We start from the raw sequence: 72089 nt of genomic DNA, 5'->3' as shown, positions 1-72089 counted from the left end.
TGGACTGCATGAGCTATGTCTAAATATGGTTATGATTTCTATGCCTATATAAGGATATGGTGATTTATACCTATATAAGGGCATGAATCGGGAAAATTATTATAGGTTCCTAAAATGTTACACAACACCCACTCCACGTTATCATGTTCAACTAAGTTCAAGCACTAAAACACATAATCTAGAACATGTGTTTACAATCCCATCCAAAAATAAAAAAAATGCATTTGAAATTGTTTGTACACATAAAATGAGCATTTGTACAGTACGCATTTAAAAAGCAATGATTTAATTGTAAGCATATTATATGATATTAGCAATGCTAACCGAATGAATCACGAAAATTACATTTATGAAATGGCTCTTAGTTACAGAAGAAAAAGTCGAGACCATCCCATAGCAGAATATACAAACTGTTTCAGTTTTGGTATGCGTATTTGGTCAACATTGTTCCTAGGAAGTATTCAAAGAATCCTTGTTCTCTAAGAATAGTTATACTTTAAGCAGATTGCTTTTGTGCTAAAGTTCTTTTTGTTTTGGACAAAAAAAGTCAAATCAAATCGTAGAAGAAGAAAAAAATAGACTTCCAAAGGTAGAAGTTTTTATGTTTTGAAAAAAGTGAAGGTCGAACTTCAGATTTCAAAGAACGCTGTGTGCTAACTTCAAAAGTTATTCTCGGTGTCAGGAGAAAACATTAAGTTGTCTAGGCTGGCAAAGAAATCCTCTACCACAGTAGATGAGAGTTGAACTTCATTAAGAAGGTCTAGTGTACACAGATGTGAAACATCGCCGTCAGTCGCATTAGCAATGTTCGCAGCAGGTGGTACCTGTGTGCCTGTTGGACCGCGTATCTCACCTTCAGCTGAAATTGCCGGTGAGATCTCAATGAATGCCGTCATCAGAATTGGTAGCCGTTGGGGGCAACACAATACATGAGCAGTTACCGGACCCATTAAAGTGTCAACATCCGTTGGCATCACCGATGGAAGTGTTAGACAGATATCCAACACGCATTCCTCTCCACAAAGCAGGCATCGTAGAACAGGTAAGATGCAAGCTTGCCAAATTGGTCTGAATGACAGGAACCATGTGGTATTCAGATCTCTCAAACGAGTCAAGCCAAGGATCTGTGTTATGAATTCACGATACTGCATAGTCAGAAGAGCATTCTCCATGGTAATTTGGGTATCGCTGGTGGCCGGACTTGTCATAACGGAGCAGGAGGAATAAAAATAAGATCCCTGCTATGAGTCCCAAGATGAGAGGCAGGCACAGAGTGCACAAATTTAGGAAAAATACCCAGGACTGCTTCAAAGGGTGCTAACAGACCTGAAAAAATCATCTTAAATACATGTACAATACCGCTGGTATCAGACATGTCTAAGATACGACCAAACATTTCTGCGAAATCTAAGGGGCAGTTTGTTGATAATAATGCAGGTATCTCCGCAGAGGACCCTGCAACTTGCAGATCATACGTCTCTCTGGACTAGGTCAGTGGCACAGTTTTAAAAAGAAAGAATGGCTTTCATTCTGCTTAAAGTATCAATTCGTTTAGAAGAGATGTTCAGTGAAGGCCATAGTGGCGACTCCCCGTCTGTCTTAGTTTTTGGTAATAATACTTGCATACAACAAGTGACCCTGGCGAACACACTAACCAGATAGGCTGTCCCTGGCATCATTCCACAACAGCTGTGATCATTCAGCATTATGTAGCTTCCATTGGAAAGCTGCCAAAAGATTGGCTCTATCACTGCTGCCGGGGAACCCTGCAGGTGGCATGATAAGTTGTTTGAAGAACCCTCACAGGCTCCATGTAAATTAATGCCTTGACACAGAAGTGAGAGTGTCCCTAAGGTCAAATCCTGCCGTGGGAACAGCATGCAATTTTAACACACACTCTTAGTGTGTGTTAAAATTGCATGCTGTTACTCAATTCAGGGTCCTTATACACATGAAATGATTTTTATTTAGATGACACTTTAGGTGTATGTGGTGGCTGTGCCGACAATCAAGTGCAGTGGGTACCAAAGTCCTTCTGACCATTCCCACGGCAGGATTTGACCTTAGGGACACCCTCATTTCTTTAACCTTATCCCCCTGGTCCCTGACCTTTACATTAGGGGGCCTCCTATATTTTCCTGTTGACACAGAATTGTACCGCTTAATGTGGTTTTACAGTTTCTACCACTAAGAAATACCTCCTTTTCCCCACTCCAACATTTGTGTGGGTATGGTAAATCCCAGGTCGACTTTATGTATTCCTTACTCAGCCTTTCATACAGGCCTGCTTTATGTGTTTTAAGCAATATTGAAACTGGAAAATCGTCACTGGTATTGTGATGGTGTCATGTATTATCCATTCAACTGATGGTTTCTCAGAAACGGTCAATGGTAATCTCTCCAGTTTTGCTATGCTCAGCACCGTATAGTCTGCTTCCCTCTGTGCCAAACAGATTTGTTTATCTGTAAGGTTAAATACAGAAAACAATGCAGTAGTGTTGATAAGACGCCAAGGCACATAGCCAGAATGAAGATTTTGTAACATCCAGCCTAACAGCATTATAGAACGTAATTGAGACTTGCCATGTTGTAACATTAGCAAGTCCTGTTCCATTATGTCAATGGCAGAGGATACGATGCTGTCCAAGGAATACATTCTGGACAACAGAGTTGTTAACCCATTGTCAACCACAGCGAGAGCTTTCTCTAAATTAATACAATCAATTTCTCGTATTCGTTCAGCTGTTTCCATTTGCGTGACTTTCCAAGCTTCATTGTAAGCAGCGTATATACCGGCGTATATGAAATGTTTATGACGTGGTTTGCGAGGTCCAAGTAAGAATTCTTGTAAGTCAACGCCTTCTTTAAGTAAAGTTAAGTGTTGTTTTATATCTGGGAGTGCGAATTTTTGCAGCCATTTAAGGCACAGTTTTCCTACACTGTAAGTTGTTATTATCCCTGGATGTTGTCTCTGGACATATCTCGGATCTGGCCGAGTTACTGTAAACCCTTGTGTCTTGTTCAGGAATCTATCTTGACAGTTGTTCGTGTCTGTTGGCCAGATTAACCATTTTTCCAATCGGCATTAGTTCTGTTTTGTTGTAAAATATAATGTACGTCTACCTCCTCATCTGTAGTTCTATTACTATCAGGTGTGGGATTTGGTATGGACGGTTTGTTTCAATCTTTTATCTTAGCCAGGCTAAGACAAGATGTCGTTTGAATAGTTTCATTCAAGAACAGTATATGTTCTGGGATGATGCAGGGTCTGAACAATGCTTCTAAACCTTGTACCTGCTAGTCTTTTGTGCCCCAAACAGTTTTTGTCTCAATGTTGTCTTTCCAAAAGTCAAAGCCTAATGTGGACAATTGAGCATAAAAGGCCGCAGAATAAATCTATTTATTATTCGTCAACATACTTTTCATGCCTGTCTTATTAACATTTTTAAAGTAAAAACTTTCTGGGTTTGTGACCTTAAAACCTGTAAAATTTGGAAATTTTCTATAGAATGTTTTAGAACTACCTTTTGGAGGTGTTGGACAATGTTCCCATTGATTATAAGTTAAAATATTTCTAGGGTTTGCTGATTTATGCAAATAATGATGCCCACAATGATTAAAACAATACATTTCTTCATAATTTGATGAACCTTCTAAGTATTCATGTTTTGTAAATTTTGCTGACATGTCTAAGTCTGCCATAATGTTATCAACAGTCTCAAAGTCCCAATAATCAGAAAATGTACTTGGTGAAACAAAATCACTCAAGGAAACCTTAAATTGGTGTGGAATCTTCAGCAACCCAACAGGGCCATAAATGTCATAATCAGTTCTATCCCAAGCTATACCACCAGGTAGAGGAACGGCAGTGATGTTCAATGATGACAGGTCTCTTTGTTCACAATGAGACGATTTGTGCAGCTTCAGGAGCAAGTTGATGTTCTTACTCGCTGTATCCATTTTAATGTTTTCCATCTATCAGCTTTCCCAAACTTAAAACAAGAATGAGCCATAGTAGGAGATACAATACACCTAACCCAATCCAAAATTCAACCCATGATGAAACCAGATATGTATTTGCAAGCTGGTGACCAAGTTGCGTTAATTATTCCTTGAAAGTTTTGTTTGTTGGCGTTGTTTCAGGCTCACTGGGATCCTCAGAAAAGGTATCGAAGTTGATGAAATAGCCAGAGGCAGTTCTGTCAATAGTTGGTATTGCATCCGGATTATCTGAAATTGCTGGAGCTGCTTGTTCCCTTGACATGTTTGTATAGTCAGAGCTACATCATTGAAGACAGGAGTTTCTTGACGAACTGTTATTTGGGTTTCAAGAGGCACAAGTTCCATGGCTTTATTGCATAGTCCTTCTTTTCTCACTGCAGAATCGTGATGAGTCTTTCAGTTTGAACCTCTTGGATAGTAACAAGATTTGGTTGTCTGCCACATCTTGGGATCCACTGGGCCTACTACTAATTATCAGCCACATGGTGTGGTTTTACCAGGTCAATTGATACAGACCGGTTCTCCTTTCTTCCAGCAAGGGGCGGCAGTAACACTGTTCTTGATCCGTGGACTGCTAGTACAGGTACTGGTTTTCTGTAAGAAGGCCCAAATTCCTTCTTATCCGCTATTTTCTCTCGGACCAGATCCCCAATCTTTGGAATCAAGACAGGTCTTGCTGGGACAGGTGGTTTTTCTTCAGTGGTCGTTGGCTTTTGGATGGTGTTGCTTAGACTTCTTCTTGTTTCATTTAAGTCCTGTAAAACAGCCAAACGATATTTGATATCAAAGGGTTTTGGTTCTACCACTGAAGTATGACGATAGAGGTCTTCAACCATCATTCTAGTACCAAAAAGGATTTCATATGGAATGATTCCACCCAGAGAATTTCATGGCAGGTTATTAAGACTACGTTGGACACTTATTAGATGTTTGACCCACCTGTCACCCGAATCTAATACCCTAGCTGCTATAGATTGCTTTATGTCACGTTTTTTTCTCTCCACAACCAAATTTCCCTCAGAATGGAATGGACTCAAAAACCGTAATGCAACGCCCAAACTGGCCATGGCCTCCTTATAAACCCGAGAGCTAAAAGCAGGACCCTGGTCAGAATGTAGTGTGCCGATTGCGTATGTGCCGATAAAGACTCGCAAATCTTTTATAACAGTTCGGGCGTTAGCCGAGCGCTGAGGCCACATCCAAATGAATCTTGTCCTAGTATTTGTGGGACCGCTTTTGTCCATAGGGACGTTTGAGCGTGGATAGTCCAATGCTTTCTAACAATGGTGTCTGTACTGGGTACTCTGTAGTCAGGAATCTGGTGGCACTCCAAGCTGTGATCTCTGTAACAGCCATCGCAATAAAGTCCGAATTCGTAAATGTGTGTTTTCATCCCTGGCCACCAGTCCATCTCTTTTAATTCTAATAGACATTTTGAGATCCCTTGATGTATCAGACCCTCTCCCATATTTCCCATATGTGCCTCGTGAATAAGAGCACCTCTCCTATTCCTGTTTGGGATTACCCTATCCCCCACTCCAGGGATACGAGCAAAAGGAATGGAGTTTGCGTCAATTATGTATGTATACTCGAGTGGGTAGTTTAGAGGTAACGCAGCTCCGCTGCCTTTGCTTGTGGCATTGACAGCGAGCATGGTTTCCCGTCTATTTTTGTTTTTGAACGGGTGATTGCAGCTACAGAAACCGTTTGCACAGCTGCCTTTGCGGCTTCATCAGCCAATGAATTCCCTTCAATGTGAACGCCATCATGCTGATGACTCAGTGTATGGATCACGTGAGTCTTTGGTAGTTCTTTCTGCAAAAGAACTACTTGTCCCCAAGCATTTTATGCTTGATAGTCCCACCTTTTGCATCTTTAAATCCATTTTGAACCCAGTGCTGCAGATATTCATTGTAAGACTGGACACAGTAATACGAATCGCACACTATGAGTGTGGGAAATTCGCGATCAGTATTTTCAAGTGCCATTCTGAAAGCCTGTAGTTCAGCTCGCTGAGCTGTACAGTCTCCTAGGGATTGTGTTTTTGTGACCATAGGTCTGAATTTACCATCGCGCCAGAGACCTTTAACAATCGCGCACGCAGCACTGTAAGCTTGTTTACCCCAAGTTGCGGTTTGTGCTGATCCATCTGTATATATTATGCAGCCGTAATGTTCTAGAGGCAGAATCTCAGTGGGCAGAGGACATTCTTGTTCATATTGGAGAAATTCTTGTGTCTCCAAGTAAGGGTCAAAAATGTATTCAACGTCTGTTGCAGCAAAAGAATGAACCCATTGTATCTATCTCGGATGTAGAGCTTTTGCATTTGGAATGCTTGCATTCGTCAGTGCCTCTAAGGCAGGTACAGGAGTAACGATTTGTATGCGTTTTCCCTGCGCGAGGGCTCTCTCTTTCGCTACCGCAGTTTCAACTGCTGTCAGAATTTTTTCTGTTGAAGTGAATTTCATTTCAGCCTGTGTGTACAAGTGTGATTTGTAAGCTATTGGTACCTTTTCACCTTCATTAAAGGTTAGGTATGTGAATCTGCATCTCCCTGGGATGATTGGGATTATAAGGTTGCATTCATTTACGCATGTCTGTAAATGTGTTGTTGCTAACATGTCTGTTTGCACTGAACGTAAACCTTCTGTGTGTTTTTGAGTCCAATTAGTAGATTTGAAATCAGGTTTGATTAATTCGTAGAGAGGTTTAACTCTTTCTGCGTAATTTAGAATGTAAATTCTTCCGAAATTCAGGAATATTTATACCTTGAAGGTACTGAGTTTGACGTAAAGGTGGACATAATAACTTCATCAAAGTCTCAGTTCTTTGAAAACTCCATGAGTTCTTGGACAGGTCAGTTTTCGAGCAAGGGGAAGTCCCTAGCTACTGAAGCCGAGTTTTCAAAGAAATCGATGTAGATTTTCGGAACTAGTAGAAGTAGCCCTGTCGTATTTGGACTGCATGAGCTATGTCTAAATATGGTTATGATTTCTATGCCTATATAAGGATATTGTGATTTATACCTCTATAAGGGCATGAATCGGGAAAATTACAATAGGGTCCTAAAATGTTATACAACAGTTATAGTTAGTTGGACATTTCACTCGTACAAAACCATAGAAATTCCCCTGTTATAGTCAGTTCAGCTAACTATAACTCGCGCGCCCGCAATGCACTGCTGATGACGTCACATATTACATCACTCATTTCCTATGGGAAATGCATGCTTTCACCTCTTTTATTAGAATTTCTCAGGAACTACTGAACGGATTTACCCTATTTAACAAAAAGAGTTCTTTCTGAAACAAGGGCTACCTTTTTGCAAAATTTGGAGTAATCCCGTTCAGCAGTTCGGAAAGTTGCTACTGCTCAGCTGCGGAGTTAGTGATATATATATATATATATACACACATATATGTGTGTATATATATATATATATATATATTCACTGAAAAAACCATAGGTTTCACACCAGTTATAGTTAGGAATTAGCATTTAAAAAACCTTTGAAATTCACTGAAAAAACCATAGGTTTCACACCAGTTATAGTTAGGAATTAGCATTTAAAAAACCTATTAAATTCACTGACAAAACCATAGATTTCACACCATTTATAGTTAGCTGGAAATTTTACTGACATAAAACCATTGAAATTCCCACGTTATAGTTAGTTGGACTCACTATAACTTGCGCGCCTGTAATGCACTGCTGATGACGTCACATATTACATCACTCATGACATGGTCAGTGACATCACTCATGACATCACTGATGACACCATCCAGTGAATGTGTGTCTTTCTGAAAAATAAATTTGTTTTATATATGTATTTGTAAAGGTCGATGGAAGAATAAATGTTTAAATAAGTGTGTAAATGGATGTTTTTTTTAAAAAAAATTGGTTGGGAAACTGGCTTATTACGTGTATCTTAGTGAATACATATATTAGCGAGTATTGTTTAAATATTTAAATGTTTGTATCAGTGTTTCTCTTTGTGTATAAGTGGCTGCAGGGGTTGGTGACTGACTCACTGTTTGTATGTGTTTTGAAGACAGCATATGTGCAGGACTGTATGGGTGGATGAGTGTGTATATGTGTGTGTTAGTGAGTGAATGACTGTCTCACTAGTGTCTTCATTAGTAACGACATATGTTTTAATCTAGTATATGTGAGTATTGATGTATATAAGTGAGTATAGTATATATAGTGAGAGATTGTAGGAGTTCCTGTTTAAATAAGTATGTGTTTCTATAAGTGATTGTTTAAGAGAGTAAGTATGGGTAAGTTTCCTTAGAAGTAAGGTGGTAGTGTGTGTATAAATGTATATGCAAATAAATGGATGTTCAATAGTTTATTTGCATGTGTGAGTATGTGTGTGAGTAACTTTTGGATGACTGCTGATGTGTAACAGGATGTATAGGTGTATCACTACATATGATGAGTGAGTATATATATGAGTGACTATATAGAACTGTTGGTGAATGAGTGGATGTGTATATAGATGGTGGAATTACTGAATTGGTTGTTGTTACTGGTTTGGGTATCTCCATTTTTTTGAAAATGTTTGTTTCTATTTTTGAATATGTGTTTCAAGCGTTACATTACACTGAAATTAGGTCTGTCACTCTGTCACAAGGATGGTGTCATCAGTGATGTCATGAGTGATGTCACTGACCATGTCATGAGTGATGTAATATGTGACGTCATCAGCAGTGCATTACAGGCGCGCAAGTTATAGTGAGTCCAACTAACTATAACGTGGGAATTTCAATGGTTTTATGTCAGTAAAATTTCCAGCTAACTATAAATGGTGTGAAATCTATGGTTTTGTCAGTGAATTTAATAGGTTTTTTAAATGCTAATTCCTAACTATAACTGGTGTGAAACCTATGGTTTTTTCAGTGAATTTCAAAGGTTTTTTAAATGCTAATTCCTAACTATAACTGGTGTGAAACCTATGGTTTTTTCAGTGAATTTCAAAGGTTTTTTTAATGCTAATTCCTAACTATATAAGACCTGAAAGCCCACCAGGAATCTCCAGTATGCGCCAGGGGACTGCATTGCAGAGAGGTGTAATGAAGCCACAACCCTTTTTACACCTCTCTGCAACGCAGCCCCCGTGCATGTTTGAAGAGGGGGAACTAATTCCCCTTGCATACTGGGGGCCAATTAGCCCACCTGGAACCTCCAGTATGCGCCAGGGGCTGCATTGCAGAGGTGTAATGAGACTATGCCCCTTGTTACACCTCTCTGCAACGCAGCCCACTGCCGCGTTTGCAGAGGGGGAACTAATTCCCCTTGCATACTGGGGGTCCCTGGGGTCAACTGGTCCACCAGGAGCCTCCAGTATGCGCGAGGGAGCTGCATTGCAGAGAAGTGTAATGAGGCCACACCTTTGTTACACCTCTCTGCAATGCAGGCCACTGGCGCGTTTGTAGAGGGGGGGACTAATTCCCCTTGCATACTGGGGGTCCCTGGATCATATCTGCCCAAACACCGATATTCCGAACGATTGTAAATTACTTTTCTTGAGAAACATTTGGATTTGGAATATCATGTCCTATACTTTGGAATTTTTGAAAGACTGACTTTGAGGATGCTATAAATTACTCAAGTCTGCCCGAATTGTGTGGGTAAAATTGATACCTAGTCACTTTGAATAAGAATATACTTATGTCTCGTCTAACATTTGGAAGAAATATCTAGTTATATGACAACTGGATACCGACATAACTTGAAGGAAATAAGAACGCCCTGAAGAAGTTCTGTTGTACAGAACGAAACCTTTCGGCTGGCTGTGGTACATAAACTTAAGGAAAATAAAAGCATTTGAATATACACCAAGATTCAGCGCTTCAATAAGGACTCTAAGTGATATGATTTGATTGGACTCATTGTGAAAGTGGTGCTGTGCCAAACTTTGGAATATTCTCCACTACTCTCTACTACTTACTCTCTCCTACTCCACTACTCTCAAATACTCACTGTCTACTACTCATTCTCTACTACTCTACTACTCTCTCTCTACTACTCACTCCCTACTACTCGCTACTCACTACTCCCTACTACTCACTATCTACTACTCTCTACTACTCACTCTCTACTACTCTCTCTACTACTCACTCTTTACTACTCACTACTACTCTCTACTACTCACTCTCTACTTCTCACTCTCTACTACTGTCTACTACTCACTCTCTACTACTCTCTCTCTACTAGTCTCTACTACTCACTCTACTACTCACTCTCTACTACTCACTACTATTCTCTCTGCTACTCATTCTCTAATACTCTCTACTACTCACTCTCTACTACTCACTCTCTACTACTCACTCTTTACTACTCTCTACTACTCACTTTCTACTGCTCTCTACTACTCACTCTACTACTTACTCTCTACTACTGTCTACTACTCACTCTCTACTACTCACTCTCTACTACTCTCTACTACTCACTCTACTATTCACTCTACTACTCTCTACTACTCACTCTCTGCTACTCTCTCTACTGCTCTCTACTACTCTCTACTACTCACTCTCTACTCTCTATTACTCACTCTCTACTCTCTACCTCTCTACCTCTCTCTTCTTCTCTCTCTACTAATCTCTACCTCTCTACCGCTACCTCTCTACCTCTCTACCTCTACACCTCTACCTCTCTACCTCTCTCTACACGCACACATATACACATATATGCATATATATATATGCATATGCATTTATATATATATGTATGTGTATGTATAAAAAAAAACAACAAAACATTTTTTTTTTAAACAGCTACTTTTAAAACTGTCATTCTTTTTCCCCATGGTACACTCCCCGGTACGCTTACCGGTACGCTTACCGGTGCGCGTACCGGTGCGCGTACCGGGCGCTCACCCCGCGAAAATCGAAATTTTTTTTTATTTATTTTTTGCTCCGCGGGGCCCTTTTATGGCCCCCACATCAAACCTAGGGGGTCAAGGGGGGTCTACTCTGCCCCCTTATGGTCATTTCCCTCTTTGTTTTGGCCACCTCTCGTGTCTCGATCCTACCGAGACACAAGATGGCGGCCGCTCCGGACTGTTTAGAATGTTTACAGACATCCCAGAGCCAATCAGCTTTCTGCGCGCAAGTCGCGGTAAGCGCACGGTGCGCGTACCGGTGCGCGTACCGGAGCGCGGCTATAGATATATATATTTTTTGGAACCTTAATTACTCAAAATCCACTGGAGCACATATCTTGAGACATAGCAAAGGCACATCGGGCTACCAGTCCCTACAATTTTGCCAAGTTTGGTGGAAATCCATTCAGCCGTTCGGGCTAAAAGTGAAATCGACCGCCCTATGGAAATTAACATGGGGAAAACGCGTTTTGGGACCCCCCTTTTATCTCGGCCCCCGCTTGACGAATCCCCCCCAAACTTTCAGGGAAGGACCGGAACGCCGCGAGGCCATTTTGAGGAAATTTTCAGGCAGATTCGTCAACCGGCGCCAAAGTTATTCCAAATAGAATTTTCAGATTTAACATTGAAAAAAATCCTAACTATAACTACCTACTGGCGACCGCCAGTAGGTAATATATTACCTACTGGCGGTCGCCAGTAGGTATATATAGTTAGGATTTTTTTGAATAGGGATTTCTGAAAATTCTATTTTGAATAACTTTGGCGTTGATGGATGGAATTGGCTGAAATTGTCAGGAAAATGGCACATTTTGATTCTGAGCGTCCCCTGAAAGTTTGGGGGGGTTTCGTCAAGCGGGGGCCGAGAAAAAAGGGGGTCCCAAAACGTGTTTTTAACATTGAGTTTTCCATAGGGCGGTAGGACTCACTTTTAGCCCGAACGGCTGAATGGATTTCCACCAAACTTGGCAAAATTGTAGGGACTGGTACCCCGATGTGCCTTTGCTATGTCTCAAGATATATGCTCCAGTGGTTTTTCCGAAAATTAACTTTGAAAAATATATATTGGGCTACATTGGGCTATATATATGTTAGAGCCCAAATGTAGCCCAAAGGTGGCCACCAGAGACAAAAAAAACCAAATGTAGCCCAAATATCAGCCAGATGTAGCCCACCTATAGCCCAATGACAGAATGTCCCAGAGTGTCCTAAAGAACAACTAGAGCGCTAACAGTCTTACTTATGACAAAAGTATGGCACACCTAAAGTCATCTTGATTGGAATAAAGTGTTAACACTTAAAACCTTTAATTTGCAAAGGAACAAAATGAGGGGGTTCATTTTGCCATAGAAATTATGATTATTGCTGAAGAAAGAAAAATGAGGGCACATTTTGAGTGACTTCTCAAATCCTCTTATATTTAATTAAAAAAATTCTGATATGCAGTCTCCCAAGATGGCCACCAGAGACAAAAGAGCCCAAATGTAGCCCAAATATCAGCCAGATGTAGCCCAACTATAGCCCAATGACAGAATGTCCCAGAGTGTTCTAAAGAACAACTAGAACGCTAACAGTCTTACTTATGACGAAAGTATGGCACACCTGAAGTCATCTTGATTGGAATAAAGTGGTAACACTTAATTTGAAAAGGAACAAAATGAGGGGTTTCATTTTGCCATAGAAATTATATATATATATATATATATTACCTACTGGCGGTCGCCAGTAGGTATATATAGTTGGGATTTTTTTTAATAGGGATTTCTGAAAATTCTATGTTGAATAACTTTGGCGTTGATGGACGGAATTGGCTGAAATTTTCAGGACAATGGCACATTTTGTTTCTGAGCGTCCCCTGAAAGTTTCGGGGGGTTTTGTCAAGCGGGGGCCGAGAAAAAAGGGGGGTCCCAAAACGTGTCTTTAACATTGAGTTTTCCATAGGGCGGTTGGACTCACTTTTAGCTCGAACGGCTGAATGGATTTCTATGAAACTTGGCAAAATTGTAGAGACTGGTTGGCCAATATGCCTTTGCTAGGTCTCAAGATATGTGCTCTAGTGTATTTTGAGAAATTAACGTTCAAAAAAATATATATATCTGTGACAGCATCCCGGTTAGCGCCCCGGTTCGGGTACCAGACGCGTAACGGAACTTCGCGAGGAGAAGCGGATTGGCTCTCCTGTGACTGTCAACATTCTAAACAGTCCGGAGCGGCCGCCATCTTGTCTCTCGGTAGGATCGAGAGACAAGAGGTGGAAATAAACGAAGGGGGAAATGAATGAAAGGGGGCAAGGTAGACCCCTCCTGACCCTCTAGGATTGATGTGGGGGCGATTAAAGGGCCCCACGGGGCAAAAAAATGAAAAAACATTTTTTTTCGATTTTTCGCGGTGGAAGCGCTGCTCGGTACGCGAACCGGGTAGCTCACCGGTAGCGTAACGGGAGTCCGCCATCTTGTGTTTCGGACGAATTTAGTCACAAGACGGAGGATAAACAATGTGGGGAATAGGTATAAGGGGGCACGGGAGACATATCCTTACCCCCTAGGTTTTCTGAGGGTGGCTGAGGAGGCCCATATATGTAAAAAAAAAAAAACAGCCATTTTTTTCAAATTTTTGCACGGTTTGCGCCCGGTCCGCGCACTGGGTAGCGTTCCGGAAAGCGTAACAAGGGGAAAACCAAGGGAAACAGTAAAATAATATTGGTGGGTTATCCTGGAGGTGACGCACCTCAGCAACGCTATAATTGATTGGATGCCACCTCTGCATGTGGCGGTGCATAGTATAGTTTCCAAAACTATACTTTTTGTCTGTGCCTCGGGACAGAACTGCATCGCAATGAGGCATGTCACCAGCCGAGCATTGACCTTTTTTTGCCCTCGAGGGTAAGAAAAAAATTGCCATATAAAATGGTCTAAGCGGTGGGATTGCCGGGGCTCTTCACGCAAGAACTGCCTCGGCTCTACCTCCTCTTCTTCTTCCTCTTCCTCTGGGTTTGGAAGGAACTTTGCAGGTGGTCCTTCCTTCCTAGGTGGTTGTGGTGGTGGTGGGGGTCCACCAGCTGCAGCTACTACAGATGCCATGACTGAACAAGCAGAAACAGGTCTTCCTCTCACAAAGATGAAAGTCAGAGTGAGGAAAAAAGGTGGGGGCTTTAATCATTTGGGAAAAAAAAATGTTCTAAACCAATGAAAAGTGTTATTTTCAGGTCACATGACCTGTTACACTTACGTTACGCGTCCCACTCCGTGCCCAGAGCTCTTCCGGGGTGCTGCGCTTCGCACCTCGGGTCGCGCTCCGGAGCACTTCCGAGTGCGCTAACGCGGCACGTCATAAGATGCATTACGCGGCAACGCGATACGTCGCGCTTACGTGATGCGTCACAATGTTGTTTTCGAATGCGGCAGTTGCGCTAACGGAACGTTTCCCGGTGCGCGGGTCGCGGCACCAAATTGAGCTAACGGGAAGCTACCCGGTGCGCAGACCGGTAGCGAAAAAAAATATATACATAAAAAAATTATATTAAATACATAAAAAATATATTTTTCCTTTAAAAGAAGAATACATTTTACAGCTTTTGATATTTGCAATTAAAAAACCATTGAAATTCACTGAAAAAAACATAGGTTATAGACCATATATAGTTAGGAATTAGTATTTACAAAACCTTTGAGATGTCATCAGTGATGTCATCAGTGATGTCATCAGTGATGTCATTTGAGATGTCATCAGTGATGTCATCAGTGATGTCACTGACCATGTCATGAATGATGTAATATGTGACATCATCAGCAGTGGATTGCGGGTGCGCGATATATAGTTAGTGCAACTAACTATATATGCGAATTTCAATGGTTTTGTGTGAGTAAAATAAGGTTTTGTAAATGCTAATTCCTAACTATATATGGTCTATAACTATGGTTTTTTCAGTGAATTTTCAAGGTTTTGTAAATGCTAATTCCTAACTATATATGGTCTATAACCTATGGTTTTTTCAGTGAATATATCTATCTATCTATCTATCTATCTATCTATATATATATATATATATATATATTCACAGAAAAAACCATAGGTTATAGTGGATATATAGTTAGGAATTTGCATTTACAAAACCTTGAAAATTCAATGAAAAAACCATTGGTTTTAGGCCATATATAGTTAGGAATTAGCATTTACAAAACCTTATTTTACTCGCATAAAACCATTGAAATTCCATATATAGTTAGAAGCGCTAACTATATATCGCGCACCCGCAATCCACTGCTGATGATGTCACATATTACATCATTCATGACATGGTCAGTGACATCACTGATGACATCACTGATGACATCTCAAATGACATCACTGATGACATCACTGATCACAACATCCAGTGATTGTATGTGTCTGTAAAGTTTAAATATGTTTTACATATTGAAGAATGAGTGGATGTATAAGTGTCTGGATGAAGAATTTAGTAGGTGCATCACTGACTGTATGAAAGAGTGATTAAATGTGTCTCACTGAGTGCATGGGTTAGTGACTAAACTGTCTTAATTTGTGCATCAGTATGTTTGTTGTTGTGTAAGCTGCTGCATGTGTTGATCAGTAGCTATAAGAGTGGCCATATGGGTTATTGATTGGTTGCCCAAGTATTTGAATGGGAGGCTGAGTGTGTGTGTGGGTGGCTGGGAGGTGCGTGACTCTGTGCATAGATGTGTAAGCAGTTGATTCACTAGGAGTATGAGTTCAAGAGTGCATGTGGAAACAGCTATATGGGCGGTTGACTGTGCATGGGTGTGTTGGTGAGTGAATGGATTTCTCATTGCTACATGTGCAAGTAAGTACGTATGTAAAACACAATACATGTGAGAGTTGAAATATATAAATAACTGAACATAAGAGCCAGTGAATGTGTGAGTGGCTGTATCGATCACTGTGAGCTTGTATCAGGGATTATATAAGAGAGTAAATATGTGTTATTATATGTTTGAATAAGTAAGATGTGTATAACTGTATAGTTGAGGAAATGGAGGTGTGATTGATTCTTTGCATGACTGACTAGGTGTGTGAGTAACTCCATGGATGAGTGACAGTCTGTGAGTGTCTGTTTATACTGAGTGTATGTAAGGTTATATTAGAGTCTGAAGAGGTTCATTGTATTATCACATGAGTGATGTGATCAGTGATGACAAATGAGATGTCATCAGTGATGTCATTTGAGATGTCATCAGTGATGTCATTTGAGTTGTCATCAGTGATGTCATCAGTGATGTCATTTGAGATGTCATCAGTGATGTCATCAGTGATGTCACTGACCATGTCATGAATGATGTAATATGTGACATCATCAGCAGTGGATTGCGGGTGCGCGATATATAGTTAGCGCTTCTAACTATATATGGAATTTCAATGGTTTTATGCGAGTAAAATAAGGTTTTGTAAATGCTAATTCCTAACTATATATGGCCTAAAATCAATGGTTTTTTCATTGAATTTTCAAGGTTTTGTAAATGCAAATTCCTAACTATATATCCACTATAACCTATGGTTTTTTCTGTGAATTTCATTGGTTTTTTAATAGCAAATATGAAAAGCTTTAAAATGTCAAGTACGTGATAGATAAAAACATTTTCGTATTTATGCACGCTGATGTGCTTTGAACGCTGCACCCCCGCCCCTCCCCTCTTTTGTCTTAGTAGTACTCTCTCTTTGCAGATACTGAAGGGTAGTTAACGCAGGCCTTTACCCCCGTTGTAATCCGTCGTGCCTCCTTGTCTCTCCATTTGATTGATTGTTGTCCAAGCATTTACTGTTTTAGAATTGGTTCTCTTTGGATCATTCTCTATTTACAAACAAGCACAAAGTCGCAATACTCTGTTTAGTCTTTGCAGATAGTGAAAAATCGTGTAAAAAAATAAAAGTAATCGAGCAAAATCAGTAGGCCACTAATTGGATCTCTTTTTGACCTCGCTAAAATAGAAATATTAGGAACAACCCTTCATGAGAAATACGAAAATAGTGAGATGAACTGAGCTCCACATCATGAGGGCTGCAAGACAGCTCGGCTCCATCACCCATCCCGCACAAAATAACGACAAACCCTATGCAAATATTAAAAATATAGACAACACACCAGCAAAGAAACAGGGTAAAACATTTTATTAAAAAACTATTTACATAACGTTGGTTTATAAGATGATGTCAGTAGTGGACCGATGTGTGAATAGATCGAAAACAGCACAAGGCTCCAAGATCCGGATGGCAAGCTCCTGGATGTTGGGTGCCATAGTTTAGAGTTCTGAATTTCAGCCTTTTTCAATGCCTGTGCTTTGTTGAATCAAAATGGCGGCTTGACACAAAGCTGACTCAAGCGTTGCTACTGATGCTATGCAGACCAAAACTGGTTTTCAGTTTGTACATTTTTCTAGATTTTTCAATCCAAGTTTGGTTGACTTTGTAGAACGATGGCTTCAGATTTTCAACATACGGTGTGGTGGCGCTGACTGGGAGGGGGCGCTTCGCTCCTGCCCCCTCCCCAAGTAAGATTTTCATACGTGAAAGTACGTTAATGGTTTTGGTCCCTGAGATGCTTCGATGTCACTGCCATTCTCAAATAGCATAAGTTCTGGATGTTGGGTGCCATAGTTAAGAGTTCTGAGCAGTGCTTGTAACACTGTCTGAAGCTTATTTCCACCTACTGCAGCTTCACTATTCTCAAAGTAAGTGAGTGTCGTTTGTGGACCTGACTGCATTAGAAAACAATGTGATATGTTACCTTCCTAAACAGCTTGACGGAGGCCCCTGAGGGGCGGTGTGATGGCCATGGACTCGGAGAAGACGCTTGGCTCCGACACCCTCCCCAAGTCTTATAGCACTGGTGTAGCCTGAGATCGCCCCCGACATAGGCGGCCGGCTCCCGGGGTCCGGCGGAACTTTTTGCCTTTTGATGACTCTTCAATTCTGGACCTTGTCCCACAATCCGTTTGACCTGAAGACAAGCTGTAGTGGGGCGCCCCTTTATCGTTTTAGTTGCCATTCCGCCCGCTTTTGCTACACTGTGCCTCTTCCGCCATTCAGCTGTTTACCGCCCGCTCTTGCGACTACAGCGTCTCGCTCACCATGTAGTTGAGATGCGCCCGCTCTTGCGGTGCAGCGATAGGCGGCTGCCACAGGACTCTCAAAATGGCGGCCGGCTCTTCGGTTTTGGGCCTGGTCCACTAAAATGGCCCTGGGACACCTTGGAACTCGGACGCTTGTCTGCTAGGGCTTGGGTCCCATTCTCGAAAAGCGTCCCCTCAGCCGTGAAGATTCTACAAAAGTCTTGGGGGCCTCCGACTCCCGCAGGCTTCTGGTGGGGAGCGGCTGCCATGATTGCTCGTGGAATGGCCACGACGGAGCTACGAGATGGTAGTGGTCTCATGCTGACGCCAGCTTTAGTCTGAAACATCCAGAAACACTATAGACTACCAATTCGATCAGTTCCGGTAGCGCCCCAACATGACCCGGAAGAGAAGAACTTGCCCTCCCCTCTTTGACTGATGGTTCTTGTTGCCTGTCCCCTCTGTTGTCATTTAACAGAACTTTTTGGACTGCTGAAAGGGGTTGTGTTCTGAACGCTGGTTGGTGGAGACATTTAGACTATATTCTTGACCTACGTTGTCGCGTAATGCGTTTTATGACACGCCGCGTTAGCGCACCCGGAAGTGATCCGAGGCGCGGCGCGCAGCGCGTAACGTAAGCATAACAGGTCATGTGACTTGTTAATAAAACTTTTCATTGGTTCATTTTACTTTTGTTAATTTAATGATGAAAAGCTTGGTCATATGACCTAAAAATTACGCTTTTTATTATTTTCGAACAATATTTTTTTTTCAAACATATGTTATAATATTCCAGGCTAATGTACTTTCCCGGAAAATTTACAACTGTCTTGCAAGTAAAATATATTCCTTTTTCGAGAAAAAGGGCGTTTCTTCCTTCCATGACGGAGCCGTTGAGTAAAAGAGATTCGGCCTGCTGTCTTAGTCGCCGATACGCCTGATTATCAGATTCTTATCGATCACTTTATGTTGCAGACATGAAAAACACAACTGCCCTTGACCATTTATCTTTACTGCGTTCCTACATATTATACCTTTTATCCGTCATGTAATTGGACTGCTTTATTTCACTTGCCTTTTACTGATTCGAAAACAGTCACTAAAAGTAAAAACTTTACCAATGTAAATACTACTACCGTGTTTTGTTTTAAAAACCTTTATTGTGAAAATGTCAGTATACAAATACGGGCCTATAACCACGTGGGCCGGCCACGGAGCAAACTGAAATCGTATATGATGAGGAGACATTTACACTGTAGAGGAACGTAACGAGCGGGCCATTAGGTTGCAAGAACTAAGGTGTCTAAGAGTTGCGGAATCGGTGGACATACATTTTGTAATTAAAATAGAACAGGGCCACTTACAATAACATTTTCTAGATATACATTTGCGGGCAAGGAGTTACGAGTCCCATTTATACCGGCGCCATTTTGGGCGAGGCCGGGCAGGTCCAAGATATAGTCAAAATGTCTCCACCAACCATCGGCCAGACCAGAACCCCTTTCGGCCCTTTATGCTACAAGATGGTGTCTTCCATTCAGAAAATATTGTTGGCAGCATTTTGAAAGGAAACAGAAACAGCCGTTCTCCTAGTGAGTTTCACATTGTTACATTTAGGAAGAATGTTGAAGAGTAGTATGTGGAAAATCTGAAGCCATTTTTCTACAAACTCTCAATCAGACTTGGATGGAAAAAAAAAACCTGAAGAATGTACAAACTGAAAACCAATTTTTTTCTGTATAGCACCAACAGTAACGCTTGAGTCAGCTTTGTGTCAAGCCGCCATTTTCATTCAATCAATAGCGTCCCCCTGCACACATTCAGGGACCTGGTCGTGTCTTCAGATGAAACGCATTGTAGGAAAAGAAGCAGAAAGGAAAAGGAAAAAAGTTCCGCCGGACCTAGTGAAGCTGCAGCAGGTGCAAATAAGCTTCAGACAGTCTTACAAGCACTGCTCAGAACTCTCAACTGAGGCACTCAACATCCAGGACTTGCCATTCGGATCTTGGTGCCTTGTGCTGGTTCTGACCTATTCACACATCGGTCCACTACTGACATCACCTCATAAGCCAACGGGGCACCCCACGCCGACTTTCGGCGCAGCATTGTAGGATGGCCACACCAGTGCGGCAACTTGCTGGACACAACATCGGGGCCATCCAGATCTCGGCGCGTTCGACTCACTGTACCGCAACAGTGACCGCAACTCAGCTGGACACGCCGTCTTTCGGCGCAGCATTGTAGGATGGCCACACCAGTGCGGCAATTTCCTGGACACCACCTTGGTGCCATCCGGATCTCGGCGCGTTCGAGTCACTGTACCGCAACAGTGACCGCAATTCAGCTGGACACGCCGTCTTTCGGCGCAGCATTGTAGGATGGCCACACCAGTGCGGCAATTTGCTGGACACCACCTCGGTGCCATCCGGATCTCGGCGCGTTCGAGTCACTGTACCGCAACAGTGACCGCAACTCAGCTGGACACGCCGTCTTTCGGCGCAGCATTGTAGGATGGCCACACCAGTGCGGCAATTTGCTGGACACCACCTCGGTACCATCCGGATCTCGGCCCGTTGTGCTGCCTTCGGCCTATTCGCACATCGGTCCGCTACTGACGCCGCCTCACGTGCCAACGGATTTTCTACGCTTTTTGTAGCCCTATGCCGCATAACAGGTCATGTGACTTGTTTATAAAACTTTTCATTGGTTCATTTTACTTTTGGTTTCCTAAAGATGGAAGGCTTGGTCATATGACCTAAAAATAACACTTTTCATTGGTTTAGAACATTTTTTTTTCCCAAACGATGAAAGCCCCACCTTGTTTCTGGATCATTCAGACTGAAGCTGGCGTCAGCATGAGAGCACCACCATCTCGTGGCTCCGTCGTGGTCATTCCGCGAGCAATCATGGCAGCCGCTCCCCACCGGAAGCCTGCGGGAGTCGGGGGCCCCCAAGACTTTTATACAATCTTCACGGCTGAGGGAACGCTTTTCGAGAATGGAGCCCAAGCCCTAGCAGGCAAGCGTCCGAGTTCCAAAGTGTCCCAGGGCCATTTCAGTGGACCAGGCCTAAAACCGAGGAGCCGTCCGCCATTTTAAGAGCCATGTGGCAGCCGCCTATCGCTGCACTTCAAGAGTGGGAGCAACTCAACAACATGGTGAGCGAGACGCTGTAGCCGCAAGAGCGGGCGCAACTCAGCTAGATGGCCGCCACCTGGGGAGGCCCGTTCACGCCGGCTCCCCCACGCCCCCCCCCGGGCCGCCGCACGCCAATTTTCGGAGCAGCATTGTAGGATACCAAAACCAGTGCGGCAGTTTACTGGACATCACCTGGGTGCCTGTCGTACATGTTGTGTCAGCCATGTGACACTGGACACAGACCGCTACTGACGAGGCCTCCCCCCGCACCACCCGGGACGCCCCACGCTGTTTTTCTGTGCTGCATTGTAGGATCCCTAAACCAGTGCGGCACCCAGGCGACATCACCTGGGTGCCGTCCAGAACTCTGCACGTTGTGCTGCCTTGGGACTATTCGCACAAAAGACAGCTTCTAACCATTGTTGCTTTTTGTGTTGAGAAATGTTTAAATGTTTTTAGTTTTTGTTCCGTTCGTTAAAGTTAGTAGTTAATAAAGTTTTATAACCTTACTTTGTTGGAGTGTTATCTATTTTTTTTAAAACGGGTGAATGGGGCCTTGAATCGGGTTATTGTCATGTGTGGGCTTTGGAAGTGTGCTGCTGCAGGATCGGACATTTCAAACTCAAATGCACGTTCTTTTTCTTACCTTTCCGAAGCATGGAGCGCAATAGCAAGCAGAGAAAGGGTGATGCACGTGTTGAACACTACCTGACCTGGCAAGTTGCTGGCAGTGCCCCCCCGCCCGCTCCTGAAAGAGGGCACACACACACACCGCCGCTCCGAGTACTTCACAAATCTTTAAAAGACCATGCGCTTGTTCATGAGGCTTAAATGGTTTATCACCTCTTCTAGAACCCCTGCATCGACCCTCTGACGTTTCCTGGAAAAATTACCATGTAACCCAATACCAAGCCCTGTCAGCTGAAACCCCCAAGGAATCGTGGGGCATATTATCAAGGGGGTTTATCTCCGCTTTTTTGGCTTTAAAAGCCTTGAAAGCGGAGATAAAATTATCTCCCTAGTACCAAGCTGTCGCTAACACCAGTTAGTGACAGCTAAAAGGAGATTGCGACCATCTTGGGCCCCGCTTTGCATGTCAGTGATACTTATCACTAATGACATGCAAAGTGGCGTGCCAAGATGTTAGCGACTAGAAACAGTCCCTAACATCGCTACCTTCTATTACCAACTTTTGGAGATATTCGCGCTAAGCGCGAATATCTCCAAAATCTAACACCTGCCCTGAGCAGTTCTTAGCCATGTTATCCAATGGGAGGTGGATAACATGGCTAAGAGCATTAGGTCGATAATACATGAATATCGCTGACTTTTCTGCGATAATAGCAAGGTTTATCTGCGATAAAAATCGCCGATGTGCGGCGATAATTTTTGTCTCTAAACAAGTTAGAGACAAAAATTATCGCTAGTTGTTCGTAATATGTCCCCGGGTTTTTGCTTGCAGAAATCGGGAGGCGGGAGACTAGCACTGAAACAGTAGTCACACGCCTGAATCAGGAGGATTGGCATGTCTGAATTCTCTACAGCTGGGGCCATAAACTACATCCGCAGGGTTAGGTGATAGCCTGGGACCAGCCTGGCATCTAAAATGGCTGCCGTGCACGACAAAATTGTGGCATTCGAAAAAAGGCAAGATGGCGCAGCCGCTGGAAGAGATGTATCAACATATATCAGCCTCCTCAGCCACCCTCAGGAAACATAGGGGATTAGGATACGTCTCCCGCACCCCCTTATACCTAGTACTTTAATTAACGAAGCACAAAATGGCGAATTCCCGTTTCGCTACCAATTTGCGGCCCAGTTCGCGGCCCGTGAAGCGCTTCTACCGTGAAAAATCATTTTTTTTTTATTTTCCCCACGGGACCCTTTAATAACCCCAACAACATTCCTAGGGGGTCAAGAGGGGGATACCTTGCCCCTTTCATTAAATTCCCCCTTAGTTTTTCACCTTTTCTTCTCTCTCGATCCTACCGAGAGACAAGATGGCGGCCGCTCCGGACTGTCACGCAGCAAAAAAAAAAAAAAGCTCACGCACAGCCGCTGGAAGAGATGTATCAACATATATCAGCCTCCTCAGCCACCCTCAGGAAACATAGGGGATTAGGATACGTCTCCCGCACCCACTTATACCTAGTAATTTAATTAACGAAGCACAAAATGGCGAATTCCCGTTTCGCTACCAGTTCGCGGCCCGTGAAGCGCTTCTACCGTGAAAAATCTTTTTTTTTTTATTTTCCCCACGGGACCCTTTAATAACCCCAACAACATTCCTAGGGGGTCAAGAGGGGGATACCTTGCCCCCTTTCAATAAATTCCCCTTTCGTTTTTCACCTCTTCTTCTCTCTCGATCCTACCGAGAGACAAGATGGCGGCCGCTCCGGACTGTTTAGAATGTTGACAGACACCGGAGAGCCAATCAGCTTTCTGCGCGCAAAGTTCCGATAAGCGAAAAGTAAGCGGACCGGATCGCTGCCCGGAGCGCTGTTACAGATATATATCTTGATTTAAACGTTAATTTCTCAAAATCCACTGAAGCACATATATTGAGACCTAGCAAAGGCACATCGGGCTAACAGTCCCTACAATTTTGCCAAGTTTCGTGCAAATCCATTCAGCCGTTCGAGCTAAAAGTGAGGCCAAAGGCCCTATGGAAAAATGAATGGGAAAAACGCGTTTTGGGACCCCCCTTTTTTCTCGGCCCCCCCTTGACGAAACCCCACCAAATTTTCAGGGGCTGCTCAGAAACAAAATGTGCCATTTTCCTGAAAATTTCAGCCGATTCCGTCCACAAACGCCAAAGTTATTAGACATAGAATTTTCAGAAATCCCATAGGGAATTAATCCTAACTATATATACCTACTGGCGATAGCCAGTAGGTAATATATATATATATATATATATATATATATATATATATATATACACACACACACACATATATTACCTACTGGCGGTCGCCAGTAGGTATATATAGTTAGGATTTTTTCTCTATGGGACTTTTGAAAATTCTATGTCTAATAACTTTGGCGTTTGTGGACGGAATCGGCTGAAATTTTCAGGAAAATGGCACATTTTGTTTCTGAGCAGCCCCTGAAAATTTGGGGGGGTTTCGTCAAGGGGGGGCCGAGAAAAAAGGGGGGTCCCAAAACGCGTTTTTAACATTGAGTTTTCCATAGGGCGTTTGGCCTCACTTTTAGCTCGCACGGCTGAATGGATTTGCACGAAACTTGGCAAAATTGTAGGGACTGTTAGCACGATGTGCCTTTGCTGGGTCTCAATATATGTGCTCCAGTGGATTTTGAGAAATTAACGTTTAAAAAAACAGATCTGTGACAGCGTCCCGGGTAGCGCACCGGTTCGCGTACTTTTCGCGTAACGGAGCTTTGCGAAGCGAAGCTGATTGGCTCTCCGGTGTCTGTCAACATTCTAAACAGTCCGGAGCGGCCGCCATCTTGCCTCTCGGTAGGATCGAGAGACAAGAGGAGGCCAAAACGAAGGGGCAAATGACCATAAGGGGGCATAGTAGATACTCCCTGACCCCCTAGGTTTGATGTGGAGGCTTTAAAAGGGCCCCGCGGGGCAAAAAAACAAAACAAAAAAAAAAAAACGTTTTTTTTCGTGGGGTGCGCCCGGTACGCACACCGGAAAGCGGTCCGGGGAGCGTACTATAAGGAAACAAGAATGATTGACTTCTAGAATTCTAGTAATTTTTCATAAAGGGAAGGTAGTTCTTAAAAGAACTTTTTTTTATTATTTTTTTTGTTTTTTATTTTTTTTATTATTTTTCTGAACATTTTTATACGTTTTTTGTATTTTTTGAACGGTTTTATATTTTTTTGGGTTTTTTTCAGGGGGAAGAACGAAAAACAGGCATTAGAAACGGCGCAACAGGAGCAACAAAAAAAATCACTTTCTGGGGGTTTTTGAGCACTTGTGATTTTCAAATGCTCTGTTCATTAATGGAAAGCTCATTTCGCCGTAACAAAGCAAACCCCCACAATAAATGCACACCAGCTTGATATGTTGAAAATTAGTTTGAATAGCGGGGACCATCTCCCTCGCCTCTGGTCCCGAAAGACTTTCATGGGATGAGGTGGTGGCCACAAGAGTTGGTGGATTTTCACTTAGGTTACGCACCTCCGCCATACTATAATTTATAGGATGCCACCTCTGCATGTGGCGATGCATTGTATAGTTTCCAAAGCTATACTTTTTATCCGTGCCTCGAGACAGAGGTTCTTTACATATCAGGCATGTAACATAACGTGCATTCACCTTTTTTTGGCCTGCAGGAAATGAAAAAAACTGCCAAATAAAATTGGCCTTGCGGTGTGATTTCCGGGGCTCTTCAGGGAAAAATTTTATTTGATGTACATCTTGTTCTTCTTCTTCCTCCTCTTCTTCAGGGTTGGGAATAAACTGGGGAGGTGGTCCATCCTTCCTAGGAGGTTGTGGTGGTGGTGGGGGTCCACCAGCTGCAGCTACAATTGAAGCCATCTTCCAATAATGAAAATAGTTCTTCCTCTCACAAAGTTGAAAGTCAGAGTGAGAAAAATAGGAGGGGGCTTTCATCATTTTGGAGAAAAAAAATGTTCTAAACCAATGAAAAGTGTAATTTTTAATTCACATGACCTAGCTTTACATCATTCAGAAATAAAAAATGAAATCAACCAATAAAAAGTGTTATTTTCAAGTCACATGACCTGTTATGCTTACGTTACGCGTCCCGTAACGCGACCCGGATCGCTTCCGAGTAGCTGCGCTTCGCGCCTTGGTTCGCGTTCCAGAACGCTTCCGGGTGCGCTAACGCGGCGCGTCATAAGACGTATTACGCGGTACCACAATACGTCGCGCTTATGCGACGCGTCACAATATCGTTTTCTAACCCGGTGGTTGCGCTAATGGAACGTTTCAAATGACATCACTGATGACATCACTGATGACACCTCAAATGACATCACTAATGACATCACTGATGACATCTCAAATGACATCACTGATGACATCTCAAATGACATCACTGATGACATCTCAAATGACATCACTGATGACATCACTGATGACATCTCAAATGACATCACTGATGACATCACTGATGACATCTCAAATGACATCACTGATGACATCTCATTTGACATTACTGATCACATCACTGATGATATAATTCATGTGATAATACGATGAACCTCTTCCGACTCTAATATAACCTTAGATACAATCAGTTTAAACAGACACTCACAGACTGTCACTCATCCATGGAGTTACTCACACACGTAGTCAGTCATGCAAAGAATCAATCACACCTCCATTTCCTCAACTATACAGTTATACACACCTTACTTATTCAAACATATACTAACACATATTTACTCTCTTATACAATCCCTGATACAAGTTCACAATGATCCATACAGCCACTCACACATTCACTGGCTCTTATGCACAGTTGTTTATATATGTCAACTCTCACATGTACTGTGTTTTACATATGTACTTACTTTGACATGTAGCACTGAGATATCCATTCACTCACCAATACACTCATGCACACAGTCAACCGCCCATACAGCTGTTTCCACATGCACTTTTGAACCCATACATCTAGTGAATCAACTGCTCACACATCTATGCACAGAGTCATACCCCTCCCAGCCACCCACACACACTCAGTCTCCCACACAAATACTTGGGCAACCAATCAATAACCAATATAGTTACTCATATAGCTACTGATCAACACATGCAGCAGTTTACAGAACAACAGACATAATGATGCACAAATTAAGACAGTTTAGTCACTAACCCATGCTCTCAGTGAGACACATTTAATCACTTACTCATACAGTCAGTCATGCACCTACTAAATTCTTCATCCAGACACTTATACATCCACTCATTCTTCAATATGTAAGACATATTTTAACTTTACAGAAACATACAGTCACTGGATGTTGTCATCAGTGATGTCACTGACCATGTCATGAATGATGTAATATGTGACATCATCAGCAGTGGATTGCGGGTGCGCGATATATAGTTAGTGCAACTAACTATATATGCGAATTTCAATGGTTTTGTGCGAGTAAAATAAGGTTTTGTGAATGCTAATCCCTAACTATCCACTTGGATGCTAAGGGTGGTGCCTGCATATCAATGTAATTTCCATTGAAATCAATGGAAACTCCATGACGAGTTACCCTTGTCATTAGCGGCGAAGAGGTTAAATATGGTCTATAACCTATGGTTTTTTCAGTGAATTTTCAAGGTTTTGAAAATGCTAATTTCTAACTATATATGGTCTATAACCTATGGTTTTTTCAGTGAATATATATATACATATATGACAGTACACTCCCCCGAAGAAAGAGAAGAGGCCACAGTAGGAGAGTTCGTGGAGGCACTTTTATTTCTAAAACCCTGCAGATACGGCGAATTCATTTCGGCTTTCTAAGCTTTCCTCAGCACCAGCAGTTGAACAGGTAGGAGTCACTTGTTCATCTTTTAAAGTGCCCCGCCACAATCTTTATGGTTGTAATCCGCTCCGCCCCCAAGCCATTGCTATGGCTCACCTGCTGCAAATCGCCCTGTATCCGCGAACTGCAAGACCCAGAATACTGTTCTTCCATCCAGGTAGGTATAGCAAAGGATGTATTCACTGAGCGGAATGCGGAGCATAAGATGTCAAGTGAGACCAATTTCCTGCATGATGTGGTAATGGAAATGCAGCGCCCCCTCGAGTCCCCAACCGCATCAAACCCCGGTTCAGGTGTCACTTCGGCGGGGGCAGAAACGGACCTCCATTCTGCCCAGCGTGGAGTACAGTGACTCCAACACCGCTTGTCTCCTCCTGAATCCGGTGGTGGGCTCTGGCTTGTCCAAACCCTTGAACAATGAAGAAAATCCGCCATAGCAGAAAAGCTGATGAAGCCAGGCCAACTTGACGATGTGGGGGCCTTTGAAGAGCGTCACTGGCCACCGCGCTAAAACATGACAAAACACTCCCCCGAAGAAAGAGAAGAGGCCACAGTAGGAGAGTTTGTGGAGGCCCTTTTTTTTCTAAAACCCTGCAGATACGGCGAATGCATTTCGGTTTTCTAAGCCTTCCTCAGCGCCAGCAGTTGAACAGGTAGGAGTCACATGTTCATCTTTGAAAGTGTCCCACCACAATCTGTATGGTTGTAATCCGCTCCGCCCCCAAGCCAGTGCTATGGCTTACCTGCTGCAAATCGCCCTGTATCCATGAACTGCAAGTCCCAGAATACTGTTCTTCCATCCAGGTAGTTATAGCCAGGGACGTAATCACTGAGCTGAATGCGGGGCATAAGATGCCAAGTGAGACCAATTTCCTGCATGATGTGGTACTGGTTTTGTGCGAGTAAAATAAGGTTTTGTGAATGCTAATCCCTAACTATATATGGTCTATAACCTATGGTTTTTTCAGTGAATTTTCAAGGTTTTGAAAATGCTAATTTCTAACTATATATGGTCTATAACCTATGGTTTTTTCAGTGAATATATATATACATATATGACAGTACACTCCCCCGAAGAAAGAGAAGAGGCCACAGTAGGAGAGTTCGTGGAGGCACTTTTATTTCTAAAACCCTGCAGATACGGCGAATTCATTTCGGCTTTCTAAGCTTTCCTCAGCACCAGCAGTTGAACAGGTAGGAGTCACTTGCTCATCTTTTAAAGTGCCCCGCCACAATCTTTATGGTTGTAATCCGCTCCGCCCCCAAGCCATTGCTATGGCTCACCTGCTGCAAATCGCCCTGTATCCGCGAACTGCAAGACTCAGAATACTGTTCTTCCATCCAGGTAGGTATAGCAAAGGATGTATTCACTGAGCGGAATGCGGAGCATAAGATGTCAAGTGAGACCAATTTCCTGCATGATGTGGTAATGGAAATGCAGCACCCCCTCGAGTCCCCAACCGCATCAAACCCCGGTTCAGGTGTCACTTCGGCGGGGGCAGAAACGGACCTCCATTCTGCCCAGCGTGGAGTACAGTGACTCCAACACCGCTTGTCTCCTCCTGAATCCGGTGGTGGGCTCTGGCTTGTCCAAACCCTTGAACAATGAAGAAAATCCGCCATAGCAGAAAAGCTGATGAAGCCAGGCCAACTTGACGATGTGGGGGCCTTTGAAGAGCGTCACTGGCCACCGCGCTAAAACATGACAAAACACTCCCCCGAAGAAAGAGAAGAGGCCACAGTAGGAGAGTTTGTGGAGGCCCTTTTTTTTCTAAAACCCTGCAGATACGGCGAATGCATTTCGGTTTTCTAAGCCTTCCTCAGCGCCAGCAGTTGAACAGGTAGGAGTCACATGTTCATCTTTGAAAGTGTCCCACCACAATCTGTATGGTTGTAATCCGCTCCGCCCCCAAGCCAGTGCTATGGCTCACCTGCTGCAAATCGCCCTGTATCCATGAACTGCAAGTCCCAGAATACTGTTCTTCCATCCAGGTAGGTATAGCCAGGGACAGAATCACTGAGCGTAATGCGGGGCATAAGATGTCAAGTGAGACCAATTTCCTGCATGATGTGGTACTGCAAATGCGGTGCCCCCTAAATATATATATATATATATATATATATATATATATATATATATATATATTACCTACTGGCAGTCACCAGTAGGTAGTTATAGTTAGGACCTATTATCCATAGGAAAACCGCAACATTCTTTTGCAATAATGTTGGCGTCAATTGATGAATCGTCTTGAAATTTTCGAAACTTTTGACCAGCTCAGTTCTGCTCCTTCCCTAAAAGTTTGGGGATGATTGGTCAAGTGGAGGACGAGAAAAAAGGAGGGTCATAAAACATGTTTTCCCCATGCAATTTCCCATGGGACCTTTAGCCACAGCTACAGCCCGAATGGCTGAACGGAATTACACCAAATTTGGCAGAGAGGTATTCCTCAGTTCCGACTTGTGCCTTTTGCTTATATGGTGGTAATCTGTTCAGTAGTTCCTGAGAAAATTACGGTTAAAGTCATTTATATATCTATGGGCGCGGGGGATCCGTGGATTGTGCAAGGATTGTCATTGTATTATAAGCGCACCGTCTCGATCACACTCTCAATGCTAACTGGCTGTCAAGCGGTTGTAAACATTAGAAACCAGGAACTGTTGGCAGCCATTTTGTGGATTGGTAGAAGCGAGGCTGAGGAAGTCAGTGGATTATGTGTTCAAAACAGAGAAAGGGGGTAGGGTAGAAATAATTTTACCCTATAGACCCCCAGGGCCCACATTTTGTTTTTTAAACAGGGATGCATGTAGGGTGCGTGGACTGTGCCGTAAAATAAATTTAAAAAAAAGGAGTTTTTTAAAAATAATTTGTCTCCGGGGGCAAAATTATTACATTTTATGTGGGTCCCAGAGGGGACCCCAAGCTTCGGAGATCCTCAGTACCCGGGGCAAAAAAAAATGGTGGGGGGAGGGGTCAAAGGTCCTGAAAGTCATGGAGACCATCACCCGTCGGGGGTTCACGTATTGAGGGAGAGGGACTACGTGGCTCCCCTACTGGAGCACTCGAGGGTCCCGTTACCCACTGGGGCTACAAAAAAAAGTATGGCTAGGGAGAGGGGGTTGTAAGGTCTCCAAAGCCCCGGGGACCACCCATCCCCGGGGATTTACGTATTGTGGGAGGGCCGGTTCCTGTAGTGTTCCCGGGGCGTCCATCCTCCCATAGCAAGTAAATCTGTTCTCTCTTTCAAAATCAAAATCAGATTGCTTTTCCACATGCGGAGTTGTATTTTAGTAGCTCGTGATGAGTAAAAGTAATGCAGAGTCCCAAACACGTAGAAGTTGTGCATCCAGCGGGTGCACACCAGGGTGCCGCACTGAGCGCTGCGCTGGGTGCGCGACTTGTAATTTTACTGTAAAAAAATTAGCCCATGTTAGTAATTTCTAATAGCTCCAGGGACCCTATCTCCCATTCATACATTGTCTTATAACAAATGTTGGGGACCGTGAGGGGAGCTACAATGCCCCCACGGTCCCGCCGGCTTCCTGCGTTCTTCTGGAGTCGGCATTGCTTTTCCGCAAGTGGAGATGCCAACTTGTATGTGGAAATGTAATCTGCTTTTCATTTTGAAAGTGAAAACAGATGTGTTATGTTATGTTAAACTGTATTTCTTGAGCGCACGTTCACCGAACGGTTTCTTGGCGCTATGGACAGGACCGAATGTCCTGCTGAACAGGGGGTGAGTATCAGTCATATGCGTGGGAGAAAAGCCAGGTTTTGAGTAGTGTCCTGAATTGGGTGTACGAGTCCATCATGCGCAGGTTGGGGGGAAGAGTATTCCAAAAATGGGGGGCCAAGGTCGTATATCTAAGGCCGCCACGTTTCTTCCGTTTAAAGGCATGGGACACCAGAAGAGTTTTATTCGAGGAGCGTAAGTCGCGAGATGGAAGGTACCGCTGGATGTTTAGAGCAATGAAAGCGGGGCCACGTCCTGACAGGGCTTCATGAATGGTGCAGCCCAGTTTAAACAAGCACCATTGGAGAATAGGAAGCCAATGTAGACTTTTCAGTAAGGGCTTCGCATGAGAATGTTTAGGCTGTCCAAATATGAGTCTGGCTGCCTGATTCTGAGCACGTTGAAGGCGGAGTGCTTGATACGCAGGAATGCCCACATAAAGAGAGTTAGCGTAATTAATACACGATATGACCAGTGCAAGGACCACCTGGGTCAAGGCTTCTGTGGAAAGGAATCTGATGCTTTCCTAATTTTACGCAGATGATAAAAGCATGCTGAGACCACCGCGCTGACCTGAGCCTTCATGGTAAGATCACAGCTGATCAAGAGCCCCAAGCTTTTCACAGACAGTGCTGGGGCGGGGGGACTCCCAAATGAGGTTTCACCAGAAGTTCGAATTCCACGGGTTGGCCACACCGCCCGTAAGAATCAGCTCTGTTTTGTCTGGATTTAATTTCAGTTGGTTGGCGTTCATCCAGTCGCTAATGAAAAGCATTATAGATTGAAAATTGGAGATCGATGAAGTGGATGGATCGATGTTAAAGATCAGCTGAAGGTCATCAGCATAGTTGAGCACCACAACCTTCCTCTTGCGCAAGACAGTAATCAAGGGGAGGATGTACAGATTGAAAAGAAGCAGAGCCCTGTGGGACCCCGCACATCAATTTAGTTTGTTCCGTCCTGAAACCAGCCAGGCGAACCGATTGGAAGTGGTTACTGAGAAAGGAGGAAATCCATCCCAGAGAAAGGCTATGGAGCCCAGCACTATTGACACGGTCGACCAGGATCTGATGGTCAACCGTGTCAAAGGCAGCTGACAGGTCAAGAAGTACCAAGGCCTGAGTAGTGCCCAGGTCCGCTCCACTCCGTAGCTCGTCCAAAACTGATAGAACTACAGTTTCGGTTGAGTGTTCAGGTCTAAAACCTGCTTGATGGGGGTCCAAATAGCATGTTCCTTCAACAAACGAGCTAAGGCTGTTGGCAACATGGGCTTCCATAACCTTACTCAAATAGGGCAGCAGGGAAATGGGGCGATAGTTACCCGGTACCTGCGGGTCTAGGCTGGGTTTCTTTAAGATGAGAACAACCTCGGCCAGCTTAAAGAGGTCAGGAACAATCCCTTAAGCAAGGGAGTTATTGATAAGTGATAGAGGAGGGTCAGGGCAACGTGAGAAAACTTCCTGGAGAATATATGGGGGACAACTGTCCATAGGGGAGCCAGTACCAATTTTCTTAAGATGACCATAAAAAATGTCCTCAGTGACAGGAGGAAAATGGTCCAAGACCTCACTGTTAGGCTCACACCATAAGTAGGGCAGAGGATCTAAGAGTTTGTGAATGCTTGCCTTAATATTAGTAATGTTTTCAACAAAAAATTGCATTGATTAAGAGAGTCACACAAATGTTGGGAGGGGGTGGGTTTCATAGTAACTCTATCGAGTCTAGACAGTTCATCCACTATTGAAAAAATTTCCTTAGTTTTATTGGCAGAGTTTAAAATTTTAGATGAAAAATATCAGCCTTTGTCTGCAAAATTAGTGCCTTGTAGGCTTTGAAAAAAAATAAAAATATGGCTTTAAGTCTAGGACAGTAGTTGCGATGCAATTTGCGTTCCGCTTGCCTGAGGATTAATTTCTTCGCCTTCAACTCTGAGGAAAACCATTGCTGTGCCTCATGGGGCCTCTTATTTTTCACTTTCCTCAGGGGGACTAGATTGTCTCTTGCCTCATCTAACCAAATGCTGATATTGGCTGCTTGAATATGGAGCGACTCCTGCCCTGCTCTAGGTGCAGAGGCATCAAGCCTGAGGCAAAAGTCATCCATATCCACTTTATTCCAGTTTCTAGCTAAGAAACTGGCAGATGGAGAGGTGGTGTGAGCATGAGCACAAGGGATGACAAAGGTAGCCAGATGGTGATCCGACCAGGAACAATGGGGTCACTTGTAGATGAAGAATGTCCAGGTTGGTCGAGAGTGTGCCCTTTGACATGGGTGGCGGTTTTTATATGTTGGGTACAGTTCAGTCCCGTTAGGAGTTCAGACAATTCACGCGAGCGAAGGCATTCATATATATTGTCAGGCCAATAGTTGACATTGCCCACAATCAATACACGAGCGTTGTTAATGACCAGCTCGGCAATCCTGTCAGCCATCAGCTGTGGGAAGGTGGGCATATGAGAAGGGGGGCGATAAAGTAGCACACAGGTAAAAGAGAGGTCCTGAGACTCAAATTTTAAAGAAAGGCTATCAACTAGGGGAATACCTAAGGGGACCAAAGGAGTTGTTTTGTATTTCTGTTTAATGACAGCTGCCACCCCTCCTCCCACCTTACCTCCAGGTTGGTCTGCCCGAAGGATGTAGTAGCTATCGGGAAGTGCCGCCAGCACATCAAGATCTGATTCATTTGATAGCCATGTTTCAGAGAGAAGTAGGATATCTGGTTTAGCAGTATCTAGCAGGTGAAAAATCTCATATTGGTGCTTCACCATAGACTGAGTATTGAGTTAATAGATTGATAGACCGTTAGGTACCTGAGGTGTAGTGCTGGGAAGGGCCCTAGAGGCTATGTTGTTAGAGGAGGGCTCTTGATCAAAGGCATTTAACCGTAGCGTGAGGATAGGGTTCGCCTGTCAGTAAATCCCAAATGACAGTAAGCGGTTCTTAGTGTGAAGGGTGATGTCCGCTGCACCTTGCCAGAGTTTGAGTTTTGAGGAGGAATATCTTAAAAGTCGGGCATGGTATATGACCCCTGGCCCCGGATGGGCGCGGACGGGCGCAGACGGGCTTGCCTTTGGCGCGCCCGCTGCCCGCGTCTGCTGCACGGGAGGGGAAGCATCGATTGAAATAAAATTGCGGGACTCCGCCCTCTCCGGTCTGCAACCCGGAAGAGGGGGAATGACTAAGTTCGTGGCCGGTACTCCCTCCACTCAACCGGGATAAGGACCCGCGGTGGACCGGGGAGCAGTGCGGAACAAGAGAGCAGGTTAGGAATATTCAATACAAGATTTAAAATTACAGTTTCCTTTTAAAAAACAACGAAATGCCCCCAGCGTGCATGCAAACCACACACACTCCGCTGATAAGCACAATGCGCGTCCACTTGCGGGAGGGGAAGCAGCGATTGAAATAAGATTGCGGGACTCCGCCCTCTCCGGTCTGCAACCCGGAAGAGGGGGAATGACTAAGTTCATGGCCGGTACTCCCTCCACTCAACCGGGATAAGGACCCGTGGTGGACTGGGAAGCAGTGCGGATCAAGAGAGCAGGTTCGGAATATTCAATACAAGATTTAAAATTACAGTTTCCTTTTAAAAAACAACGAAATGCCCCCAGCGTGCATGCAAACCACACACACTTCGCTGATAAGCACAATGCGCGTCCACTCGCGGGAGGGGAAGCAGCGATTGAAATAAGATTGCGTGACTCCGCCCTCTCCGGTCTGCAACCCGGAAGAGGGGAAATGACTAAGTTTGTGGCTGGTACTCCCTCCACTCAACCGGGATAAGGACCCGTGGTGGACCGGGGAGCAGTGCGGATCAAGAGAGCAGGTTAGGAATATTTAATACAAGATTTAAAATTACAGTTTCCTTTTAAAAAACAACTAAATGCCCCTAGCATGCATGCAAACCACACACACTCCGCTGATAAGCACAACGCGTGTCTCTGCTCTGTCTTTCAAAATGCAAACTAAGTCTGCTATGGGAGGGCGGGAGCCATGAGATTCCCGCCCTCTCAAAGCAAACAGCAGTGCCCTGGAGGTAGGCACACCGGGACACTGCATGAGCCGGCCGCCGGGCGTTGCGGGCTCCAGGGCTGTAGGCATAGGGTCATGCAGTCTGTCTCTCACAAAACACAAATTTACGTGGGTGGAGGTTCCGGGGGGGGGGTCATTGAGGCTCACACTCTTATAATTTTGTAGGGGGGGCCTTGGATGCAAAAGTGGTGCAAGGGGGTTGTAAATCTGGTACACAGTGTTTTGTTTTAGTTTGCTTTCCTTTTTGGTCTTGTAGAGAATCCAGGGTTAATATAATGGTTTTTGTACAGCCAGTACCTTTCAACTCTACCCCCAAACGGCTTTCTGCCTGTTACCATAGTAACAGTTCATGGCACAGAGGTTAGAAGTTGACTACACTATGTTGGTAATGGAAAAAAGTTACTGTGCTGGAGTTTTTAAACTTTTCCATAGGAACCGTTAGACGTAGGTATAGACACTGGTAAAGATTTGGTAAAGAGTTAGCCTCAGAATTATACTTCAAATTATAAATATCATTTGGATTGGGGACCGCTTACCCCTCCCCCCCCCCCCAAAAAAGACGTATATACTTTTTTTTATTTCCTTTTATTAAATCAATAAATAACTGGAAATGTAACTTAAAGATAACAATTTAATAAATAACTAGAAACATAACTTGAACAAAACATTATAATAAACAAAATGTGATATGGAGTCCAATAGAAGTATGGAGGTAATCTGCAGAACAAAAAAGATAATTAGTGTTTAAAATTAGATCGATGTGACTAAATGAGGTCAAACATTACAAGTCAAATTAACAGTTGAAGATATTTCCTTCTTTTAACATGTGCAGTATGCCAGATACATTTCACTTGTCTTATAGGCAGATTTACATTACAGATCAACAGGTCTTTAAAATGATTCAGAGATGAGACAGAATTAGGTGAGAGATCAAGCCACTATGCAGGACAATATTATTTAGGGCTTATATACAAGACTCTTGCGCCAGTTTTCTGTTAGTTTTCCCATGTTAAAAGTGACGCAAAAGTGGCGTAAGGGGCTTGTAAATATGGTCTTTCATTTCTAATGCATTTAATTGGAGGCATTGTATTTTTAGGTCCCTCTGCTTATCTTGTGTAAACACTGTAGCCAACAGAGTTCACAACTTAAACTCAGCTTTGGTTGGTCACGGTACAGTGGACAACAGCGTCCATAACTTTAAAAGAGAAAGAGAAATGATGTGAGAGGGAGAGAGAGAAAGAGAGAGAAAACGACATTAAAACTGTGAGAGAGTGAAAGTTATAGATGGAGCAGTTAATAGTGGAGAAAATACTCGTAGCTCACCTTTTGACTTGGTTGTGTGTCCAAGTATGTGCTGGTTCATAGTGCACCCTCCAGTTTAGTGATCTGAAATATAGTATATAGAGTTAGTCATAGTACATGTTAGAACTGGCTATTTCTGGTTGGCTAAGGCTGACGCCAAAGCTAGGCAGAAACCACCATTCTAGTCAGGGCAAGGGAGTCACATGCCAAGATAACCCCTGCACACCCCCTGGTAGCTTGGCACGAGCAGACAGGCCTATCCCGGAGGCAATGTGTGAAGCATTTGCGCCAGCACACAACAGCAACAACATCCTAGGCACACCACAAAAGGAACTCCACACAAGGTTATTATAAAATAACTTTTGTATTGTAAAAACACATCAGATAGTATCACACAATATACATGGTGCCAACTGGCACGGGCAATATTCACAAGGGATTATGTACAGGACAGGGCCACATGGGCCACTGTCAGAATCAACACTTTTAGAAATAGCACTTCTAGAACTTAGAATAAGTATAGCACAAGATAACAGTCATAAATCACATCCAGTAACTACTAGGAGAATGTCACGCAGGGAACCAGGACCTCACTAGGACCACCTGTTCTCAATCAATCAATCAATCATAACACTTGTATAGCGCACTACTCACCCGGAAGGGTCTCAAGGCGCTTGGGGGAAGTGGTCCGCTACTGCTCGAACAGCCAAGTCTTGAGTTGTCTCCTGAAGGCGAGGTGGTCGTGGGTCAGCCGAAGGTGGATGGGGTGGGAGTTCCATGTCTTGGCCACCAGGTAGGAGAAGGATCTGCCTCTGGCGGTGGCTCTTCGGATGCGTGGTACGGCGGCGAGGGCGAGGCTAGTAGACCATAGCTGGCGGGTGGGCATGTAGAAGGTCAGGCGGTCGTTGAGGTACTTGGGGCCCAGGTCATGGAAAGACTTGTGTGCGTGGGTGAGGAGCCTGAACGTGATCCTCTTGTTGACGGGGAGCCAGTGCAGGTCCCTCAGGTGGCCGGAGATGTGGCTGCGTCAGGGGATGTCCAGGATGAGTCGGGCGGAGGCGTTCTGGATGCGTTGGAGTCTTTTCTGTAGCTTGGTTACACATGAACCTCTTCCCCTTCACAGGATCATCAGATACACAAGCCACTACTTTTAGATTCACTCCCTAATGCCTCTGCAAGACATCTAGAACACCACCAGACATCCACCTTCTTGTCCAGTGCCTCTGCAGGACCTCCTGCACACCACCAGAGGTACACCTCGCGTGCAAGCTCCTTAAAAAAAAACTCACACCAACTCCTCCAGTTCAAGACACCACTCATCCACACACTCCCCCTCCAGACTGGTGAGACAGTTCCTCACTGCCCCTGACTCTCAACATGTACCCCTCTTACTCAGCACCAGGCACCATACTCTGGGAACTGGGAATGGGACTTCACATGCACTGGACACATTTTAGCTGCCACCACTTGGATCCTACCATACTGGGGAATCCAGACACACACACACTACACTCAGGTGATAACCACCCTCCTGAGCTAGCCATTTCTCCTCCACACTCCCTCTCTTCCATCTACCCACACAGGGACAGGAACAGGGATTGGGCACTGGACCCAGCAAGGGATTCCTAATCTATGGGAACCTCCCCCTCTACTGGCGTCCCGCCCTGTCACTTTCTCTCATCTGCCACTAAACATAAAGCGCAGGAACACATTTGAAAATGACACTCTTGAGGAAAAACAAAAATCAAAAACAATAATCCCAAACATGTGACTATCTAAAAAATGCAGAGTTTTGTAATGTAGCCAGCTGTCGCTGTGGCACTGCGCAAACACAAGTCCTAATCCACACCGCTGACCAACAATGTTAGAACTGGCTATTTCTGGTTGGCTAAGGCTGATGCCAAAGCTAGGCAGAAACCACCATTCTAGTCAGGGCAAGGGAGTCACATGCCAAGATAACCCCTGCCCACCCCGTAGCTTGGCACGAGCAGGCAGGCCTATCCCGGAGGCAATGTGTAAAGCATTTGCGCCAGCACACAACAGCAACAACATCCTAGGCACACCACAAAAGGAACTCCACTCAAGGTTATTATAAAATAACTTTTGTATTGTAAAAACACATCAGATAGTATCACACAATATACATGGTGCCAACTGGCACGGGCAATATTCACAAGGGATTATGTACAGGACAGGGCCACATGGGCCACTGTCAGAATCAACACTTTTAGAAATAGCACTTGTAGACCTTAGAATAAGTATAGCACAAGATAACAGTCATAAATCACATCCAGTAACTACTGGGAACAGGTAAGTACCACCTACGCAACCCTAAATACCTTAGGAGAATGTCACGCAGGGAACCAGGACCTCACTAGGACCACCTGTACTAGAAAGAACAACCACCTAAGTATCACAATACAATTAGGGGTATAAGCAAGAACACATTACACATGATGCATAAAAACATTCAGAGGTGTAGGGAAGGAAAAACACATGATGCATAAAACATACATTCAGCGGTGTAATAACAAGGCACATGATGCATCAAAAACACATTCAGAGGTGCAGGGAAGGAAGAACACATGATGCATAAACCAACACATTCAGAGGTGTAAAATCAAGGAAGACACATGATGCATAAAAACATTCAGAGGTGCCAGAACATAACTCAATAGCGCAAAAACACATGATGCCTGAAAACATTCAGAGGTGTAAGATCAAGGTGCGTAATCATATTAAATGCATTACATTTCCTAGCACCACATCACATTGCACAAAGTCACATAAGGTAATTACTATCACATAGATAATCACATTGCGCCTAAATAAAATTACATACCAGCCCCCATCTAATAAAGGGACTAAAAGAGCCCTGTATCCAGAGTGTCAGGGCGCGCTGCCTTGCAGTGCCAGTCAGGGGTGCGCCACTGGCGCAAACCTAAACGTTGCAGGTGCCCACTACTTGTTGGGCACCTGGGAACACTCACAAGGGCCTAAACAATGCAACTGGCACTAAGTGCTGCGCAGCTGTGACGGGCCGGGCACCTCTGTGCCATATCTGTCCCTCTCAGGGACTCACTCTCCATCTTGCGCCTAAACGGTGCAGCTGCCCACTAATGGCTGGGCAGCTGGAGACTCAAAACTGCGCCAGGGCCCTCACTGGCCCTAGAAATAAAACCGCACCTTCTGTTGGAGCCACACAGGCTCTGCACCTACATACTGTGCACATTAGAGCTCTCTAGGCTCTGCAAATAATGGTGGGGACCAGGGGAGCCACACAGGCTCTTTGAATCGCAATGCCCCCGTGGTCGCTGTGCCTACACTGGCATCGACCTGCGCCCCCACGGAGCCTCTCGGGCAAGTGTCCCCAGGAGCCCTCTGAGCCTCGCTGGGCTCGAAATGGCCAAATGCTCCCCAGAGCCTCTCTGGCTCTACAAAAAAAATATGGGCCCGGTTTGGAGCACTTGGGCTCCTTTGAAATTTTGGTGCGGCCCACTGTCATCTGGGGCCGCCCTACTTCCATTCTCGTCATGGTGCCGTCTCCCGGCACCAGCAGCAGCCCCTCTGGAGCCCCCCGGCCCTTTTTACTCACTGGGCTGCTCTCTCTGGGGACTCCACTTCTCCTCGGGCTGGCGGCATAGGCGGCGAGGCTTCTCTCCCAGCGCGGGGCTCCTCTTCGGGAACGGAGCCCCGCTGGTACCTCCAGCCGCCTCTTCTCTGGGTGCGGGCTCCCTCTTGGTCACGTGAGCCCCACCGCGGCAGACGCCATCTTCCTCTCCCCCTCTCCTCTCTCAGGCAGCTTCACTCCTCCGGCCGGCCGCGGCGGTGGGCGGGACTTCCTGCCGGATTGCAGGTCCCGCCCCTGTTCCGGCCAAAAGCTGCCTGACTTCCGGTTTCTGCGGCGCGAGGGCCGCGGCGGTGAAGACACGGGGCAATAATGAGGGGTGGCACCCTCGAATTCAAAATAAAATATAGCTGCGGGGTGGCACCCGCTAAATCACTTAATAAACGGGGTGGCACCCGTAATTTACAAAAATAGCGCGAATCGGGCGCCAAGCAGGGTGGGCACCTGCAAGGCACAAAGAGCAGGACAGGGAGCAGCTCCACGCTGCAGAGCCCCAATAAAGCGCTCACATCGCGCTGGGGGCACGCACAGCCCCACAAGTCCTCAGAGGTAACCCCTGCATCAAGAAGGGTCACAGGTAGCTCAGGATTCAAGGACAAGGTCCTGGGCAGCCACTAGTAGCAAGCAAAACGGTCCCAGCAGTCCTGGAGGAGTAAAAGTGGAGCAAAACAGCTCCCTGCAAAGAAGAGTCCTCCAGCATCCAGGAAAGTCCATCCGGTGTCCAGGGGCTGGGCAGGGCTCAGGGAGGCATGCCTTCCCCTGAGCCCAAGCAGCAGCACGCCACTGGCAGGATTCAAGTCCAAAAACAAGAACATTTTTAGAGTGTCACAGCACCCTTTTTATACAGAGAAATCCTTTGTCTAGCAGGGTGCAGGCAGTGTGAGAACCAGCTAGAACTGGTTATAGGGAATTCCTTTCACTGGCCAGGCTAGGGACATCAGACGCACCCCAGGGGGTGGAGCCAGCATTGTGTGGGGAAAACCCAGCCTCATTCAGGACCCTCAAACCAGACGGTCAATCCGCAAACAGGCCCAGGCTCAGTCCTCCCCTCACATCAGCATGCTAAACACTCCATTCACCACCGGGGCAGACCCTCCGAGACTCTTGGAGCCAGGCTCACCAGCCAGCCTCAGCCAATCATACGCCAGACACAAATTACACAAATATGCCAAGTGGCACATCTACACTAGACACAATCATGCCACATATACCATTGTGCAGCATTCAATCTCACGAGTTTGCACTTACCAAACTCGACCCTGCACTCCCCACACATCAGGAACTACCATGGGCATACATATTCCCCATTCATTCCTATGGGAGGGCAGGTCACTCACCACACATACACAGAGAGCTCACGCACTTTACAGTGTACCACAGTGAAAATGTGCGCAGAGGCCTAAAACCACCAACACCAGGTCACAGAAACAGGCTAGGAAAAAGCAAAAAGTCTCGGGGTGAACCTGCCAAAAGGGCCGGGTCCAACAGTATAGTACATACAAAAGTGTTGTAAGGGGCTTGTAGATTTGTCTCTCAGACTGTTATAATCTATCTATTGTCAGTGCTCGGAGGTAAGTGTACATTCCTACGCAGTAAAGCTGCTGCACACTACCCACTCTCTCCTTTCACAGATGACTTGGCGTTGTTTTGGAAAGAAGCTTTTTTGCTCACCTTGTGCCATTGGGGTCATTCAAAGAGGGTGCACCACGTGTCGTAGCAGCCTTCTCAAACGTTTTTACGATGACCACGCATCTTCGCAGAATCCTCGAATGTTGAGTTTTAGCTGTGTTGGGGGGTGGGGGGGACGCCAATTTGTGAAACACAACCTGTAAGACAAAAAGGAATTTAACATTATGTGTAATTTTTTTATGAAAGGAGAGAGGAAGTGAGGGAGTGACTGCAAAGAATATTTGCAGCTCAACTTTCTGTCACCAGTGACTTTTTCACCATGTGCTGGGACATAATGCACTCTGAAGCTCTACATCTAAAAGATAGTAAAAGAAAGATGTTATGTTTGGTAATTGTTACTATCTTAATGTGGAGTTGAATAACATCGGCCTTTCACACACATTCCCTCTCACATTTAAAAGAACTATTTGTATAGTTTATACTCCGGACGTTTGAGCAATTATAAAAACGTTCCTGCTATTGGAAAAAAAAAATGTACATGTAATTTGATACACTATATAGGACTGCGTTTGTCTAAATTGCTGCGTCGTTTTCTTGTATCCAGTCTGCTGCAGCCTAGGGACTCCCTCCGATGCACACCCAGGCCTCACTACTCACCTTTTAGTGGACAGGACACCTTCTGCATCATGTAGTCCCGCCCTGCCACCAAGAAGTCTCATATATGGTGCCAAGTCTTGATATCGGTATGGCTAACAACATACTTGTGCTCCCATCATCATCGCAGGTTCCTCACCCGCTCAGTGCTTTTAATACCACTAACTCAGTGACCAAAGAGGCCACACACGTGGTGGTAAGCCCCCCCTACTCAGTGGTTCGGGCCTACATGAGGCGTTTGAATCACTAGGACGGACCATCACAGCGCTTGGGATGGGAGCATCTCTAAAATGGCGTAGAGCACGTGTGCCCCATCTTTTTTATTGGTAGGGTCATGTGTGTTGTGACGCAGGTGCTGGATGGGTAAGGTGTGGGTGTACACCAGCCATGAGGGAGTGTGTGTGTACCTTTCTGACAACTAGACCTGCAAGTAAAAAATCACTCCAATTAAATCTGGGCAATGTTTCGTTGTTATGTTTTCCTGGAAGCGTAAGTGGAGTGGGCTGGCCTGACGTATGCTAGTGCTGCGCGAGGCTCTGAACCATGATTCCGGAGCTATGGGAGTGGTCCCGTTGTTAGCTAAATGAGAAATCAAGTGATTCAGGTGGCCGTTTTGTAGTGCTGACGTCACCCGGGTCTTAAAAAGAAATGTGTCATTATATCTGTAAAGTCCCACAACTTGGCCAAGATGTAAGGTACGGGGTATCACTGACTCTATATTCGGTCATAGTTGCATACATAAAAGATGGTGGACATGACACATTTCTGCGATTATGAATCTTTGTTATACATTCAGTGGAGTGTTGTAGCTGTAGTAATACAGGGCTGTGAAAGGTTTAAGTTGCAATTTTTGGCACATGAAGGGCAGCTAATATATATATATACATAGGTGGTTATTCAGGTACACTGTAGAACTAGGTGCTGGAAATCAGTGTTCGAGCCTCGGAGTTGCGTCCACATCCTGTTATTGTAGAGTAATGACGTAATGTACGCATGGCTGAAAATGTATTCGTTTTGAGTTGATTTTGCCCTATATAAATATGCTAAAAAATTAAAAATAAATAAATATTAAAAAAAGGAGTAATAGCCCACACTTACTGTCACAGGTAACATGGTTGCATACGCTATTTATAGCACAATATAATGTGGTAGGGTGGAGGAGCAGCATTTTACAAACACAATAAATGCACAGACACAGATAGATAGTTGAAGTGTGTACAGGCATGTGCGCTCGACTCCATTTTATTACGTTGTTGTTGATAAGAAGTAGAATAGTAATCATGATATCATATACAGATATTTAATCATAAACGGTTTATGACTTCTGCTGTACAAAGGTAGGAGCATTGTATATCAAATAATACACAGAAGATTCTATCGTAAAGAGTTCATGAGTTGTGGTGGACTGAGGTAGGGGTGGTTTGTGTGGAGCCTGCGATGATGTTGTGGTCCAGGCAGACCGCACTGGAAAAAATGTGTTTTGACTAGTGAATTTTGCCTTAACAAGTGCACGTGGCTATTACTTACGGTGCACTGAGTTAGTGTTACGTCTGGTGTTTATCGTGTGCTCACCCTGTGATGATGCGTGGTCTGAACGGGCTGCACTGAAATCATTCTCTGTTGCATACTGGAGTATATGAACTTTGAGGGGGGAAAAAAACTAGCATCAATGGTTATCAATTGCTGTGAAAACTAGGTGTACTGATTGCTCCTCATAACAAATTACACAATTCCTCTTCACGCAGTGCATTGTAACTTTCACAGATTGGGGACGTATGTCTGGTGGCGATGTTGAGGGTGATGCCCCAGAGGTACTTGGTATTGCTGGTAGTGGAGGTACATTTTAGAGCAAACTTGCACATTGTTTGTAATCATAGTTCACATGATGCAGCTATTGAAGGTGTTTGCACATACTAGCAGTGCAACAGCACTATTTTTTTCTCTGCTTTAAATAAATTGAGGCTGAATTTAATGCTGTGTGTAGTGTAGGTGAAAAAGTAAATTCAAGTTGAGAACCCTACTGTGCACAGTGTACATAGAAGCTAGTAGTCGGTACAGTTATAGAACAATGTTTTTTTCACGTATTTTAACAAAATCTGAATATATGCAGTATAATTGTCCCTGTATTAAATAAATCAAGGTTGAATTTCCTACTGTCTATAGTGTAGATGCAAAGGTGAATTCGAGTTGTATACCCTGCTGTCTGCAGTGTAGATCTTAGGGTGGAGTGCATCATCAGCAATCATGGTGGAAGTGGCAGATCGAACATGTATGCAGCGTGCATTTTAATATTCAACTAAATGTAAAAGTGATATAAAATAAGTTTTTCAAGGAAGCATAATAAAGGGATATTGTGTATGGTTTGATAGGTGTAAAAATACAGCAGAGGGACCCTGAAAACCTAAGACCATAGGCACGGGGAGCAACCCACCAGGGAAGAAATACTTAAATGAACATGAAAGGGAGCTTCCCAAAGGAATAAAGAATCAAATGAATGGAAATCTACCAAAAACACCCACAGAACAGCTAAGTTATTTTAGAAAATTTATTTTCAGTTGATCATTTTTGATAAAATCATTTAGTTCAGCATTGAAAAAGGTCAGTTTCTAATGTAAAAGAACATTGGATTATGGAATCATGAGGAAACATCAGCCCAAGTGTAAATATGACAATAAAAACATGACACACCGTTCATTCATTCAATCAATCATGCACACTCTCTCTATCAGACAAACCAAGTATTCACATTCAACAAAGCATCAAAAGCAGCATACAGTGGAAGAAAAAGCGCTTTTGCTACTATGAAGTGAAGTGAGGTCCTGCTGCCGTTCGCAGCGTTTAAAAGGTAAATTTAGAGAGAAGGGTGATCCGGAGCTTAACGGGAATTGTCGAGCAGGGAGTGAGCTATATTGTACCAAACAGACAGAGCCATATGCCGATTGACCTTTTGGGAGAGAGGAGGTTTCGAAAACAGTTAAACCCCTGATGAAGAAGATTTTGGATAAATGTTTATAACCAGGTCACAAAGAAGTAATTATCAAGGAAGAGTCTTACTAAGGAACGATTTCCTAAATCGCAGTGCTACAGACGGGCGCAGGAGAGTAGTGCCCTATTTGAAACGTTCTTAACTTAGCACGCACTTTATCGTAAAAAATGGAATACAAGAGTATCTGTTCAAGGGAAGGAGTGCAGCCGCTCAACCAAATCAAAATTGCATTGACACAAAGATTGAAGCATGCTATTTTGTCACAGAATCTGAGGACACAGTACAATTGTCTCTGCCTTAAATAAAGCAAGGCTGCATTCACTTTTCTGACTGTAGTGTTGATGCAAACCTGAATTGAAGTTGAGAACGCTGTTGTACGCAGTGTAGATTGAAGGCAGTAGTCGACACAAAGATTGATAAATGCTATTTTGTCACAGTTAACAGAATCTGAGGTCACAGTACAATTGTCTTTGCCTTAAATAAAGCAAGGCTGGATTCAATGCTGTCTGTAGTGTTGATGCAAACCTGAATTGAAGTTAAGAACTCTGTTGTACGCAGTGTAGATTGAAGGCAGTAGTCGACACAAAGATCGATGAATGCTATTTTGTCACAGTTAACAGAATCTGAAGACACAGTACAATTGTCTCTGCCTTAAATAAAGCAAGGCTGGATTCAATGCTGTCCTTAGTGTTGATGCAAAGCTGAATTAAACTGGTATCAAGTTGTCAACTCTACTGACGGCAGAATAGATTGTAGGCACTTCTCAGCACAAATACTAAAGACAAATTTAGATCCTAAGTTGAATTCAAGTTGTGAACCCTGCTGTCCCCAATGTCGATGGAAACCACTAGTTGATACAGACATAAGTCTGCGGTGCTGTGGCGCTGAGTTCGCAATCGGCCTGTATCAAGGAAGCCGCGGTCATGGCGGCAGCCATGTGGCAGGGTGCGGCCCTTTGCTGCGGCGCATTCTGTTCTCTTTGCAGAAGTGAACCACACCCAAGACGTAGACTAATTATTTATAGTCTTAAGTTGACGTTGTTTACGTTGGACTAGCCCACTCCGCTTCTGTTTCAAAGGAGGGGGTGAACATAGCTACATGACCGAAATATTTCCTAGTGTCTGAGATAATATGGTTGCGTCCACTATTCAGTACACTACACATATCAATGGTATATGTACACACTGAAAAGTTTTTGATTTTTATAGTGAATTGTGTACCGTATTTCACCGGTAGTCTTAGCAATATATACATTATTGTTGATGTTAGAAATCTTTCTCTTGTACCTACTTGGTTGCCACATCTCTGTAGATTGAGCTAGTGTACTGTAGAGGAGATATACTATTTTGGAAAGGCCAGTAGTACTGTTTTCCACTGCCTCTGAGGTAGAAGGAAGGAGAGGTCCTTGGGGGTGGCTGTAGTGGTAGTGGCGCTGAGTATTGTGATTTTGTTGGGTGTCGGAAGTGTATAATTACAATCTCTAAGACATATTGCTCTTTAAACATGGGTGTGAGTTCGATGTTCACGTAGTACATGTTTGAGGTTCTTACAGCAGTTAAATGTTGATGTTAATTTTTTAGTGGTAAGTGGAAAGTTGCCTGATTTTTACGTAGCATTGCAGATTTGGTTTCTGGTTGAAAATATGAGAAAATTGGTCAACATAATAAGTAGAAATTGTCATTTAAAAAACCTTAGAAATTCACTGAAAAAACCATAGGTTTCAAGCAGGTTAGAGTTAGGAATTATCATTTAAAAAACCTTTGAAATTCACTGAAAAAACCATAGGTTTCAGGCAGGATCTAGTTAGGAATTCGCATTTAAAAAACCTTAGAAATTCACTGAAAAAACCATAGGTTTTAGGAATGTTATAGTTAGCTGGACAGTTCACTCATACAAAACCATTGAAGTTGGCCCCCAGGGACCCTCAGGATTGAGGAGGAATTCATTCCCAACTTGAACCACGCCACACGGTGTGTTTGTACACACATATGAAATCAGGGCCCGGGGCTCGGGGGGCTTAGAGGCCCCCCAAAGTTATACTATTAAGCCCCGGGGTGGCGGTCCCTGGGGCTGCGGGGGTGGGCCGTGTGCCCCCTGCAATTATACATGCTTTTGCTCTGGGGGGGCGGTCCTCGGGGCAGTGTGGGGGGGGTTGGGCCCCCCACACTTTATTTTTATGAACATGCCCTCGGAATTTGGCCCCTCTGGGGTCTAATTATCGCCAAGATCCGCGGCCCCTTTGCGGATTTTGACAATTTCTTTTAAAAAATCAAAAAGAATTTGGGCCATGAGCAGGCCTAGGGGGTCAGGGTGGTTCTACCCTGCCCCCTTTTCGCGTTTTGTATTTAGGTTTCTTGTGCCTTGGTTCTATCGAGGTACAAGATGGCTGCCAACACTTCTTGATTTGGAGTGTTGACAGCCAATTACCATGCAGCTTGTGCGCAGATCCTGCGCGGCCATAGATATATATGTACTTTTTTTTTTTAAACCTTTATTCATAAAAGAAGGAGGTACATGCGCAGGCCCACAACCATCAAGGCCGGCCGCAAAAACAGTCAATGAAACAGGAGAAACTAGAGCAAATCAGTAAACCGGATATATCGAAGTACATCACACCTCAAAGGATAGGAGCACCAAGGAGACGAAAGGGATTTTACTCCAAGTACTATCGGAGATAGACAATGACAAAAGCGTCTATGCAATCTGGGCAGCCACAGCGACGATATTGGACAATAAACCATAATACAATAATCCACATTTCCAAAATCACCCCAGAGAGCCTACCCCCCAAAAATAAAAAAAAACAGAGGCTTATCAAAAAGCCGGAAAAAAGAAAGAAAGGTGCGAGACCAAGAGACAGCCAACCCTACTAAAGAGGAAAGAACCCTCCCAAAGACGGAAAAGAGCGATAGGGACCATAGAACAAAACAAACTAAAATAACAAACCCCCCCCACACCCGCCACCCTGCACCCCTGTAATGGCTACGGCCTAACCCACTAACAGCGTGCCTGTCGCCCCGAAACTGCCCCACAGAAGTGAAATATAAGAAGAAGTGGAGGAGGAGAAAAACCAAACAAGCCCAAGGAAACCTGACACCCCGCCCAACCAGCGGCGACCCCCCATATCGCAATCATCATCAAGCAACACTAAACAGTCAGCAATATTACGGGGAGGATAGCCACCATGAAACCCCCCCCTCTTACCCCGAGCCCGGTGAGGGATTTGGTGCAGTCCCGGCAAAACTAAACGGAGCAACCCCAGAGAGACAGAAGTCAACCCTGCAAGTCTCACGAGGAAATCCATTACCAAAGGCATATCAGTTGCACACAAAGGGAGCGTCTCAGATGATCCGAAGCAGTGGCAAGGGGCAAATAAACCTCAAAGTCAAAGTCAGCCCTGACCAGTGCGAATCCGTTCCGGAGCACATCCCGACCAAACCACATCCGACCAGAGGCAGCCAAAGCGTCCGTGGCAGATCAGGCCATTGAAGGTGGAACAAAGTCCGGTCACAAAATGGCGACATCCCTCATGCAGACTGGCCGAGACAAAGGAAAATGGCGAGCCCCGTAGACGGGACCCTGAGACTCGACGAGGAAGTGCAGGACATCCAGCGACGATACACGATCGGATAGGAGATGTAGAGGGAAGACCGTGTACTGTAGAGGATGAGGGAAAAGTGAGGCCGACTCTCAGAGAAACAAAGTCGGGCTGCCGCACGGGCTCCTCGAGATGGCGGGTCAATTCACTCGACTGGACCGCAGATTTCTGTGCAGGCGCTGTAGCGTCCGGGGCCGGTCTCGTGCAAAGATCATCCAGTTTCGCCGCCAGGGAGACACATGTGTCGGTAAATTGCGAGCGGAGCGCCCCAATCACCGCCATTACGGATCTCAGTGAATGTGCGCCATCCACCCCCTCCATCCCGGGGCCCAGAGGACGGAGGGGGACACAATCTCCAGCCCACATCGCCGGGCTCCGGATACACATTTGGCGATAGTAACAACACGGGCGCTCCAGACCAGCAAACCCAGCACACACACCGGCCGTGGGTGCAGCCTGTCAGCCCCCGGGGCGGTAAACGAGGGTCAGGCACACAACCCACAGTCACGGTGCAGGAGGATTACAGCACAGCACAGTGTCTCTACTCCGGCATCATCCATCAACGAGGACAAGGGACTCAAAGGTGGAAAAAATTATTCAGGCCTGGAAGACCGACCACAGTCGCGGTCCCACAGCCAATGTTGATCAGGTCCCTCTCGGGTAGTTCAAAAATCGAGGTCCCGGCGGCAGCCCGGGAATCGGCCAAAAATGGAACACGACATAACTTTGTCGCTGAAGTGGACAGAAAATCCGGGAAAGCACCGTTGGCATCAGGCAACCTTCATACATCCAGGCCCAGGGCGTGGGTAGAGGATAGATAACAGGATTGACGGGCCGCCGGTGGAGGTCGGCGGAGCCGGGAGCTTATGCGGCCATCTTGGTTCACGGCGTAGCTCCTCCATATATGTACTTTTAATTGTGATTTACTCAGGAACTACAGAACGGATTTACACCATTTAAGCAAAAGGCACGAGTCTGAACCAAGGACTACCTCTTTGCCAATTTTGGGGTTATTCTGTTAAGCAGTTCGGGCTGTAGCCACGATGAACGGTTCCTATGGAAAATTTCATGGGGAAAACACGTTTTTGGACCCTCCTTTTTTCTCAGCCCCTCTTCACGAAACACCCCGAGACTTTTAGGATAGGAGCGGACCGGAGCGCCCCACCAGTTTTGTAAATTTCGCGAGGATTCGTCAACCGGTGACAAAGTTATTCCAAATAGAATGTTGCGAATTTCCTATGGATAATAGGTCCTAACTATAACTACCTACTGGCGACCGTAGGTAATATACACACATATATATATATATGCAAATCCAAAAAAGAAAGTAGAATACGCACTCAGGAGAGAAGGTTCACCAGATAAGTTATTCCTTCGCTACGCGGTTCGACAAACGATAGTGTCATGCTCACATGAGCATGGGAGGGGTATGCTCAGACGTGAGTCCCGTGCTCTCCATGCCACTGGAATCAAGCTGCCTTGGCTGATGATGGCTGATAGCCAGAAACCGGTCCTAGGATGCTTGATTCCGGTCCAGGGAAGACATGGCTTGGCAGTTCGGGCTGGACTGTTCCCATGAGGCACAGGGTCAAGACTGATTTGCATATGGCCATGTCTGAACTTGGGTGGTGTAGTGAGCAAAATAACGATGGATCAAACCCAGATTTGTGACTGGGGGTGAATGTTTTGCTACTGTGCAACATTCCGTCCATCAATTGTTGTTTTTGCATTTGTCACCCTGAGTGGGACGGGTATGTTCAGACGTGAGTCCCGTGCTCTCCATGCCACTGGAATCAAGCTATCCTGGCTGATGACGGCTGATAGCCAGAAACCGGTCCTAGGATGCTTGATTCCGGTCCAGGGAAGACATGGCTTGGTAGTTCGGGCTGGACTGTTCCCATGAGGCACATGGTCAAGACTGATTTGCATATGGCCATGTCTGAACTGGGGTGGTGTGGTGAGCAAAAGAACGATGGATCAAACCCAGATCTGTGACTGGGGTGAATGCTTTGCCATTGTGCAACATTCCATCCATCAATTGTTGGTTTTGCATTAATGCACATGCCAGCACTACACTAGGCTAGTACATATGGTCCTGAGGAAAGCCACAGTGACTTAAAAGCACTCATAACTGGCTGAACCATGTGACCCGCACACCATGATGTGTGAGACGATTATTCTCTCACCCTACATCCACTCCTTTTAATTCACCTACCCAAGGTATCCATTAATAAAAATCCTGATTTGCACGGACAAACTTTTTAAACCACTCACAATTTCACAACCACATAATAAAAATCCACCTCCGCTGTAATCCGGGGTCGCAGCACACCCAGGATGCGCTAAACATCTTAGGTGCGAATCCAGTGATGAAGCATGACACCAACTAGGTTGGTGGGTGAGGGTTTTTTTCTTAAATAACCTAATGGTTCTCCTGGTACTTGAGTGAATGACATTCGTGACAATAGGGCCTAATGATAGCTAGCTTGTTCTTGTTTGTTTTTGATGTATGAAAGAGGAAGAGGAACAACCCCATTTGCATCTTCTCGCTCTCTTTTTCTGATTATTCTGCTATTTGCCTTGTGACCAGAAAAACAGCTAACTAGAACAGGATTCTCTGCTATTTAACAGGTGTTCGGGTTGAAGTGTACTTTGTCAATTTGCCAAGCTGTCATCTACTTAAATAACACTAAAATGTAGCTAATGACCAAGTGAACAGGAACATTTATTTGCTACTTGCCCGCCTACCGACCAAATAGTTACACTCTCTGGTATTTAGCGTGTGATTGGCTAATTTGCAGAGAAACTCTCCTATTTATCCAGTAACATCCTAAAGTTTGCTGTCAGGATGCCGGCAAGGTTGCGGACACGGTCTGTGGGGGTAGGTGGGGGTTCTTGTTCGGAAAGCCACCAGATGTTGCCCCCACCGGGAGGTGTTGTTCCCGAAGAGCAGTAGTTTGTGTTGAGTTTTAGACAGTCGTTTTTCATTCATCCACATGGTGATTTCTTGATTATTATGAACACTCAGGGCTTTAAGTGGGCCGGTGTAGTAGGATCTATGCAAGCATCCAATAAATCCAAAGAAACATAGTTGGAGAATAAAGTAAGCAGTTTATTCTTGTAGCATGACCCCCGACTGATCATGTAAGAATCCAATATCCATCTGACTACTACATTGAACATTCTGGATTACATGATGTCACATGGAATAATAGAGGTCCAACATTCTTTAAAGTGAAATAGCACAATAAGTAATAGGAACAACATAAAAACTTACCACACATCCCCTTTTTATAAGTGAATTAACAGTAGCTAACATGTAAAAGATAAAATAAATACAATAATAATTCAAAATAACTAATACATGCAATAAATACATTAATAAATAAAAATAACTAATTCATGACATAATCACGAAAACGGAGTGGTAATGATCTGACTCTTTCGCTCCCATTCATTCTACCTATGCCATCTCCCTCCTCATTACGGGACACTAAAGGATTTGAAACATTAAGTAATTATGTTTGCATCCCCATCTCCAGAGAATGAGGGAGTAGAAGAGGTATGGTCAGAAAGAGAAACAGTAGAACGAACAGAGGATCCAGGAGCAACGATATTATCACCAATACCAAACCAGTCTGAATTAGAGTTGTCATTATCATTAGTATTACACTTATTTTCACTAATAATGACAGCCGGCTTATTGGTTACTTTAACCAGAGCATTTTTTGTTCCACCAACCCCTGTCTTGAAGGAGAGCTGCCATGCGTGAAACTCTTAAAACACGGACAGGTGAAGAAAATTTGGAATGAACTTTTGAAACTTTAATGGGTTTTGATAATAACCCAATCTCCAGTACTTAAAGGTTTGTCTAAAACATGCATGCGCTTATCATAAATACGTTTGTAGACTTCTTATTTTTTCTTAACATAATCTCTAACTTTACTTAAATCCACAGGAAGGTGAGTAGATTTCTCAGGTAACCATGCAGGATTAAGTTTGGAAGTTGGCATGCTACCCCTTAACAAAAAAAAGGTGATACACCAGTAGTACTGTGGGGTGTTATGTTATAGTTCCAAATGTTCTGAAATAAAAATGAAGGGATGTTTAAACTGTTAGCTACAGCTGTTTGTACACCCTCCTTTAGTAAACGGTTAGCACGTTCAACAAGTCCATTTGAGGATGGACTGTACAATGGTAAATAGTATATGTTTAATATCCAATTTACTTAAAAAACAGATCAACTTCATGAGCAGTAAAGTGTGACCCATTGTCAGTTGTAAGTTCCTCGGGTATACCTTCAGTGTAAAATAAACGTTGTAAAAATAGAATTTGCACCAGCATTTTTGACAGAGGCAAAATAAATCCATTTTGAAAAATAGTCAACAGCAACAATTAAATACCTCTTATCTGTGCTCAGGGCAGAAAATGTACCATCAACATCTAAACCAATTTTTTTCCAAGCTCCACTAGGCCACTGAACAGGACAAAGGGGTGAATTAGAAACTTTCCAATGTTTATCTGAGCAAAGGCATTGAGGACACTGGTCAACATGTGTTCTGACTTGATTGTCAATAGGAGGAGTGAGGCTCACTGATTAGAGCGGCAGACCCTGATGCAGAGGTCTGGCCCGGGACCAGGGTTCAATTCCCGACGCGGCAGGGTCCTGAGCCCAAAATGTCCACGGACTCGATAATTCTCGCCTCGGTGCCTACTCTAATCATGGGGTCCCACGCTGCTTGCTTAATCTCCACTACGGCGGCCCACCCACTGCGGGATGCCTAGCTTTCACCTTGGGGATGCCCAGTAGGGGTTATCTCACAGGGAAAAAGCCAGGACGGGTTCCCAAGGCAAGCGCCTTGATGCCTTCGGGTGATACGTGCGCTATATAAGTCGCAATACATTTACATTTACAATAGCAGGCCACCAATAAGTTTGTTTGATTTTGTTAATGGTGCCTGTGGTACCTGGATGTCCCTCATGAGCAAAAGAAATGATGGTGTCTCTAATACCTCTGGATGGAACAAACGTATCCGGATGAAGTAAAATGTCATTTGAGAAAGATAACGCAGAAGCAATTTGATCAAAGGTTTTCTCTTCTAAAGATAGACTTCTGTCCCAAGACCAACCATTAATCAAATATTTTCTAACATTTTGTAAACAATCATCCTCTGCAAAATTGCGAATCCATTCATTCTGTGTAATTGTATAGTTTTGTACTACATCTTCAATTGAGTATACACATTCAAAGTCATCCTCCGGTTTGACAGACTCCTGAACATGTGGTAGTGAAATGCGTTAAATACAGTCCGCACACACATTTTTCCCACCAGGTAGGTATTTGATGTCAAAATTGAACTCTTGAAGTCTGGCTAACAATCTAATAAGCTGAGATGATGCTTTGCTGGACGAGCTATCACCAAGCATGTACATTAAAGGTTTAGGATCAGTGTACAGGTGAAATTTAGTCCCCCAAATATATGTTCTGGATTTTTCAACAGACCATGTACATGCTAAAGCTTCACGCTCGATAGTACTATAATTAAGCTCAGCAGATGTTAGAGTAGGAGACACAAATGCAATAGTGCTTTCTTGTCCATTAACAATCTGGCTCAAAACAGCATTGAGTCCTTTTGCACTTGCATCAACTGCTATTATGCTCTGAACACTATAAGTAAATGGTTTGATAGCAGGAGCACTAACAATTAATTCTTTGACGGCGGTGAAAGCATTTTGTGTCTCGATAGTACATTCAAATTTAGCATGTTTTTTAATAAGTTTCAAAGGGGTTGTACTACTAAAGCATAACCCTGAACAAAGCAAGCATAATACTCGCTCAACCCAAGAAATGCTCTTAAAGAATCTTTGTCAGAAGGAGAAGGAGCATTTTTAATAGCATCAAGTACAGAGGTTTTTAGTTTAATACCTAAACTTGAAATGTTATGACCTAAATAGTCCACATTTTGTGTGAGAAAGTTGCACTTATTATTAATAACAGTCATACCATGTGTCTCTAAGATACTCAGCACTTTTTCTAATAAAACATAATGTTGTTCCAAGGTTTCAGAGTGCACCAGAATATCATCTTGGAAAGCCTGGGTGCTGGAAAAATCATTAACCATTTTGTCCATCAATCTTTGAAATATACCAGCAGCTGAAGCAAATCCAAATGGAAGTCTCTTATACATGTAAACACTAAATGAGGTTACAAAAGTAGTGAGAGGTAGAGATTTAGCTGACAAAGGAATCTGGTGAGAAGCCGAGCGTAAATCTATTTTTTTTTAAACATATTTTATTGTTATTTTGCACTACACTCATACATCTTATAATCAATCCCCAGAACCCAACCAGCCCCTTCGTGAAACAAAGGATCTCAATAGGAACCAAGTATTCTGCCATAGTCTTAGAGTTTTGCGACAGCTGAGTCCAAATAATTTGCTCTCAATTTGTTTTTATCTCCTATGTGATATCACAACCAACAGTCCCAGCCATAAATTACATTAACTCCTTATTTAACCCCCCTCTCTCCCCCTCCCCAATCTACCACTCCACTTCCCCCTGTATTCCCCTTCCCTACCACCCTGTTACCTGTGTGTTCTATATGTCTACGGATATGTTTCGCATGGAGTGTGTGGCCTATTCTCAGGATTCCCACTTTGGGCATTTCAGTGCTCTTCCTGCCCTTGATCATTTCGTTCTTGGGCTTCTCGTGTCTGCTGATCTGCTAGGGAGTGGACTAGTTCTCCCCATGCTCTTGTTGTGTCTAATGCTTTTTCACTATTTATACGTCTCGCTTGCCTAAGCCGAATTGCGTCCTCTGCGCTAGCCCACTTGAACAACTCTGCCCCCCATCTCTTGCTACTGGGACCTTCACTAGACTTCCAGTGCATTGTTATTTCTCTTTTCGCCAGCACCAGACCCATGTCTACAAATTTACTCATCACTTTTGTTTTGGGGGTGTGTGAAAACCAGTGTAGTATGCACGTAGCCATGCCAAATTCTAAATTACGCTCCGTAATCAAATTCAGTAGATCTCCCACTTCGCTCCAGAAGTTCCCCAACCTCGGGCATTCCCACAACATGTGTTCCAGCTCCACCCCTACTCCAGCACACCTGGGACACACTGCATTCTCAATGTTGAAGTATCTCATAATCTTACCCGGCGTCAAATATGCCCTATGTATTATGAAAAGGTGTACTCGCTGAAAACGTGGGTTTCTAGTGCTTTTCCAAGCCCTGCGCAAGATTTGACCCCACGCGGTTTCTGGGATGGATTTTCCAATCCCCTCTTCCCATTTTAGTTTTAGTGTATCTAGCGGAGCCAATCCCTCGTTCAGCATTCTCGTATACAGGCACGGAACAGCCTTAAATGTGCCCGCCGCCATTACCACATACTGACACGCCATCGTTGTCGCAGGCTTTGCCAATCCCCCTCTCCAGTGTTTTTGCAGCGCTCGCACCAGGGCAGCATGTACCAAGAATCCACCCCTAGGGAGGTCATATCGCTCCTGTAACACCTGATAGGGGAGCAATGTGCCATCTTCATATAAATCTCCAAGCACCTGGATCCCCGCCTGTTCCCAGTCTTGCAAGGAGGACCAGTATCCCCCATGGGGCAATGCCGTAGCCATTCCCAGCGGAATTTCAGGGGCATAAGGATGCGAGACACCTGCTCGCCGCTGACTCGGATTCCAGCACAGCCGTAGTGTTTTTTCCTCTAGGGAAAGACCCTCGAGGTTCAACCTCTGCTGTAGAATAATGAAGGATAGGATATGCCTCTGTATGCCCCTGCCCCGCAGGTCCTCCGGTCCTCTAAACTCCTTTGCCACCGCTTGCCTGAGGAGCTGGAGCTGCAAGTTAGTAGAGTTCAAAGTCTGGGACCGCCAGCCCGCCCTCTGGCTTTGGCCTCATCATTGTCTTCAGCGCTACTCTACGTCTTCCCGATCCCCAAAGAAACCCCACCACCATGGACTGCAATAACTTGAATATCGAACACGGTACCCACACCGGTAATGTTCTGAACAAGTACAACAGCCTAGGGACTGCTACCATTTTCAATAGGGCTATTCTCCCTATCACGGACAACGGCAGTGTACTCCAGAATTCCATACTTTCCTTCAGTGCTCGTATGCACCTCCCTATGTTTCCATCCAGAATAGCCATACAACAAAAGACCCAGTCCACGGACGTCAAAGCATATCAGTGACTGAAAAAAGGACAGTCAATATGTACTGTGGCCTATTCCTGTCCTCTACAATTTATGAGGGAACAATTCACTGTACTCCGTCCAAATTAACATTAAAAAAGAGCCTATCCTCCCTGACAGAGACACGGAACAACAAGTACTATGACCTTTCTAGGTCAATGTCAGAGGTCCACACCACCAGTGTTGGACTGAATTCTGCTTAGAAAAAATGTGTGAGAAACAAATGACACCTCACGGAAACACCACCAACGGGGTAACTGGTATGTAATTTCCAGACAAGCCCCTGTCTCATCATCGGTAGTCACTTGATTCTCAAAGAAAGTAGAAAGAAAGTGTCCAAAACAAACAACCAAAAACGTGTAACAAACAGTGGAAAGTAGAGGCATCTGCTAGTGACAAACATATAACATAAACAAGTGCATAAAACACAGCATAGAGTTCCCTTAACCAACTTTATTTATAGGGAAATGGTTATATGCTGCACAAATAAAAAGGCTGGTAGCTATTCATGCATACCATTACCTATTGCCAGTGCCGACATGTTTCACTGCCATATCAATTTAAGCAGTTTCAACAGGGCTGCACTATATGCTGCCACTCCACTCTTGGACACTCATTCTGTGTAAACCAGAGTCAGCCTAGTTGCTCATACCAGCCGCCCCGGGGTTGAGAAGGATGTAGGGGTACTCCAAATGTGAGTTCTCGCCTTCACTTAGCACTTAGCATTGAGCTTTCGTGATAATGCCGTGTAGGAGCTTCGTCTCCTCCACAGAAGCTCAATGCTAAGTGAAGGCGAGAACTCACATTTGGAGTACCTCTACATCCTTCTCAACCCCGGGGCGAGTGTCCAAGAGTGGAGTGGCAGCATATAGTGCAGCCCTGATGAAACTGCTTAAATTGATATGGCAGCGAAACGGATGTATGACGTTACAACGCGTAATTTTACAACGCAGACCGTTACATCGCAATTTTTACAACGCAGGATCAATTACAATGCATGTCTTTACAACGCATGCCATTACATAGCAGATGCTATTACAACGCATGCCATTACAACGTAAGTATAGGTAAATATATCTTTTAAAAAAAATGTAATTAAGTTAATTTAATTAATTTAATTTAATTAATTTAATTAATTTTAAAATTGTAATTAACTTAATTTAATAAATTTAATTCTATCAATTTAATTTAATTAATCTAAAAATTGTAATTAATTTAATTTAATTAATTTAATTAAATTAAAAATTGTAATTAATATAATTTAATTAATTTAATTTAATTAAATAAATTTAATTAATTTTAAAATTGTAATTAATTTAATTCATTTAATTAATTTATAAATTGTAAATAATATAATTTAATTAATTTAATTTAATTATTTAATTAATTAATTTAAAGTCGTTTTTCTTAAAAAAATGAACCCTAAAAATACCCCTGTACCCCAAAACCCAAACCCAGCCCTAAAACCTAAAAATACCCCTGTACCCCAAAACCCAAACCCAGCCCTGAACCCTAAAAATACCCCTGTACCCCAAAACCCAAACCTAGCCCTGAACCCTAAAAATACCCCTGTACCCCATAACCCAAACCCAGCCCTGAACCCTAAAAATACCCCTGTACCCCAAAACCCAAACCCAGCCCTGAAACCTAAAAATACCCCTGTACCCCAAAACCCAAACCCAACCCTGAAACCTAAAAATACCCCTGTACCCCAAAACCCAAACCCAGCCCTAAAACCTAAAAATACCCCTGTACCCCAAAACCCAAACCCAGCCCTAAAACCTAAAAATACCCCTGTACCCCAAAACCCAACCCTGAAACCTAAAAATACCCCTGTACCCCAAAACCCAAACCCAGCCCTAAAACCTAAAAATACCCCTGTACCCCAAAACCCAAACCCAGCCCTGAAACCTAAAAATACCCAAACACCCCAAAACATATACCTCAGTACCCCAAAACATATACCCCTATACTCAGTTATTTTTAAAATTACTTAAATTAATATATGTAATTTATAATATAAAAAAACAAATAAATATATTTATTTATAATTAATAGTAATTAAATTAAGTAAATAATATTAAATAAAATAAAAATATATATATATACTTACCTATACTTACGTTGTAATGGCATGCGTTGTAATAGCATCTTCTATGTAATGTTATGCGTTGAAAAGGCATGCGATGTAATGGATCCAGCGTTGTAAAAGTTGCGTTGTAATAGAAGTCCGTTGTAAAAGTTGCGATGTAACGGTGCAATACCCAGTGAAACATGTCGGCACTGGCAATAGGTAATGGTATGCATGAATAGCTACCAGCCTTTTTATTTGTGCAGCATATAACCATTTCCCTATAAATAAAGTTGGTTAAGGGAACTCTATGCTGTGTTTTATGCACTTGTTTATGTTATATGTTTGTCACTAGCAGATGCCTCTGCTTTCGCCTGTTTGTTACACGTTTTTGGTTGTTTGTTTTGGACACTTTCTTTCTTTCTTTCTACTTTCTTTGAGAATCAAGTGACTACCGATGATGAGACAGGGGCTTGTCTGGAAATGACATACCAGTTACCCCGTTGGTGGTGTTTCCGTGAGGTGTCATTTGTTTCTCACACATTTTTTCTAAGCAGAATCCAGTCCAACACTGGTGGTGTGGACCTCTGACATTGACCTAAAAAGGTCATAGTACTTGTTGTTCTGTGTCTCTGTCAAGGAGGATAGGCTCTTTTTTAATGTTAATTTGGGCGGAGTACAGTGAATTGTTCCCTCATAAATTGTAGAGGACAGGAATAGGCAACAGTACATATTGACTGTCCTTTTTTCAGTCACTGATATGCTTTGACGTCCGTGGACTGGGTCTTTTGTTGTATGACTAAGTTTGAGTGGAGGGCGACCCAGTTCTTTTTACTTCTGAGTTCCTATTGAGAATTGGTCCATCCAGAATAGCGTCTGCTTCGTGATAGACACGTACCCCAAGATATTTAAAGCAAGGTGGTTCCCATCGCATGGCCAACGGCATCTCAAGCGCCGTGCTCCCTGGTTGTACTGGAAACAAGCAAGTCTTGGACCAATTCGCATTTAACCCGGAAATGCAACTAAAATCAACAAGTAATCTCGTCGCTCCCACCAGCGCACTCTCCGCGTCTGCCAGGAACATCAGCCAATCATCTGCTGCTCCCCCCTGAACATCAGACCCTCATACCACTGGCCTAGCCGGGCGTGCGCTGCTAAAGGTTCTATCGCTAAGGCAAATAGCAGCGGGACAGCGGACAGCCCTGCCGAGTCCCGCGAGCCACTGGATACTGGGGCGATATCATTGTCCCCACTTTCACTCTTACCACTGCCGATGCATATAACACTGTCGTCCAACCCACGAAGGCGTCCCCCAACCCAAAACATCTCATTGTTTTGTAAAGAAATGGCCATTCCAAGCTATCAAAAGCCTTTTTTTATATCTACCGACAGTATCGTTGCCATTGGTGAGGCAACGCGGGCTTCCCTCATAACTCTCACCAGCCTCCGTATATTCGTGGTGGTGTTTCTAGTTGGAATGAACCTGGCTTGGTCCTCATGTATCAAGCTGGTCATATGCTGCAGCAAGCGCAAAGCTAGGATTTTACTGAGAATCTTATAATCCGTGGACAGCAATGACAGCGGCCGATATGCAGCCATATCCATGCTTTTCCGTCCCGGCTTCAGCAGTGGGATAATAAATGCCTCTCGCATTGACAACGGCAATTGGCCTAGTTCTCGAGCGTCCCCGAAGACCTCCAGTAGTTTTGGCGCTAGCAGATCTATATAGTGCAAATAAAACTCTATTGGTAAGCCATCTACCCCTGGTGTCTTATTACGTGACTGTGATACGGGACTCAAGCCAACCCCTCACGTACCTTCCATTCCCGGACACTCGCCCTTCACAACAGCCCCTGAGGTACCGTCCTGGGACACCAACCTGACGACCAGCTCCCCTCCCCTCTCTGTCTTCCAGGAGCCAATCAGGAACGGGCGATTCCCGGAACCACAACCACCTGACCCCGGAAGTCCCACCTCAAAATCACCACTGGAACAGGGTAAAAGCGGAAGCAAGGACAGAGACGCCGTCGGAGCAGCGATCTCGTGGCAGGAGGCTCGGACCGGCGTTGAAGCAGACCAGACGAAGGAAGAGGCAGAAGAGTGGAGCGAAGACTGGTGGAGTCCAGAGGAGGAGGCTGAAGAGCGGCCGCAACTCACCTGGGAGTTGCGGCGGAGCGTGTGAGTACTACCGAACCCACCTCTGTAGCATGTTAGGTGCTTTGTATATAGTGTTCGACCCTCTCTCCTTAGTAGCACAAAGCCTGGCCTGCACTGTAAAGATTTTGTATAGCACGTTCTCACTTGTACAGCACTTTTGTACATAGGCGGAACCCTCACGACCCCTCACCTACACCCTGTCTCTCTTCTCCTTCCGAATCCGTCCCGCTACCCTTCCCTCACTGTCTTTTTCTACTCCCGTACACTCCCGGTGCTGGTTTTAGAGCAGTGTCATAGCGAGACAGGTTAGACTAACCGCTCCTTGTCCTCTTTCTCTTCCCTCCGAGGACCACCCAGTACGTATTCATCCCGGCGGACCCCATTCCAACACCGGAGGGAGAAGACAAGAAACCATCGCGGACGACCGTTCATCGATACTATCTTTTCCATCACCTGTATTAACTGTGTTCTTGGCGCTATTAAAAATCCACCATTGCACACTACATACGGCCTCCTCGCCTGATTATCCGGCCCGCCCTAAGCCCACGTTCACAGGTGGTGTCAGAAGTGGGATTGACTGGAAGCATGGAGGCCGTCGTCAAGCAAATGGCGGAGACCCAAGAGCAGTGGGGAGCGTTAATAGAAAAGTTCCTTAAAACAGCAGAAGACGACCGCGGCCAACTACATGACGTTCTCAAGGGTCAAGGTGCCGCACACGACCAAGCTATGGGGAAGTTAAGCGACGCCCTGGGTCAGCAGAGACCAGCTGCCTCCCTCCCATCGATTATATTGCAGAAATATGTACCAGGGGAGGATCCGGACTATTCTTTCACCAATTTCGAGAGACTTGCACAGGCAGCCTCATGGCCGCCCGACCGCTGGGGTCAATATCTAGGGCCGCTGTTGACCGGCGATCTCCAGGCCGCTTACCAGCAAGCCAATATTCAGGGGAACACACCCTACGCCGATATCAAAACTTTCATACTGGAACGCTTGGGTATCGATGATGAAACATACAGGGTCAAACTGCGGCAAGCTAAGGAAGGTCCGCAGGAAAACCCCAGAGCTCTCTCCTTCCGCATTAAAGACTTGGCAAACAGATGGTTGAAGCCCGAGACCTCTTCAAAAGAAGATATCCTAGGAAGATTTACTTAGAACAATTCTTGGCTTCACTACACCCCGCTACTCAGAGGTGGGTACGACAACATGCCCGTCTCACCCTCGACACCGCTGTCGAGATAGCCGCTGCCTATAACCGGGCTCAAGAATTGCAAAGAGGACGGGAAGAACATCCCAACCGCACACACAACTCGGGTGGAAATCGTCCCCCCAGACCTCCTCTGCCACGCAGACCGGAACCCCCCCCCTTGATGCCGGCTCCCATATTGTACAGACCACCCCACCAAGGGCCACCCCAACAAGGACCCCAATGTTATAACTGTGGAGCCTATGGCCACATTGCCCGCATGTGTCCACAAAGAGAGGAACCTATGGAGGTGGGCCTCGTACGGAACTATGTGTGTGTCAAACCGGGAGCCAGTCCACCTCCCTTCCATATTCCAGTACACATCGATGGCCAACCTGTTCTCGCCCTAGCAGACACCGGATGCAGACAAAGTGTCTTACGACCTCAAGACATGAGCAAACCTGTTGGTCCACCCGTGGGTATGGTCGACATTCAGTGTGTCCATGGCGATCCGAGGAGATACCCGACTGCACGCATCCGGGTACAACACCCCGCTGATCCTGGAACCGACCTCACAGTCGGACTAGTTCCAAACCTCCCAGAACAGGCGATCTTGGGGAGCGATTATGCCGGACTCCCCGGGCTCGTACCAGAGACCACCGATTCGTTTTCCCGTTGGTGGAAAGAAGCACCTTTTTCTCAAGAGCAGCCGGTAAACACTTCGGATCCTCGACCCAAGAAAACACGCAGCCAACGACGACAGGAAAAGAAGGGGTACTCCAGTGCTTACCCTGTTATACCGGCGGAACACCCCTGGCAGACTGACAGAGAGTTCAGGGCCGCCCAAAGGGAAGATCCTCTCCTGCGGGAAGCGTGGGCCAAAGCCTTGGATAACGAAGACCCTTTACATGTAGGTCCCTATTTTTTTAAGAAAGCAGGACTGTTATACCGGAAAGGAGGGCCACAGCAGAATGCTCAATTGTTAATCCCTGGTCCCTTTCGCGACAAGGTCCTGTTTCTTGCACACAGCCACCTCCTGGAGGGTCATTTCAGTGACGAGAAAACGAGTCAGGCTATCCTAGAGAAATTCTATTGGCCGGGTATACACCAACATGTGAAGACCTATTGCCGGGAATGTCCGGTTTGTCAGAAAAACAGCCAACACCATCCCCCCAGGGTTCCCCTACAGCCGCTTCCCATCATTGATGTTCCCTTTAGCCGGGTAGGGATGGACATCATAGGACCCCTGATACCCTCCCGAAGTGGTTGCCGTTATGCCTTGGTCCTAGTGGACTACGCCACCCGCTTCCCAGAAGCCGTTCCCTTGCGACAGCCCACCACTCAGAGTATAGCCAAAGCACTCATCGCTATCTTCTCCAGGGTAGGGTTTCCCCGAGAGATCCTTACGGATCAGGGCACCCCTTTTGTTTCCCGCCTTATGCGACAAGTGTGTTCCCAACTCGGGATAAAACAGATTAGAACCGCAGCGTATCACCCCCAAACAGACGGGTTGGTAGAACGCTACAACGCCACCCTGAAACAGACACTAAAGAAGCTATTGGCCCTAGAAGCCAGGCGTTGGGAGGAGATGTTGCCGTTGGCCTTGTTTGCCATCCGGTGCAAACCCCAAAGCAGTACTGACTATTCGCCTTTCGAACTCTTGTATGGTCGGCCACCCCGTACCCTTCTGGACATGGCCCAAGAGGCCTGGGAAGCCGAACCAGACTGAACCCAACCCCTTCCTGAGTATGTGGAAAATCTCAAAACCCATCTGGCAGTCATCCGAGACATTGTACGTCAAAACATGGAAGACGCCCAGAACCGGCAGAAGAGGCAATACGATAAAGGCACCAAAACCCGTACCTTTTCTGCCGGAGACCTGGTCCTCTTAATGATGCCATCATCTGACCAAAAATTACTGGGTCAATGGCAAGGTCCCTACACAATCCTCAGGCAGGTAACCCCTGTTACGTATGAGCTGGAGTTGATACCCACACGGGGTACGACCCAAATATATCACGTCAATCTCCTTAAGAAATGGGAGGGACCTCGACCTGTCTTGACAAGTGAACCCCACCATCTAGCGCTCTCATTTGAGCCTTGTTTCTAAATGAGAAACAAAAACGAGCTCTACAAGAGGTCCTTCGACCCTCGAGCCACGTTTTTTCCTCCTCTCCAGGGCATACCACGATCACTGAACATGCCATTCATACGGAACCAGGGAAGGTGGTTCGGTTAAGACCTTACCGAGTCCCCGAAGCCCGACGGGCTGTCATTCAGCAGGAAGTCGAACAAATGCTACATATGGGAATCATTGAACCCTCCACGAGCGATTGGAATTCGCCGATTGTCCTAGTCCCCAAACCTGACGGATCGGTGAGATTCTGTATAGATTTCCGCGAGGTGAATAAGGTATCCTCCTTTGACACGTATCCCCTACCTCGCGTTTATGAAATGGTCGAGCGGATAGGGAAGGCCAAGTACATCTCCATGCTCGACCTTTGTAAAGGATATTGGCAGATTCCCCTTAGAGAACAGGACAAGAAAAAAACGGCTTTCTCCACCCCGGCCGGGCTATACCAATTCACTGTTTTGCCCTTCGGCTTACATGGTGCCCCGGCCACCTTTCAAAGAGCCAAGAACCAGATATTGAGGCCCCACTCCCTATACGCAGGAGCATATCTTGATGATATCATCATCTTCAGTGACAGTTGGGAAGAACATCTGGAGCATTTGGGGCACGTAGTTACATCCTTGGGTGCCTATGGGTTTACCATCAACCCCGCTAAAACCACCTTGGCAGCCCAGACAGTCAAGTACTTAGGCTTTCTATTGGGATAAGGAGTAATCAGACCCCAACAGAAAAAAGTAGAAGCCATCCAAGCCATTCCTTTCCCCCGAACCCGAAAAGACCTACGAGCCTTCCTGGGTCTCCTAGGTTATTACCGACGGTTCGTCCCTAACTTCTCCCAAAGAGCTGCTCCTCTTACTGACTTGCTTAAAAAAACAGCCAAGACCGAAGGCGCCCTGCGTAACCCTACTCCTTCTCTTTTAAGTACCTTCCAAGGACTGAAAGCATCCCTGACCTCTGAGCCTGTTTTAGTCAGTCCAGACTACTCTCAACCCTTTCTGTTACAGACGGATGCATCAGACCAAGGCCTAGGGGCCGTGCTCTCTCAGACAGACGACAAAGGAAATGAGAGACCGATTCTGTTTTTGAGTAGGAAGTTGTTTCCCCGCGAAATGAACTATGCAGTTGTAGAGAAAGAGGCTCTTGCCATAAAATGGGCTGTCGAGAGCCTCCGGTACTATTTGGAGGGGCGCGAGTTCATCATCTACACCGACCATGCTCCCCTTGAGTGGATGGCCCGGAGCAAAGGACACAATGACCGGGTCCTCCGTTGGTTTTTATCCCTCCAGCCATTCCGCTTTAAAACAGTTCACCGCAAAGGTTCTGAACAAGGAAATGCCGACTTCCTTTCCCGATATCCCCTCAATCCAACCCGTACAAGAAGGACAGCTAGGGGAAGGGGATGTGATACGGGACTCAAGCCAACCCCTCACGTACCTTCCATTCCCGGACACTCACCCTTCACAACAGCCCCCGAGGTACCGTCCTGGGACACCAACCTGATGACCAGCTCCCCTCCCCTCTCTGTCTTCCAGGAGCCAATCAGGAACGGGCGATTCTCGGAACCACAACCACCTGACCCCGGAAGTCCTGCCTCAGAATCACCACCGGAACAGGGTAAAAGCGGAAGCAAGGACAGAGACGCCGTCGGAGCAGCGATCTCGTGGCAGGAGGCTCGGACCGGCGTTGAAGCAGACCAGACGAAGGAAGAGGCAGAAGAGTGGAGCGAAGACTGGTGGAGTCCAGAGGAGGAGGCTGAAGAGCGGCCGCAACTCACCTGGGAGTTGCGGCGGAGCGTGTGAGTACTACCGAACCCACCTCTGTAGCACGTTAGGTGCTTTGTATATAGTTTCGACCCTCTCTCCTTAGTAGCACAAAGCCTGGCCTGCACTGTAAAGATTTTGTATAGCACGTTCTCACTTGTACAGCACTTTTGTACATAGGCGGAACCCTCACGACCCCTCACCTACACCCTGTCCCTCTTCTCCTTCCGAATCCGTCCCGTTACCCTTCCCTCACTGTCTTTTTCTACTCCCGTACACTCCCGGTGCTGGTTGTAGAACAGTGTCATAGCGAGACAGGTTAGACTAACCGCTCCTTGTCCTCTTTCTCTTCCCTCCGAGGACCACCCAGTACGTATTCATCCCGGCGGACCCCATTCCATCACCGGAGGGAGAAGACAAGAAACCATCGCGGACGACCGTTCATCGATACTATCTTTTCCATCACCTGTATTAACTGTGTTCTTGACGCTATTAAAAATCCACCATTGCACACTACATACGGCCTCCTCGCCTGATTATCCGGCCCGCCCTAAGCCCACGTTCACAGTGACATGTTCTTGACTGCACTCCAAATCTCTTGAACTGTGATATCCCTACCTAGGTGCTCACCTGTTCCTCCTCCAACTGCAGGACCTGAAGATTCCCCAAAAAGGAATCAATATCCTCTTCTCGTGCCTCCAATTTACTCTCATACAATGATTCCTAGTACTCTTGAAACCAGGCCATTATCTCCTTCTGCGTGTACACGCACCCCAATCCCCTGTTGCCAGTGCCAGTATTGATGAACCCCGCAGAGTTGGATTAGCTAACCATGCTAGTAAGGTGCCCGCCTTGTCCCCCTCCGCATGAGACTTTTCAACATAACTCTTATAGTCAAAACAGCTCAGTCTTTCAACTTCCGTGGCCACTGCTTCCTTAGCTTCTGCCACTTCCCCCTGCACTTCCGGCCTCTCAGGTCTCGCTTGTTCTGCTAACCTCAATTTAAGTTCTGCTCTGTTTACATCCTGCATCAAAACTCTCCTCACTCCAGCATATTTACCAATACAGAGTCCCCTTATCATCACCTTAAAGGTGTCCCACTTCACTGCTCTGGTAGAAGCTGTACCCGCATTTTCAGCAAAGTAGTGCATAATCTCTTCCCCCACTTCTCTCCGGAATACTGGGTCCTCCAATGTTTCTGGGTGCAATCTCCAAATCGGTAAGTCAGACCTCTCTCTCGTCCATTGCATGGTAACCAACAATGGGTTGTGGTCAGATAATGTCCTAGTAAGGTACTCTGAATCTGTTACAGTGGACACTACCGACTGTGAGCATAACATCGTGTCCAGCCGAACGTAAAGTTTGTGTAGTGACGAAAAATATGAATAGTCTCTATCCTGCGGATGATGTGCCCTCCACACATCCACCAAATTCCACCTGGTCTGCCAGTCCAACCTACACTTTGATAATTTGTAGACCGGGGAGTCCAGAAAGGGAGGGTGCGATCTATCTTGTAAGGGATCTGTTATTGAATTGAAGTCTCTTCCCAGCACTATCGGACCTGCCAAATATTGTGCTAACACTCCGGAAAACCTATCCATGACGCGTATCTGGTCCACATTTGGTGCATAAATGCTGCAAAATGCTACTTCTCTTCCATATAAACGTCCTTCAACTGCCACAAATCTACCCTCGGAGTCTATTGTTTGCCTTATCAACTGAAAGGGAACCCCCGCACTGATCCAGATCAGTGCCCCTCTCGCATATGCTGAATATGATGTGCTGAAACCCTGCCCTCTCCACCTACGCTGCAATGCCAGTCCCTCTGCCTTAGTAAGGTGTGTTTCCTGAAGCAACGCTACATGTATACCTCTCCTAACTAAGTATGCATGAATCTTGTGCCTCCTTGACATTGTGTGTAGTCCCCGTACATTCCATGTGAAGCAAAGCAAATCAGGTACTGCCCCCATTGTCATAGCACAAACCGTCTTCCTCCCCTTGAAAAAAGCAGAACACACCAGTGAACATCACACCCCACCCCTTCCCCAAACCCCACCTACCCCAGCCCCCCAAGAACAGCGGCGGCTTAGCCGGCACTCTGTTCGCCCGTTCCAGCATGTAGAAGGGTGAGAGCCCCTCCGCCGCCACCACCGTGAGCAGCCATTCTTCTAGATATCGCACCATGTCCGCCCATTCCACTTTTTCGGGCAGACCCACTACTCGGATGTTACTCCTCCTATTTGGCGTCCTCTGCCCTTTTTTCAAATGCCTGTATGCGCTCCAGTGTGTCCGCTACTTTGTTATCTAACTCCTTATGGGCCGGCGTCACTTCCAGCAATGTATCCTCCACTTGTTTCACCCTGTCAACCAGCTTAGAGTGGTCAGCTCGCAGGAGTCCTAGCCCCGTCGCCACCTGTGCAATGTCCTGCTGTAGGGCAGTGCATGAGTCCGCGATCGCTGCAAGTATTTTATCAAATTGTTGCTGCATTCCAGGATCTTGAGAAGCGTACGGTTCCTCCTGTTCAGCTCGAGACCTCGACTCTCCATCTGGTGGCTGATTTCCCGCTCCTGGCTTTCCCCTTGGTTTCCCAATGTTCTGGGCCACTAAAGTGTGAACAGGTGCGATTGTGCTCGCCACTGTGCCCTGAGTCCTGGTTGTAATATCAATGGCCCAAATCCTCACAGGCCAGGAGAGAGATCCTGCTCTTCAGGAAGAACTCTCCTCGCCTTCACACATGTATCGACAAGAAAGCTAGCAGTTCCAGTTCCGCAGGGTATCAACACTCTCCATCTTTGCAGTCCTCAATACTCCTCTCCAATTACTCCGCCATGCATGCCCTGTTATGTGTTGCCCCCTTTGCCCCATGCCACTATTGCTGGCGGTACCGCTGTGTCTGTCTTCTTTCCTTTTCAGCAGCCTGAAGCCTCCTCTGGGCCTGTTCACCCAACACTGCTCTTTCTCCCCTCTTGGGACCTCGCTACTCCCGGACTGGTCTTCACTTCTGCCCTCCTCTTCCACTCCAAGAGATCGGCTGGTCAGAGGGGCAAGGCACGAACCCCTCTCATGTAGGGGGACTCCCCCTCCAATCTGCAGTTCAGGGCCGCTGCTCCGTACTGCAGGGAATTCCTCCAGCTGCTGGCTCTTCCCCCGCCCCTACCACAGCTTGCAGGCTGCAGCCGCCCCCACAGCCGCCTCCGCACCCCGGGGCCACTGGGCAGGCCGCCCCCCACTCACCGCGGCAGGTTTGAGGTTGCCTCCGGTCCGTCACACAGCTCTCGGCAGCCACCCCTTGCTGTACTGTGCGCCACATCTACGGGGCCTTCTCCTGGCACTAGGACTGCAGTTCTCGCACTTTCTGTGCTCGCTTGCCACTGTCTGCGGTCTGCGGCCGCCACGCCCATCCCTCCGACCCAGGATCTCCGCACTCTTCGCCTCACTGGCCCGGCCTCAACACATAAGTCCCGGCGGAGCCCAAGTCATTATTATCTGGCCGTGTTGCACCCAACCACCTCTCTCTTCTCTCGTCCCGCAGCAAAGCCCACTTCCAATAGCGCCGATCCCGAAGGCAGAGAGCGGGCCCCCACGCTCTCTCCAGTTGCCCACTGCTGTTATCAATACACCCTCACAGCCTGCGCATGGGACCTCGGGTGTACAGGCCTCGATTTTCACAGGCTCCGCATTGGACAGTCGTCCCATTGGCTCTTCCATGCGCCAAAGCGCCGAGCTCCCCTGCATCTCTTTGGGAGCCAGCTCCGCTCCGCCCTGCAGCATTGTTAGTCGTCCTCTGGCCATTTTGGTTTCCACCACTTCCCGTGGCCCAGGTACGAATTACGCTGAAATCACGCAGCTTTCAGGTCGATTGTCGGCAGACATGAGCCGGGGCAGGTCCGCACCCCTCAGTGACCGCGGGCAGTCTGGGGGGCCTAGTTTATTCAGGATCGTGCAGGGATGGAAGCGTAGCTTTGCGCTCACGCAGCCAGCTCCATCGGCTTCCAAGCCACGCCCCCCCCCCCCCCCCCCCCGAGCGTAAATCTATGGTGGAGAAAAATTTCCCACGCCCTAATTTTGCTAACATGTCGTGAATTTTAGGTAAAGGGTGAGCATCCACCACAATATTATGATAGAGCACTCTAAGTCCACACATAAGCGAATATCACCAGAATGTTTGCGTGCTACAACCGCAACCGAAACCCACTCTGAAGATTCAACAGGGCAAATTATATCTTGAGAACATAATTGATCAAGATGTTTCTTGGGATCATCCCTGACAGAGAGAGGTACAGGTCGTACTTTTTGAACAACAGGAAACAAATTATCCTTCAATTTAATTGTATGCTAGAAACCTGTAACTAAGCCAATATTAGGACTGAACACAGTTTTATGTTCATTAAATAGTTTAACTAACATAGGATCTTGTGTTTTGCTCTCATTTACAGATAATACTGGAAAATCCCCAAGAACAACAGGTTCGGAATGTCCCGGTTTCAATATTATACCTAAACTAGCTTGGTCTCACCATCCTAAAATGTCTCTGCCACATATATTTTAGTATGAATTACTCTATTTTTGAAATTTATTTATTTATTTATTTTGCCGATTTTTAAAGCGCGCAAATACCCGTGGGTGTCTCGGCGCTGAGGTTGCAGAACTCTCAGTGAATAGAGGTTTAGGCAAGGAATAACCATGTCTTTAGTTTTTTCCTGAAGTTGAGGAGGGTCGGTGCACACTTGATGTGTAAAGGAAGTGTGTTCCATAATTTAGCTGTGGCTACAGAGAAGCATTTGTCGCCCCAGTTGGCCCTCCTTGTGCGGGGGACTATGAGTAAGTGCGCTGAGGATGACCGTAGGGTTCTTGTGTGTTCAAGCGGTCGAAAAGCATTTTTTAGAAATAAAGGGCCGTGATTATGAATAGCTTTGTATGCTATGCATAAAGCTTTGAATTTGACACGGCTCCTCACCGGTAGCCAGTGTAGCTGTCGGATGTAAGGGGAGACCGATGCAAATTTGGGGATGGATAGCAGTGTCCTGGCTGCTGCATTTTGCACTGTTTGCAATTTGTTGAGGACTTTCTGTTGTGCATTGAGTAGCAGTGCATTACAGTAGTCCGTTTTGGAGAACACTAATGTACTGATCAGAGTATCTGTAAAATATCCGACCATGATAATAACATAGTCCCCGACAGCTTTTAGATTATCATCTGAAGGAGATAACTTGGTGTCAGACCACAAGTTATGAAACGTCTTCTCATCTAGAAAAGTTATTGGCGATCCAGAATCTGCCATAACATCAATAGCAATGGGACCTATCAATACATTAGTTCAGTTCAGTTCATTTAGTCTTTATTTCGAATAAAAAATTCATAAAAGACAGCAATATTTAAAAAAGACATTATCAACATTACAGTATT

This window comes from Lissotriton vulgaris, chromosome 4_1 (genome assembly GCF_964263255.1).
Source record: "Lissotriton vulgaris chromosome 4_1, aLisVul1.2, whole genome shotgun sequence".
Lineage (NCBI taxonomy): Eukaryota > Metazoa > Chordata > Amphibia > Caudata > Salamandridae > Lissotriton > Lissotriton vulgaris.
The sequence above is the reverse complement of the archived record's forward strand: the minus strand, read 5'-3'. Positions refer to the sequence as shown.